The sequence below is a fragment of the Vanellus vanellus genome (genome assembly GCF_965231255.1).
Source record: "Vanellus vanellus genome assembly, chromosome: 2".
Taxonomy (NCBI): domain Eukaryota; kingdom Metazoa; phylum Chordata; class Aves; order Charadriiformes; family Charadriidae; genus Vanellus; species Vanellus vanellus.
The window spans coordinates 147,200,027-147,272,115 of NC_138906.1; the positions used below are offsets into that span (position 1 = coordinate 147,200,027).

The following is a 72,089-nucleotide window of genomic DNA, read 5'->3' on the forward strand; positions in this document are numbered from 1 at the left end:
ATATTGTTGATAAAATCTCTATGTCCAAAGCCAGCCAGTGGAACCCTGAGCTACCAGTTTAATCCTTTATTTTTAATGGTGGTATTCAGACGTTTGCTATCTTGGCACAATGGGATGAAAAATAGGTTGATCCTTTATGTATCATGGAATGGATATTTTTACCTTATTGATTATCAAAAACCATTGTGATTAAAGTGGAAGCTATTGCCCAAGTTATCATCCGTGTAAGAAAACGATGTCAAGAAATAGCTGGTTTTGACCCTGCTATTATCTATGTCCCTATTATAGCAGAATACTTTAATTGGGTATTGCAAAATGATTTTGTGTTAGCCCTAGCCTTGAATGCTTTCATTGGAGATCTTAGCATTAATTACCCAGATCATCAATTAATCAAGTTTTTGCTCTATTACGGTTTTGAAATTATTCCAAAGTTCTCTAGGAGACCGGTTAACGGACTGACCATCTTTATAGATGCTAGTAAGAACAGTCATCAGGCTGGGTATGTGTGGCATCACAATGGGCCATGGCATTCACAACTCTTAACAGGTGACGTTACTGATTCCCTTCAAACGTTGGACTTATATGCCGTTCTTGAAGTATTTAGAAATTGGTCAGCAGAACCTGTCAGTGTTGTTTGTGACTCTCTGTATGTTGTTGGCATAGTGCAATGATTAGAACACTCTATCTTGAAGGAGGTGAATAATCGCCGACTTAGTCAACTTTTAACCGAGCTATGGCAACTGATAAATTGTTGTAAGCATGAGTATTTTATTGTCCACATTTGTAGCCATTCTGACCTTCCTGGTAGCTTAGTGGAAGGTAATGAGTGTGCTGATCAATTAGTGGCCGCTGCATGGAATGATCCGCCTCCTAATGCATTCCAGCAGGCTTGAAACTCACATATGTTTTTCCATCAGGCTCCAAAAATGCTAATTCGACAGTTTGACATCCCATTATCGGACGCTAAAGGAATTGTTCAGGCTTGCCCTGACTGTCAAGGACAAGTGTTGGGGGTGGGCTTAGAAGTCAACCCCCAGGGCCTACGGCCATTACAGCTTCGGCAAATGGATGTTACCCATGTACCCAGTTTTGGTCGTTTGAAATATGTACATGTTACAGTAGATACCTTTTCTCACGCTATTTGGGCTACCCCTTTGTCTGGGGAAACAGCTCGACATGTAATGCTACATTTACTTGGATGTTTTGCTGTGCTAGGAGTTCCTCTTGAAATTAAAACAGACAACGGTCCTGCTTATACTTCGCAGGCCTTGCAGCGATTTATGAACCTCTGGGGAGTTAAACATGTTACAGGTATTCCTCATTCCTCCACAGGACAGGCGATTGTAGAACGTGTGCATCAAGTAATCAAACAGTTACTGTTAAAACAAAAAGGGGGAGAGGAGGAGAATTTGTCTCCTGTAGCATGAATACAGAAGGTAATATATGTGATGAATTTTTTACGGTTAGTGGGAACCAACACTGAGCCCCCTGCAGTGATTCACAGTCAAGGTTTGGGCTCGGGATATAAAGAACAGAACTGAGGTATTCTGGTCCAATATAGGGACCCTGAAACTGGAGTATGGAAAGGTCCAGCTGAACTGTGATATATTGGCCGAGGGTATGTTTGTATCGTTACAGAAAGAGGTCCTCGCTGGATTCCAGCCAGATGGATCAGGCCCTGGAAGGGTCTGGCTGAAGACCTGGTAGTCCAGGAGCAAGACAAGGAATAGCTAGCCAACCGTATCGTGGAACATGGCCTTTTGGACATTAATCTTGTGTTTTGGCCTTCTTTATAAAGGAAAGTATCTTTGACATTTCACCGAGACAGAATATGTGGGTAACATGGGCCAACCAGACAGGCCAAGAGGCTTTTTGCCCGTCAATGGCTATGCCTTCTGATCCTTTTCGAACATGTTTGATCGGTTTTCCATATATACGCTTAAAAGATTTTGAAGGTTATGTTAGCAATAGTAGCTTATTAAACGAGAGTTTAGTGGATACTGCTCACGCTAATCATACTTGTTATAGCCTTTATTATAACTCTGATCCGGGGAATCTCTGTCCAAGGTCAGTCTGGACACGCTTACATGCGACCATTGTGAATCATCTTAACCGATCATCTCCTTTGCCGCTCCAGGAGTTGAACTTATTAGGATCTTTACCTGGTAATTCGAACAACACCCGAAATTTACAACTAGGGTGTATTGCATTTGGGGTTAAGAAGCCTGTGTTGTTTGCAAATTATGGTTGGAACATGAGTTTAGGAATTTTTGGGGGTCTGCAAAACATAGCACCTATTGACCCCATAAGTCAAGCCACTAACTATTGCCAGCAAGGAGGAGCTGACATAGGGTTGCAGCTTCCTGAGAAACAGATATGGAATAACAGTACACCTAAAGCCCTTCCTTCCGGGTATTTTTTGATATGTGGTGACCGAGCTTGGGGTGGAATTCCCACCAATATTTTGGGGGGACCCTGTTATCTAGGGAAGCTTACTTTATATGCTCCAAACATGCTGTTGATGCAAAACATGATGAGCAGAAGATCCAAACGCTCAATTAATTATTTTACCCCTAAATGTAAAGACGAAATTCAATTCTGGAATGTGCCCACCAGGGTATTTGCAACATTATTGACTCCTAATGTTGCAGTAGGAAAAGTCCTAGGAGACATCGAGAAACTGGCCTGTTGGATTGTGAAGCAATTTAATCTTACCTCGGATGTCATTAGTGCATTATTGACAGATGTAGATAGTGTTAGGCACGCTGTATTGCAAAATCACACTGCTATTGCTTTTTTGCTTTTAGTGCAAGGTCATGGCTGTGAGGCAGTTGACGGTATGTGTTGCATGAATCTTTCTGACCACTTGACTTCGATTCATAAGCAATTAAACCAGTTGAGAGCTAATATGCACAAGTTAACCATTGATCACTCGTGGCCTGATGAATTGTTTGAGGGATGGGGGTTAACAGGATAGTTGAATCTTAAAACAAGGACTGTTAGTTATCCTTATAGTGTTGATAATTTTGATATTTGTGCCATGTATAATATCTTGGTAAAGTGATCAATACAGAAATCTTTAGAGGGAGTTTGGGCCGCTGAACTAAAACAAAAAGGGGGAATTGTGGGAAGCTTTTTGGAAAACAACGGACATGTTGAAATAATGAGCTTATGAACTCTGTGCAACAGAATAGGTAAGAGACGAGCTGGTACAGTCTGAAGGTTGACATGAAGGAGGAATTCACACACTGATACTGAAACTGCTGCGACCCCTAAATAGATGCTGAATGTGTATTGTTACAGCTGTATTTAACCAATAATAGTTTGTGTGTATAAGTTTAAAGGCCAATGAGCACAAGCCATGATGCTAACCCACGTTGTAGTAAAAGTATATAACAGTTCAAGTATTGTAATAAAACTGCTTCAGCACGGTCACATTGGTCTGCGTCTGAATCCCACCGCAGATTTATATACTCATTTATATACAACCCTCATTTATATACTGAGCATGACATTTATGGTACGGAATATTTCATTGTCCGTTTCATTGTTCTGTCTATGCTCCTTCTCAGCTTCTGTGGGAAACTGGAAAAAAATTCTTGAATGGTATAAACATCACCTAGCAACAACTAAACCAATATGCATTATTGACATTCCTTTCATACCCAATGTGAAAATTGCTAGAAAGAAAATTAACTCCATCCCAGCTGAAACTAGGACATTAAGTTAGCGAGTTCCTATCCATCTGCTGAGCTTGGCCTGACCCTGAACAAGGTAACATGTTTCATATCACCAAAGCTCCCAAGTTACCATCCATCAGCTGAACCATCGGTCAGGACTGATCTGCTGTGCATGACCCCACTAATGTGTGCTGGTCTGAAATCCAAAAGAAAGTGGGAGCCCATTGCAACCACTCCGGAATATCAGGCTGGGTCTGGGGGTCCATGTCTGGTTTCGCGAGGGTCTTGCGATGAAGTGCTCATATACATCCATGTCTCCAACATCTTTGAAAATATGTGCAGTGGCAGAATGGTGCACAAGGCTGTTTCCTTCACTGTGAACAGAGTTACACTCTTAATGAAGCTCAATAGAAATTAATAAATTATACATACACACACACCCAGCTTTGGTGTGATAGCCAGCCCACAGAGGCTCTCCTGGCTCTCCTCCTGCCTTTCTTTAGTCCAATATTGTAGTAATGGCACAAAGCCTTTCTCCCTGCTGTGAACAGGGATTATCATAGCCAAGGCTGCATTGTACACCATCATCTCAAGTGTCAGGGCAACCAGTTAAAACCAATTACCTTCTCCATCTCCCAGCTCTTCCCCTTGTGTCTTTCAGTTAGTTGCACCAAGAAAATCTGCATTTCCTAACAAAAGAGGCTTGTTCTCCACTGCTGTTTCGACTGGGATCGTGTGTCAGTGGTACGCTTGCCTGCTGCGTCCCCCATGAGCGCTCGGCTCGGGGCCTGCCCTGCCGGAGCATGGGGTCAGAGAGCTGACAGGGATTTTCCGTCTAGCTGCTGTCCCTGCCCTTGTACGTCACCGTGAACAGGAGCCAGAGAGAGGTGTCCAGAGGCAGCGGTGCCAAGATGCAACTCCCAGGCATTACCATGGCTGCTATTTATAATTTCTCCTGTCTGTGCCATGTTGATGAGATAATAAGCTGTTCTGCTAGGCAAGCTCTATTTTTTTTACCACCAATATCTCTTGCTTTGTCATTGTTTCCTTGCTTTACTAGGAAGCCTTTTTTTTTTTTTTTTTTACACGAAATGCCTCTCTAATTCCTATAAATAAGAAGGGCGAGGCACATACTGGAGCAACTTAAAATGTTTGCAGTGGAAACCAGTGTTATAAACCAGAAGTGTACAGACTGGGAACTGACCATGACTCACCACTTCATCACTCTGAAGAACCATATCCAGCAATGGCAGTATTTGCCACTTGATGGTTCCTCCTTCATGGGTTGCTGGTGGCCTGATCCAGATGGTGCTGGCCCCTTACGCTGACTTCTGCAAGAACCTTCACGTGCTTTATATGTCATCATTTCACTGGACCAAGGCTGGAGCGCTTGGTGCACTGTACGATAGAGCCTGCCAGGTAGACCTGTCTAGTCATTAGTTTCTCTGGCAGCAGCAAGAATCGAAACATTTCTCTAAAATCCAGTAACAATCCAGAAGGGAATGAGATCCTATCTGCAAGAGCTTGCCTGGAGACCTGAATGCAGAATTATAGCCCTATGACACCATTTACAGAAGGTTAGCTCAGGAGATTTATAGCTAATTAACACTCCCTGCAGTTTCATAGGCTTTGCCACAGCAGTATGTTCTTGCAGGTGTTGTATGTCCTAACTGGTGCTTCGGATTCAAAATGTTAAGAACAGAGATGCAAACAGTGAGCCAATGGGTGTTCAGAAGAGGGCCATCCGCTGAGGACAAGGAGAGAAGGCAGCCCTGAACAATCAGGTCAGGGGAAACATGCCCACACTCATGCAAGGCCTGTTGCTGAGCCTGAAGCTGCTCCACTCCAGCACTCTGCTCCAAAACACCGCCTTCTCTTTTGAAAAGCAGAACTATAAATTACAGGTGGGCTTGAACCAGAAGCCAGGATCTCAAAAATCACGTATATTCCTGGAAACGTCTGATTCACATCCAGAATTTGCTGCTGGTCTCCACTTCACTACATCTCAGGACTGAATGTGTGAGGATGGGCTCAGCTTCTCTGGAGTTCCAGCTGTGTGGATCTGGAGACCTCTCTTATTTCACCTGTACAACTACTACTTTAGCCTGAATCCAACCCATGTTTGTTTGACAAGCTGAATTCAAGCTGCTGGTTACAGGCCTACATACCGAGAGGTGCTTTCTCCTGGAAGCTGCAGCATCCTCCCTGCAGACCTGGGCAGCTCATGTCCCCAAAACAACGTGGGGTGGAAAGTCACATTTAGGGTATGCAGCTTAAAAGGGAGTTTAAGAAAGTTGTCTCTCCCAACTTTTTGTGCCGTGATGTCTAGTACCAATGGCTTATTTTATGTGAAAAAGCTGATTGCTTCTTCCTTGAGCTCTCCTTCATGCTCCACTTTTTAGACAGTTAATTACCATCCCCATTCTGTGAGCAATGAATTGATGGCACGCAGATCTCAGATCCCAGCCTTTACTGCTGCTCTGGCTTCCTCCCTGCTGCTTTGCACCCTTCAGGGGTTTTTAAAAGAAGGTAACAGGAGAACAAGGAAGGTTGTCCTGAACTGCTGATCTCCTCCTGCTGACCCCTAAATGGTTGTGTCCTGCAAATCCTCGTGGAGCAAGGGAGGATGCCGCCGCTCCTTTTAACTCACTTTATTTTCCTGGCAGCATTGCCCCTCTGCTCAGGGGGACTGAGGTCTCTTGGGGTCCTGCCATCCCCTCTCTTGTGGCACAGGGTGGGTGGTGCTCTTCTTTCTGGTGCAAAGCGATGGCACCTGAGGACAGCCGCACCTCTAAACCACGTGGCGCCCTGGAGGCATGTCCAAGATCGCTCCTAGTTGGATGGGAATAACTGAATTAAAAAGCCTCAGCCTGCTCCCACCAGCCCAGTGGTTCGTCTCCCAGGCATGTCCCCAAGGCACGTCCCCCAGGCGTGTCCCCTCTCTCCACAGCCTGCCATGGCGCACAGGGTGGCTGTGCCCCTGTGCCGGAGCAGGGCTGGGTGCAGGCGGAGGAGAGGCCAACGTCGCTGCTGCCGTGGCAGGTGAGGGGATTGCGGTGGCAGTGTTTCTGGCTGGCTGGAGCTGCCTTTTGAGGGCCTACCAGCTGTATGTCCCCTGTACCGCACTGCCGGGGACGAGAGGGGATGAGGTGCGCAGGACCAAAGGCAGCCTGTCCCCAGGTGCCGCGCTGCCGGTGCTGGGGGGGGACACCATGTTCACGCCCGTAATTCCACTACCAGCTCGTGGCCAGTGACTAAATAACCCCAAGTCAATTTTTAACTTTCCCGGCACACGAGCTCCTTTTTCAGTGAGATGACGTGGCCTCCCAGGAGGCTCAGGCACTGATAAAACAGCCATCTTGCTGGATTTCCCCTCCTGCAGCTGACGAAAACCACCGCTTCCTTCCCCGGCAGTGGGTGGATGCCTCCGGCTTCCTCCCTGCCCCGATCCCCGGGGCAGCCGGGCGCCTGCTGTCCTCCCCAGTGCCCCTCCAGCCCCTGATAGAAATACCGGGTCCGCATACCATTTTTGCACTCCCAACCCCTCACAGCCCCCAGGGGAAGGATGATGGAAAAATCTGTCGTGGGTGGTGGTACCTGCTAAACACGCTGAGAGGCTTCAGTGTGGCACGAGGTCGGGGAAGAGGGTTTCAAGGCTCTTGACGGCACGTGGCCATCACACCTGAGAGGCACTTGGGCACTGTCACTGTCAGTCCCACTCCTGGCAGAGGTGTCAGAGTAATTGGTGGGCACGCGACTGTCCTCCGTCTCACTTAAATGCTGATTTTGTGTTACGCTGGGGAGAATAACCAGCTGCTTTTGAAAGGATGCTAACAGCTTTCCGAAAGCAAATTCATTACATGTCCTCTATCGAGACAGAGCGGTGCTGCCTCTCTTCTTCTGAGTCAGGGGTGAGCCCTGATCAATCAATTAGCACCGATTAACCAGGAGGAAGAGGAAAGCTTGTAACACTGCTGCCTGAGTACTGGAGCAGAGTGCTTCAGGTCACAGCGCTCCTCAATCACAGCCTCAGACCCATTGGGGTAAAAGCATTCCCGCTGCTTTTCATAGAAGCATAGAATGGTTTAGGGTCCTTGAAGATCATCGAGTTCCAACCCCCCTGCCACAGGCAGGAACACCTCCCACTAGGTGTCCCTTCCCTTTTAAGTAGGCAATAATTGTGAGAGCATCAGGGCCCGGCAGGGGGTGCCCTGGGGGAGGAAGGGATGGGGAGCAGGGCTGGGGGGGACAGGGTCAGGCAGTGGGACACGGTAGGTGAGTTATGGCCAGCTGGCTCGCAAGGCTGCCTTTGGGGTGTACCTCCCTGCTCCCTGGTTCTCAGACATTTGCACTTTATCACTTTAATTCCTCATTTCCTGGCTCTTAGCAGTCTGACCCACGCAGTGGCAAAGGCAGTGCTACAGCAGCCCCAGGTTTGCTTGGTTTTTGCAGACAGACCCCAGAGGTGCCAGGCTGCAGTGCAAAACCACAGGGGCTCCTCTTGGCCACAAGTGCACAGCCCGGCTCCTGGAAATCGGAGTTGCCTCCGCAGGTCCAGACCCATCTGTTGAGAGGCTTTGTGATAGACTACGGATCGGGTGTGCAGGAGGAAGAGCGGCAGGGAGCTCTGGTGTGTTTGGTGTGGTTGAAGTCGATGGTGTTGCCGGTGGGAAGCACCAGCCACTTTGGGGAATGGGACTTGTATGCACTCTAAAGAGGCTCCTGAAGGAATGCAGGGAAATATGCCTGCCCAAACTTTGAAGGCCCAATTTTCATATTTTTTTTTTTTATCATTCCAGGACCGGAGTTCTTAATACAGTATTTTGTCACTGTGGCCGAAGCCACCTGTATCCAGCACCTTGGCAGAGGCAGCCTGAGACAGCCCTGCGCGGCCCTTCCCCAGCATGGCAGGGACAAGGCTGCTCGGGGAAAGCTGGGAAAAATTCCACAGTGCATTTGCTGCAGTATTTTAAGCGCAAAGAGATACCAGGCTATGATTATCTTCCATGAGGATGTGAACAGGTGAAACATGGTGTAATTTATGATTCTTATGTTAAAATTGCAAAGCACAAGTTGCTAAGGTGGCTGAGGACTGAGCGTCAGCAGCAGCCTGCAGGTCAGATTGCAGCAGGTGTTGAAGTTTAAGGGATGCTCAAGGACATGTTCCTCTTGTTCCTCAGATCTGCACAGCATTTGGTGAGGTTTACATGGAGAGGAACGTCTCGCCCTCCTGTTTTCAGTGGGGGAGTTTGCCCTGGGCTTCTCCGGGAGCACCACGGGGAGGTGTCGGTGGGGACCGAGAGCAGGTCGTGAGAACAGTACTTGCAGTGCCATGTGTGCCTCTGTCAGCCTACTTAAAGCCTAATAATTAGAATTGCCATTCTCTTTATTTTTAATTATGAGGTAGCACTTTATTTTAGAGGGCAAAAATAACCCTTTAATTACCTTGTACAATTACTCGGTTATTAGCCAGTCTCAGACACTGCAGACACTCAGGGGAGCTCTTCACAGGTTGTGATGGGGGTATGTGGGCTGGACACCACCCCTGGCAAACCGTCCTGTCCTCTTACCCAGACCCTGCACAGACCCCACGGGGACAAGGACAGCACGAGGCTCCAACCATGAACAGAAGACACCTGACAGTGGGGCACAGCAGTGCAGGAGCCTTTGGCTCAGCTTCTGTGGGCTGCCAAAGCCTCATCATCCCACGTCCCCGGTGTACCCAGCCCGGCTGCTTTCACTGGCGCAGGCACGGGCTGGGTGCCCACCACGCTGATGCCCCACGCTCGCCAGGAGCAGCCTTGTGCCATAAGGCATTGCTGAGCACCACGGTCCACGGCAATATGCAAACTGTTGAGCAGCATCAGCCAAGAAACAAATGTGTTTTAAATAAATTAAAGAAAGAAAGAGTGGAGGAGGGCAGAAGGCTGCCGTGAGCAGCCCTGTGCCTCTCGGCCATCTGTCCCCAACCCATGCTGGTGCACGGGGCTGTTCCTCCCCAGAGGCAGGAGGTGGCATTGCCTCTGCCCAGGGTGGTCGCAGCCCTGCCTGCCTCTTTCCAATCTGGAGGACCAAGAAGTTTATGTGGTCACTGCATCTTCACCGGGCATGAGGGAGGAGAGTGGTGCATTGGTGCGGGGAGCAGGTTGGTGTCCACTCGGCTGCCTGGTACCCTGCGGGCTCACAGCCATGCTTAAAACATGCTGGATGGGTTAATTTTTCCTTCTGCTGACAAGCCCTGGACGGGTGGAAACCCTATTCTCAGCTTTGCCTCCACCACTGCCTGCTGCCTGCACCCCACCCTCTGCCGGGCTCGCGGGGGGGTCTCTCGTCCTCCCTCTCACCCCCGCCAGGTTTGCTTCTTTAGCTGAGCCACTCCGGAGGCTGTCTGGTATTTCAGTCCCAGAAGAAATTAGTAACTGATTTATATAACATCTCGTGTGACTGCAGGGTCTTCACAGAGATGCAGCTGCGAACAAGTATTCTATTGGCAGAATAAGAAAAAGCTGCCAAAAATCCCACCCCACGGTTGACCGTGGGAATTACATCTGCCAGACCAGGTGCCACTCCACTGTCCCGCAGTGGCCTCCGTACTCATGCACTGCAGTTGTGTCCTGTTTTGCTGCAGCTCAGCTCTGCAGGTGATGCCCCAGCAGCCATGTTAGCTCATCCTTCCCGGGGCTGGAGCGAGCTCCCTCCTTAAAAAGGACCTTCTAGTCTCCCCAATTTCTACAGGTGTCAGGTCGGCCCCTGTCCCAGCACCAAGGTGTCTCCTCACCCAGGGCATTGCCCACCAGCATTCGCAGTTCCTCTCCTGCAGCCTCTGCCTGGGTGCGACGATGCCTAGCAGACGTAGGAGGCTGCGTGTGGCCAGCCCAGCTCGCGTTTCGGCAGGAGCTGGGTGCTGCTTGCTCTTGCTCTCCTCCTAGCTCCCTGCTGAGACCTCAGTGGCCATCTCCCGCCTCTGGTCATCAGCACTTGCGGTGGAGCAGGAGGGACAGTCTCCCTGCACACGCCTGGGCAAACCTGGGCAGAAAAATGCTGAGACACCACATCCCCCAGTGCTCCCTGACTCGCCTGGGGAGATCTCTGAGTTTGGATGGTCCAGGCTTGTATTTTTTAACATGTGCGTGTCCATGGGCCACCAGTGGCAGACCCGACATCCCCACGCAGGAATGGAAATGCCACTGGTTCAGCAGTGGTAGGTGGGAAGGCTGAGCAGTGGTGGCAGCTCCCCTCTCAGCAGCTGTGATTTAGCAGCAAAGTTTGAGTAGGAAATAACAAAGAAATGCTTGCAAAATAAAAAAGCTTTGAATGTGAATAGAAATGTTTGTAATAATCTGGATTTTTTTAATGTAGATAAGGCTCAGAAAATGTATTTTGTCAAAGTGACATGCAGCGAGCTCTAGTAGGTGTACCCATTTCAGGATAAAAGGAACAGAAGCTGCTCACTTGATGAACCTGAAAGCTTTCTTAGAATTACAAAAGGAATAAATGATCTTAATCATATTAACTCCTGGGTGGTCCCCTGAATTTTTGTGAGAACTATTCATCACATCCCAAACGGTGTAGTTTTAAGCCCGCACAAAAGACAACTTCAGATGATCTCATGATCTCTTTTTTGGCAGTGTAAGTTATTGCTAACACCCAAAAGGCACTTCGGATTTAATTTCCAATATAAGTGTGTCTAGTTCAGTAAACCTTGGTGCAGGAAGACAACAGCTGCTCTCGATGCTCTCAGCTCTGCACAGCTCTCGCCAGCGAAGCAGTGCCCTGTGGCACTGGCACGTCCCGGCAGCCTCTGCCATGGCCTTGGTGCACAGAGCATCCTCCCCACTGGTATCCCAGAGAGGGCCTGGCAGCTGATGGCTGTCGGGAGGAGAGGAGGGGCTTCTGGAGCCCGGACACAGACTCTCACCTCTGCCATGGTGGCCTCTCCTGTCTTCCGCAAGTACTGGTTGCGACGGCACTCCTTAAAGCAGTTCTTGCCCAAAGCCACCGCTGCGTAGCATGGCATCTTCCAAGCAGCCGCAATCAGGACATCAACTGTTGAAGCTTCTATACGATCACATTTATAAAGAGTGAAATGTAATGTCTAGATTGTACCTTTCCCTCCAGCACCTTGTTTTAAAGACAATTTCTCAGACTGTCTTTTGATCTCAGGTGAGTGGGGCCACTAAATTTTGTTGCACTTACATTGGTTTGGCAGTTGTTGCCAGTCTTCTTGATTTGGGAAATCAAAGTTCTTTGCCAAAGGACTTATTCAAATGCAAAATGAATTAGGCTTTTTTATCTTACTTGCACATGTACTTCAGGAATTTTGGAATATTAAGAACCCCCAGAGACTCCTTTCTTCTCTCCAGTTACCATGGTTCATTTGACAAGCAGCGGTACCCCCACTCGCAGGCAGCCGCTGGCAATGCCATGAGCTCTGGGGAGCGACGAGGGCAAGCGGGAACGGTCCTGTGTTGTTTCTGGAAGAGGCGCTGGAGTGTGGGCACCGCAGCGGGGTTGTGGTGGGTTGAGTGTTTTAAGAAAAAACATCACGGGGCAATGGAAATTGCATTAACTCCCTCCTCTCCCTTTCGCTCTCCCCTGTCCTCCAGCTGAGCTGGCAGGAGACAGCTAGAAACTGTAAAATTCAGTTTATTCGCCCTGGGTCTTGACCAGGTGCGATGGAGAGATTCTCAAGTGAAAATGCACTGAGAAATGCTGTGCCCAACATATACGATCTAAACTTGGTCTGATACAACGCGTTGGTGTCTCCCTACAAACCTCGCCTGGCTTCTATCTCCCGCTCATCACGGTTACAGCAGCATACTACTAAAACCATAATCTTGCGGCAAATGTTAAAGAGATCCCATCAGCACATTGTTTACCGTCAAGTAACAACGCAACATGAGGATAAGATAAACTCACTGATGAAAACACTTTATGTGTATTGTCTATAGACAGAAAGTTCACCTTGCTCTCTCCTTAGGGGAAAAAAAAAGATGAAGCAATGTCCTTTTTTACTGCCTAACCTAGTTTCTTTTCAGGTATAGAAAAAACTGTAAACATTTATAGGCTCAATAGCTATTTATATCTCACGCAGGAGTCGAGAGCGTGCAGGGCAGGATTCAGCACTGCATGACCTCTGTTTCACGCCGGAGTGGCTCGTGGATGAATCAGCCCGGTTCAGGTCACGGATGCTCACAAAACCCACACCTTTGCTCCATGGGATGGAAAAGCAGAGTACTGCACGTGGCTCTTGCAAGTTTGCAGGCTCAAGCTCCATGTGCAGGCTGCAGTTTCCTCATGGGCCGTGATCAGAAAGGGTCGTCCCACGCTGTCCCGGTGTTGACACCGGCATCTTTGTGCCCTTGTGATCAGGGACCCCATCCAGGAGAAAACAAAGAGTAGTTTTCAGCTGCATTAGTTTTCTGATTGTGACACCACATGAAGAGATGCATAGGGTAGCTCAGTCCTCCCGGGAAAGAAACACAGCAGAGCTGTAAATCTTCCCCTCCAGTGTAAGCGACAACTGTTGCCATGATGTTTTTGCTTTTTAATTGCAGCACGTGCTTTGTGCCTCGTTGAACTTCCAGTCCAGTTTCTCTGAAAGGCAACAGCCAGAGCCCAACTGATTTCAGCAACAGCTGATTCCCCACTGGGTATGGGGTGCAGCACAGCAGCAAGGAGCAGCCTCCGAGACGGGAGAGAGACCCGCTCCGACGGGCGGCCGTGCGGGGGGACTGCGGCTCCTTTCCCTCCCTTGGCAGCGAAGATGGGGTCAGTGTCCTGATGTGCACCACTCCCTGCAGATAGCATCAACATGCTGCAGAGAGCTGTGAATTAATGATAAGAAAAACCATGCCCAGGTTTCCTGAACACTTTTTCTGTTTGAATACTTACTCTGGGCAGCTTTGCATGTCCTGTCACTTCAGAGCTCTGCTTCATGCGTGCGACAGGTTGAAACATCGAGGGTTTATTATCTGCACAGCTCCTCTGCTTATTCAGAGATTATGATTTTGGCAAGAAATAGCTTCTCGAGGCCCCGCGGTGCCTGTGGGCAGGGGAGTCACTGCAGGCAGGGCCCAGGGAGGGGGGGAATGTCCCACTCCCCTGCCCTCCTGCCCCGGCCACAAAAGCACAGAAGCGAGAGAAAGCGGGAGGGATTTCAGGAGCTGCCTGCTGCTTTCCCCGCCGCTTGGCAGCGAGGGAGCTGGTTATAAAACCAACAGGATGAGGAATCTCCCTGCTCCTCAAGTCGTCGTTCTCCAGCAACGCAGAGGGTGCCCTTTTTGGGAGCTGGCTGCTCCTGGGGACACAGCCCTTTAAACATAGGCAGCCTGGCACGGAGGTGGTGGGGAAAGGGCAGCAGACAAGGCTGCACCCACGGAACAGAGAGCGGACACGAGTCAGGATACGGAGAGGCAGCTCCTCTGGCTTCAGCCATCAAAACCCAGGGCTCGCTGGCCCATCGAAGGAGAGAGGGGCATCTCCAGGAGATCCATTTTACCCTGTGTCCATTACAGAGAGGATTAGTCACCGTGCAAAGGGTCACTTTCTTTTCTTTGGGCTTTACAGGGGAGCATGGGGATGGCTACCACTCTGCACGTTGAAGCTTGCCCCTGGAGGAGGCATCTGCTTCCTGCATCTACAGTACCAAGTCCAAGGGTTAGATACTTTGTATTTCAGCAAAGGCCTCTTCTATTCTATGGCTTGACACTGAGGAATAGTGTCCAGGGGTCTTCATGCTCAGAAACGCTCCATTAGGCTGGATGCGGTGTTGAGCCTGACATCTTTGTCCTACTACGCGACCTGTCACACCAGGTGTGTGCTGGTAATGATGCTGTCCTATGGGCTAGGCGAAAAAAAGAATTACAGGTATCTCTGGATAGAAAGCACACACGTTGCCACTCTGCTAAGGGAGCTCAAGTTCATTATTTACTACAGAAAATGGAGTTTCAGTGTGGATTGTCAACAGCACTTAGTTACAGGCGCCAAGGCACTGTCTCTGGACAATTCTCTGCTGGGGTTACAAAGCAGATGGAGCTGCCAGGCAGTCATGGACAGAGACGTGAACTCCAGCATCGCGTCCAGCCTCTGGAGGGATTCTGCAGATGCACTGAACAACCGCTGAGAGCATAAGCTCCCCCCAGGGCATGTGTTTTGTATGCTTCTGTAGAGCCCAGCACAGCATGTGCTGCCATTACCAACAGCACAAACATCTCCTGAGAGATTTCCCTCTTCTCTCAGATAATTCTGCATCTTCTGGCAATTCTGAGAAGCAACAAACCCTTCTCTTGGTTCTCTTTCCCCAGCTACAGAATAGCCAGACTTCCACACAGCATCCTCAGGCTTTCCATCAGAGATGCAGCTAAAGGTGGGTGTCAGGGAGTTTCAGCGGTAGCTCTTAAGTAACTACAAAAATACTTGCTTTTCTATCAACAACATAAGCAACATTTTCATTTTTTGAAAGGCAGGTTTTACTTCTTGCTGTAATATGCCACTGAAATTGCCTTAGAGTATCTGATAGCTTCTCGATCGTTTTTTGTTTGTTTGTTTGCTTTGGTTTGGTTTTTTGTTTGTTTGTTTTTTTTTATATTGAGTTTTATTTTCAGCTGCATATGGTCTTAGCATAAGGAGTTTAAGTCTATGACACAATTGGAACTTTAGCACATGCCACATGAAAGAAAAGACATAATTGCAAAGAATCTAATATCACAAAAAATCATATTATAGTCCATTCTGTGGGGCTAACAAGTAAAAGAAAAATGTATCATCAGAGCGTAACAGACATTTCTTGAATCAAGGAAAGGTCATCGGGCTCATCCCTCATGGACATCCTATTTCATCATGAAAGACACTTAATTGATTCTTTAATTTGTCCCAGGAACCTTGTTAGGGAGAGTGGAGAGTGTGATGCAGCTTTTGCTCAGTATGTGGCATGAAGTCTGCTCCAAATTCAGCTTACATTTCCTCAGAGTTTATATGATTTTCCGTAAGGTTTAAATTCCATCTTGAAGTTTCTTGTTTGAATAATAAACGTTTTAGTCAAACATTTCAATTAAAAGATCTCTTATACAAATTTAAGTTGAACCTGGCAGCCCTGCGGACTGGCGTCCCTTCTTTAGCCAGGGACCGGGAGCAGCAGCAAGGCAGGCAGCCACTTCGACTTTCTCTGCCCGTCTGTCTCAGCTGCGATCTTCAGGGACAGCTTTTAGGGTCAGAGAAGAGCTTAGGCTTCCGCATTATCCTTCCAAGAAAATGTAATTTCCCATTATCATACCACCAAACCCAGAGAGCACCAATGACAGATGGTGTGATTGCAGCAGAGAAAGCACTGGCCTGTTCGGTCGGCTTTTGGTGGATGAACTGTGTCATCACCAGTCTGCACTGGACGCCTGCGGGGAATCCATCCAGCTCCTTGGAGGTTTATGACTCTCACCGGAAGAGGAGGTGACAGGCAGGTGAAGGAGGTTGGTCACATCATCTTTCCAGGTTCGAATGAACTGAATTTCCAGGGAACCATTTTTGAATATTGCATCAGTGATGATGGCCATAAACATATGTTCTCCCAAAAGCTCAGACTTGGCTCTCCGTTTCACTGGTGGACTTGTCATTCATACCGTCAGCCTCGGATGGGGTTGTCATGTTCCAAAGCTTTAATGACCATAACGCGTTAACTGACTAATCTGCAAAAATGACTCAGGCGTCCACTGTACCAGCTTGTGGGGAGGAGATCTTCATGGCTTTGTCTCCGAAATGAGTTTGTTCAGTGTTTCAGAGAGGCAAGTCACAGATGGGGATTCAGCCCTTAGAGCACTCTTACGTTCAGCAACAGTTGCTAAACACACGTATTGCCCAGTCAAGATGCTCATAGAGACAGGAAAGCAGCACAGCTTGAAAGTCGGGTGCCCCACAGGACAGAGATACCGAGCTCCTGAACTTCTTTGGGGAAGAAGATTCCTTTTCATTTTGCAACAAAATACCATATATACAGTATTACCAGAAGAAAGCGAACAGACAATTCAATAATTGGCGACCTTCTTTCATCCATTTGATAGGAAAAAGGAAAAAAAGAGAAATCTTGACATTCAGAGACAGAAAATGCAGATTTTTTTAGTGAGTAAAGTTTCTTCTTAGGAAAACTTCTGAGCTGAAACCAGCACAGCAACTCCTTTTTCACTTCCTTTTGTTATCAATCCCAACGTATTAGAAGGATAAAGGAGAAGGCGACTCATGAATCCCTGTGGATCTTTAGAGGTACAAGGCACAATCTGGTGAGGCTGCAAACTCATCACAAACTTCATGACTGTGACCGTTGAAAGCCACCCTCCCCCTCCACACATACATTTCCTGCCACCGCCACATGTTCATCTAGGCATCAATGTTAGCCTTTCACTTGACTCTCAGGCGGCATCCCTGATTAAGCCCATTTTGACTGGAAGGCATCTTGGATGCATCCTTTACATTCCCATGGGTTTGGAACAAGTAGTGGTACCAAAATATTTAACAAAGGACTTCTTTGGAGATTTTTTCCCCATTATTACTGTGCTTATCCCACCATAAAAAGACTCTCCACTGCATCCCGACCATCAGAGCTATTTCCTTTCCCTCCTTGAAAACCCATCAACCATTTTGCTTTCTGCTTGCCAATTCCACAGCTCTCTCCCAATCTGCTTAACGCCCCAGGGAAGCCCCAGGGCTTCCCCTTAGGCAGTTTGTCTATCCTGGCCGTTGTTCCTGACAGCAGGAGCTGTGGAAGGCAGTGAATTGCCTCTTGCCGGCAGCCGGGATGCAGCGGGGTGGGCGGCAGGCAGGTAGCTCCCGCAAGATGGCTGGAGATTGTCCTTGGCTTCTCCACGCCGCAGTTGGGAATGTCAAGGCTGATTTTGATTTTACTTTCTAAGCGTATTCAAAACCTTGGGCCATGTATATATGGCAGATTCAAGAGGAGGGAAGAATTATTTCTAGTATATATTATTATCACTGTATCAGCCACCGAAGCAAAAACTCTTTGCTGACCCAACCTATCAGGATAATCATTTTGAGTTCCTGCAGTAATTGAAAAGGAGAGACCGTTGAGCCTGAGGACACGGCCCAGTGCTCATCAAGCACTGGCAGGTTTGTTAGTTAAGAAAAATCAAAATCAATTAGACACTTCCTTTAAAGCTCTTATCAGTGCAGCATTCGGTATCTTCTCTCTGATGATGATGTTATTCTACGTGTTCCCCTATGACCTTAATCGTGACTTGAATTTCTACTGGGGATAGCAATAAAACCAAAACGCAATATTAATCAAAATCTCATCACAGTTTGGTAAGTAGCATAGGCCTGACATATGCTTAACATATAAATTCTTAATTTAGAAAACGGCAGGGGGGGAAAAAAAATACAAGTTGAACTCTGCTTCTCTCTGAAGGTCACGTTTAACGAACATGATCCCATTTTGCAGAAGTCCAGACCATTTCTGCAGGTCACAGTCTATCTAAAAATTCTCATTTATCAAGCCCATGTTTTTAGAACACTTCTCAGCCCCACAAAACGTCAGGGTCCCACCAAACGTGCTACGTTAATCTTCCCCGCTGAAATGCTCCGAGGGCTGGCTCGGAAGTTGGGTCGCGTAATCTCCTCCGTGCTTTGAGGTTAGCTTCTTGCTGCCTCACTTCCCTATCTCTCTCAGCACGTCTTCTTACTTCCTTTTGTTGTAGTCTTGTTATTCGCATTTTCTTTGCTCACCTCACCAAAATACACATTTGCGTTCTTTGTAAAAGAATTATTTATCTTCCAGAATACATAACATGACAGACTTATCTTCCCTAATGTTTCAAAGTGAGCTATTTCTACGGCCCCAGCTGTGCAGCCTTCTGTTTGGTTGGGGGTTTAGCACACAATGGATTTCAAGCCTGACAAAATAGACCGGGAAAAGATGGATAGTACACAAAATTTGCTATGCAAAAGTTAGACTTATTTAATATTACTGATAGGCAGCAGGGAGTAAATCCCATCCTTATGCCTTGGCAGGTCAGGACTACAGTTCAAGCTATGCTAGAATTGCAGACTGACCGTCAACCTGCTTCGTCTTGGAGGAAATCACTCACTGCGGATGTTCGCTGCTTTAGGTAGTAGACTTACACTTGCTTTCCTGCTATTAAAAGGTAAGCACATTGCTTCAGTAACTGAGTAATTCTTTGCTCTAGTATAAGAGCGTGTCACCCCTTCATGGCCATTGCTCATGGACATGTGGCAGGATGAGAACGTAGGAGGTGAGTGGTCTGGATTCACACTGAAATGCTTTAAATCATCGAGCTTGGGTGAAATCTCAGCTATAAGCATTACAGAATCACACAAAATCACAGAATATCAGGGTTGGAAGGGACCTCTGGAGATCATCTAGTCCAACCCCCCTGCCAGAGCAGGGTCACCTACAGCAGGTTGCACAGGATGGTGTCCAGGCGGGTTTTGAATGTCTCCAGAGTGGGAGACTCCACAACCTCTCTGGGCAGCCTGTGCCAGTGCTCTGCCACCCTCAAAGGAAAGAAGTCCCGCCTCATGTTTAGATGGAACTTCCTATGTACAAGTTTGTGCCCGTTACCTCTTGTCCTATCATTGGGCACCACTGAAAAAAGACTGTTCCCATCCCCCTGGCACCCTCCCTTTAAGTATTTGTAAGTATTGATAAGATCCCCTCTTTTCTCTATACTAAAAAGACCCAAGTCCCTCAATCTTTCCTCATAAGAAAGATGCTCCAATCCCCTAATCATCTTCATAGCCCTTTGCTGTACCCTCTCCAGCAGTTCACTGTCACTTCTTGAACCAGGGAGCCCAGAACTGGACACAGTACTCCAGATGCGGCCTCACCAGGGCAGAGTAGTCAACAGAGTTAACCTTTCTTTACTTTGAACATAATTGTGAGACTGAGTACAGAAGTGCTATCAGGTCTCAAAACACACATACAGATGTCTCGCTGAAGTTTCTTGTTTTCTCTACAAAGACTTGAGCCCAGGACCTCTGGTTGCCCCAGGGCACATTAAGCAACCAACAGAGGCAATGGCACATCCTTATCTTTGGCCCAAAAAATTCTCGTTCATGAAACGGCACTTGCTGGCAATCCAGAGACAATCTCACTGACCTAGAAGGGCTCTCCAGTTCCTTTTGGCAGTAGGAGTTGGAATTAGATATGCTGATGCTAAATGGCTTAGCATTAACAGCAAAACAGCTTAACTACCCTGTCCCAGAAGGTTAAACTATAATGAGCCTCTTAAAAAACGCTCAGTGCAATGGGCAAGCTCTAGGCTTTGTGGCACAAGGTTGGGGATCAGGCTTCCTCTCCACTCAGCATGTGGCTATACAGCCAACAGAAAGAGTGAATCCACACCGGAACATTTTAAAGTACTACTTTTGAAATGTAAGGGAATAAAATGATCAAGTTTAGATGTAAAGAAATAACCCAATGGAATTAAATTTGACGTTCATCTACAAATAAGGATATTTTACCGCGATAAGGTTTTATATTTAAATAATTCTTTCTTCTTTAAGGATCTTACAAACTATCAGCAGCTTGGGACTTGGCTCTGCAAGTTCACACGTGTTGACAAGCTGTTGCGTCTGCCCCACGAGTCGCCTGGGGACCACGCACGCTTGCCGCACTGCCTGGGATGCTCTGCTGTGGTGGCACCTCAAGTGTATGATACTTAGATTTTATGTAGATGGCACTCTACAGCAATAGTGGCATTGTAAATGAATGCTTCCAATACACAAATAACAATTTACTCTCCACAAATATGTAGATTCCCGATGAAATGCTCCAGCTTTGAAGAGCTACACTGCAGCTTATACAAGGGACCATGATTAAAAGCAAGGAGAACAACAAACATGGAGCAAGCATGGAGGCAGTAGGGAGTAATTCCTCCCATTAAAACCAGTGTTTCTTGTCAAGCAAGAAATGGCTGGTCACCAGAAATCATTTGCTAAGTTGCTTCAGGGAAGCACATGTCTAGTAAGAAAGAAAACATAAAAAACACCCACCCTAAGAAAGAAAAAAAAAAAAAACCCAAACAACAAAAGAAAGGTAGCCTACGGTTAAAAATACTTATTTTCTCCAACTATTTTCCAAGCCCTTTTACAGACAAGCCCCAGTTCTGTCCTTGAAACCTTTTCTTTTTGCCCTCCTCCTCCCAGTCAGGAGTCACATAAAGTAATGAGTCTGCAATGAATCGCAGCGTTCCAGATCTGCAGCTAGTAGTTGAATTTGGGGGCCCCACGTGTTTCAGCTTCCTTCAAGGCTACTTTCAGCCACTACAATCTGGGAACATCTGGAGGTCTTGCCAGTAGGGCTAAGCACCCATCTAAGCAACTGCATTAGAAAAAGTTTCCTTAAAAAAAAATATTTTCTGCAGAACAGCTCTACCAGAAAGTTCTCCAAACATGTCTAAAACTGCCCTGCTCACTGCAGGAACTTTGAATGTTCCAAAAATGTGGGTTCCTGAGAGGCCAAGCAAAACTGCGTGGCTTGCACAGTGAACCTCTGAAGCCCTTAGAAACCTCTCCTTCCAAGCCATAATTGTTGCTGTATTTTGCCTAGGAACAGAAGCTGAAATTGCCATTTTCCCTCTAGTTCTAAAAAAGCAATTTGGTACGTAGCAGGATTGACTCGGCTCTACCCCGTAGGTGTTTCCCTGCTAGTAACTGTTACAGCCCACTGGAAAACCAGCGGACACATCCCTCATCTCAATGGTGGAGATATGGGATGCGTAGCTACAGCCTCACCCCGTGATGGAAGGGTCCTGCCACACCAGCCAGTGCTAACGGGATGACTAATGCCCCTAAGGTCCCCTCTAAGCTCCAAAGCAAACCTACACCTCTGAAACAGTTCATTCTGCTTCAAGCACCCATTTAAAGACTGCTGAGCTTTACAGCTCCTGAAACTCCATGTCAGCCTTGCTGAGGAGAGAGTAGAAGAGAACTTGACCCACAACTCAAAACAACTAAAGATAATGTGAAGTGCTGACTCCAGTAAAACCACACCAACCCCAGGTGGATCTCTCACCCTGAGACCAAACCAGGAGAGCAGCCTCAGCTTTTCTGCTTCCAGCTGGAAACTGAATTACATGAGATACGAGGTCTTCGGAACACTTTCCTGTCACTCATCTGTCAAAAGCAGAGCTTGGGGACAGCAAGGCACAATATAAAACCCATAGACTTGAGCTTCATTTTATGGAATCATATTGGAGCTGTCTTGCCTAGAATGTTCCTGAATTTTTTAAAAAACAGGTAGTTGTTATGGCAATTAGCACTTGGCAGGTTTAAAATGATTTTTTTGTTGTTGTTATTTCAGACTAGGCTACGAGAGGACAGAAAAAGGAGAAGAATCCTTCAAGCAAATTATTTTGTTACATTAAAACGGAAGAATAAACAAATCAAGCAACCTTTACTGTGTAATTTGTAACTTCAGGAGTGGAAAAGCACGCCTGCTTCTTACTCATCACAACTAGCAGCTCCTGCGACTGCAGCTAACAGGTAATACTAATTTTTCTAAGGGTCAGTTAGGCAAAAAATTATTTTCAGTTATATCTACAATATTAACACAAGGCCCTTGAATACAGCTCAAAAGCTACAGCGGTTCTTAGAATAGTTCTCACTTTCAATAGGTTCCTTACCTGAGTTTTGAGGCACCCGAATGCCACATTAGTAGTGAGCAATTTCCCCCTCTTTAAAAGGGTACTTTGAGTGATCATTTTTGGAAAGGCTGGGATTCCCGATCTTCCAACAACTTTTAACGACACCTTGGAAGAAAATATAGCTATACTTACCATAAAGAAAAAAATCCCAAGAAAGAGTTGGGAATAGAGGCTAAATCTTGAATTCCAATACATTTTGTTATCCATATGGCTGTTCTTCCTTCGTTCCTTCCCTCCTCCATTCAGACTCTGGAAATACCAGCCTGCCAGGATCTCGCCAAGATGTAAGTTACTGGAAATAAGGAAGCGCACCCAGCCACGCACTGCCAGCTGCACCGACACCATACCAAGAGGTGGTGTAGCTAATTTAGCTACTTCCCTTCCAAAAGGACCCGAAGCAGAAGGCAAGGTAAAAGGCAGGCGCTGACTGGGCTGTCGGAGGCTGCTTCCGCATTGTCTCAAATTCCAATCTTCAGGGTTTCCACATGCCCATGTTGTCGTTCCGGAAGTCCTCCCCTTCAGGAGAACACAGCTGAGGGGATGCTACGCTGCCCGCAGTGCCACAGGCAGTTCGGTTCCCACCCCGCCAGCCTCCCTCCTTGTTTTGCCCCTTCATCCCGTGCTGTGTAGTCCGTAGGTTGGTAAGCACTGCAGTTCCCGCAGAAAGAGCATTCTGTAGGGCAAGTGCGTGCGGTGCTAATCACGGCACTAAAGGCTCAAAAAATTCCAGGTCCCTGTGAGCCTTTTCTGCTCAACAAAGCAGGAGGAGACTGCATTGCAGAACAGGACATGTGCTGAGTGTGAAGCAACACTACCACATTTTAGGAGGGTCTTTTATGTCAGAACACAGACTAAAAATACATGAAAATATGCTTATAAGAGGACGCTGATCACTCCATACTGGAAATTTTTTTCATGACCAGATACTGTAGATCACTCTAGTGGAGGAATGAAGGAAATGAAGACAAGGGTGACCCTTTTGCGATATTTAAAAGATCAGCTTAGGCACTGAAATAAAAGGCAGCTTTCTTAAATAAAACAAAACCAAAAACCACCAAAAAGATCCAATGACCTCCTATGTAAAGATAACTTCATATTTTGTGTTTTTAATGGCACAAAAGTAAAATATTTCTTCTGCTATATTCCACTGGTCCTCATTTGATTATGCAATTTTCAGTAATACTTTGATTTCTCCAGGTACATGGAGTCACTTTACAGAACCCTATTAACCCAAAACTTTCCCAAACAGTTGGATAAAGGTTAAAAAAAAACCCACCAGGAATTCTCAAGTCACATTATTTCATCTAGTTTACATTTAAATGTTTAGAGCAAAGCAGTTTACCATGCAAGTTGAAAGTCAAATCCTTTCAGTAAAGGAAGCAGGCAGTATCTTCATTAGAGCCTTTGTAAGAGACAGAACTCACATCTGCTATGGAGTGAGCTGTGATCTTTCCTTTCTAAAAGTGGGTCCAATGTCCCCAAAGGAATTTTGTAGTCATGGTCTGTCAGCTTGCGAGGCTTCCAGACTGGAATGTAGCCCTTTGTTTTGTAAATGTGTTTGATTATTGCTTTTTCCTTTTGACAAGTGCTTTCATGCATTAAAGAAGTCATTGTTACTTTTTTCAGTGGTAATTGAGGGATATACTAAGTTCTGCCTTAGAAAGCCTCATTAACCTTTGCCCTCCATATTCTTCCTTTCTTCCTATTCTTAATCAGATGCTGATTTCTATTACCTATTATAACAGATTATTAACTTTCAATTCTAGCAATGGTGACTAGTGTCCCCAACTACTTTTTTAAGGTTTCAGATTATCCTACCCACCTTTTCTACCAATCTCAATCCTTAATTCTGGAACAAGGGGCTCAGCTCCTTCTAGAAATGAAGCATCGCATTCAAAATCTAAGGATCGTATGTATTTTAACCTCTCTTTTTTTTTCCCCAATACAAGAAAAAGCTGATCTTCTAAAAAGTCAGACCTGTAACTTGCTTAAGTCCACTGCATGTGCAAAAGGATAAGGCAATGGGGTTCACATTCAGTGACTCGGTTCATCTTACTATTCCAGGTATCAGATTAACCTGGTGACACCAAGATTACTTTTCACCCAAATAAGAGCTATCTAAAACTAGAAAATACTTACACTCTGCTTACAGGTAGAGCTCAGTCAAGAAAAAGACGACTCGTGCTTCCCTTTTGTTGACTATATCAGTACAACAAGAGTATTTTAATACAGTTCAATTATTTTCCAAGAGTCTCAGTTCTTGACAGAGATGTGGTACTGTTTGAAAATCAGTCTCTATTTCCCTGTAGTTATTTCAGTTTCAAACCAACTATCTAGAAATGTCATAGTTATTCTGTGAACACCATCGGTGCAGACCTCACTGGGAACAAGGAAATGAAGAGCATCGTTGCTCTGGGGAGCCTTTCCACCAAGTGAGCTGTAGTGCCTGAACCCCCTGAACTCTATGGAGGCTCCTGCTCAGTTCCCTTTTACAGCAAGCTATGGGTTTCCATACAACTACACCTATCCCAAAGGTCAGCTCTGAAAGAACTTCCTATGCCTTTTGCCCTAAGTCTGGGGACCATATGTTTGTTAAAATATCTCCAGAGTACCAGCCAGACAGTCAGAAAGCTGTAGGCATCTAAAAGTTGTAAGTTAATTCATTAGAGCAACCGTAAAATCAGATATGAAATATTCAATCTTGACTTCCCTGAAATTAACTAAATGCCTAAATGTGTACTAACATTCTCCATAATAAAAATACTTCTGTACTGAATTTGTGTATAATACTGCCATTGCTCTAAAAGGTGTGGGAAGACAGATCACATGAAATCTACAGCAAAGGTAGTTGAAAAGTCCATTCATAAAACTTTTATTCCACTTACATCAACTTAATACACATGTTCTGAACAGTTATGCTTGGATTGTTCATGAAAATTTCATAAGACATTAAACAAAGCTAGCCATCATCTCAAGTTATTTCCCTGTTAACTATTTTTACAGCACATGCATGTTAGGCAAGTATCAAAAAAAAAAAAAAATCACAAAAGCAAAAAACCTAAAAAAGTTAAATACATGGGTTTTTGTTTTACTGCTGTGCTCGATATACAGTGTCATTATGGATATCAAGCAATTCATTTTTTACTGCATCTTTACTTGTACATTTGTTCTTAGGTTGCTTAAACCATTTAAATACAAATAAAATGTGTAGCAAAAATAATGAAAGCAACAGCAGGTAACTTTACAAATAATGGAATGTGAACCGTTTCTCTGTCCTTCTCTAGAGAAAGTTGACTGGGTTATCAAACTGTCTTAAGGAACACTTCAGCTGCAATCAAAGATGTACACTCGATCGATATATTCCACAGATTTCACATGTTGACTTGACATGCAATATCTATGGGACATCAGTTTATTCACAGCCATGTGTGCTCCGGCTTGGATACTCATACTAACTACACCTGTGGCTGCAACTGATTATCCCTTTTTTTCCATCGTGACAGACCAATATGCAAGCAGTTGTCTTTGCTTGACATAGAAAGCTGTTTTAACACTGGCCTTGTGGGAAGCCACAATATACCAAAAGTACTATGCCAAACATGTAAAACTTGTATAAAAATTTCACAACCCTATATTGGCCACCTCAGATGAAAACAGATAAGTTCCCCAAATGTTAACTGGCTCTATTCCCCTAATATTAAACAAAACCACATGGGAAATATAGAAATCCAAATAGAAGTAACATAAACCTGTCAAATCGTAAACAAAAACTATTTGTGGGACAGCATGGATGACAATGGTCTACTGTGTAAATTTCAGAATGAGGCAGATGGAAGTTGGAAGGCTGGTTAATTCTCCCCTCCTTCTCCTGCTTCGGCTTCATCTCCTTGGGTATCCGATGTCCACAACTGTTCAGGAGAGAAAACAGAGTAAAATATGTAAGACTAACATTTATGACTAATAATTAATAAGGAATTATTAGAAAGAAAGTCTATTTCTTAAATAATAATTTTGTAAGAGATCCTACTAAGCACCATGGGGGGGAGGGGGAAGCACACATTAACATGAATGCTTCTTGACTATTAGTTCTACACAAGATAAAATGGGAATCTAGTCTTAAGTGCCTCAACTCCACACTGCATTTGATGAGGAAGTTCATGAACGGGCAAAACCAAGTCTCATATCCACAAGGCTCACTAAAACACAATTACAAGCAGGCAAGAATCAGACCTACAGAACAGATACATGAGAATCAGGAACGAAGAATACTTGGTTTCCTGTGGATTTGTACCTTTTCCTCATGTGAGCTTTATGCATCTTTCTGAAAGAAGCACTTCAGTAAAGGTGTCTCTCCACATCCAGCATTAGAGTGAATGCTACCTTTTCTTCAAAACAGGCATCTGAAGATTTTTGTTTTTAAAAACAAAAACATTTCACCCAAATCTCTGTCCCTTGGCTTTATTCAGTCAGTTGTGCCCTCCTTCAGCTACTTTTGGAATACAGAGCTTCCAAACTGGAGGGCAGGGTAAGGAGGGAAGAAGATCAGGCTAAACATGCAGTATGCACATAAGCTTATTTTCAGCTCCATAAAAATCATACTAAGGAGCCATATATCAAGACTAAGTACCATCTATGGAAACTAAGCATCGGTTCCACAGCAACACCCAGGGCAAAGAAATTATTTTGTGAACCAAGTATTTCGCCACACTGGCTGCTTCCAAACTATTACCAGCCCAGTATGATTTGTAATCTCTCGCTTTATGGAGTTACAGCAGCATTAACCAAATCCTTCACGGTCTATAGCATAAGGTGGTAAAACCTAAGAACAACTAATTCTCTCTCTACCTACGCTAAGGTCTCACAAGATACTAAAATAAATAAATCTATCATCGGAAAAATTCTATCCTTTCCAGGAGTACAAGACAATAGAGAAACTTACACAAGACCAGTAGCCTTGTTCTTGCTCTGAACATAATATACAATATCTGCACTAAGTGTTCCTTGCAGAAAGCATTAAGCAAGGAGTTAGTTTACTGGAGACAACAGCATACTCAACAGTTTCCAGCCCCTGCACTACATTCTATGCTGTGCTATGTTATTAGAATGTTATTCTCAACTTCAGTGCTATTCTTGTAAGGAACAGTTAGTAAGAACAGTTTTATCAGAGGCTTCTATCCTAAATCCTCACCACTAAAGTATCTACAGATACATACATATACATACTTCTATTCATTAAATAAAAATGAATGGGCCTGACTGGTGTGAAAGGAGGATTACCAATTGAGAGGACAGTTTAACAAATCTGCTGGGGAAAAAACCCTTGGGGGTGGTTAAAGAAAAAACAATTTCATAACAGAGAAGAGAAGGAATTATCCAGCAATCCCAGTAAAACAGATTTTGACTTGATATATTAAACAACCCTCTGAACACTTCTCTGCCTTCAGTCCCTGCTGAGAATGAACACAGGCTCTTCTTCAGCCATACAAAACTCAATATAAGAAGAATCATCAAGCGAGGAAACCACTCCTGCACATAACTGATCAACATGCTGAACCACTGTCAAAAGCCTTTGTAACAGACTTGCATAACTAGCAAAACAGACCTTTTTTACATTTATGAAATTCATTGCAGTCTTTGGCAGTCACACATACATCAAAACTTATTTTCTACCCCAAGAAGTTGTGGAAAAACATGGAATCAAAGCACTCATACAGGTCATGCTAAGCATTTAAGGCAAGACATACCATCCATTCAAGAATATGGAATCCTGCAGCTGCTTACAGCTCTCTCCCTTACAATGGAAAGCTCACACCACTTATAAGGCCTACTACTGTAATTCACACACTATGGCAGCTCAGTCCAACTTTTGCTCTTGTATGAAACAATTTGTTTTCCAACTGTTACGACAAGCTTTACATTATTTTTACAGGGAAGCTAGCAATTAAAGTCAGCTTCTATTCTCTATTTCAATAGCAGCCATTCAAAGGACATCTCTTGAGCAATCTCACACAAGGGGACAGCACACACAGACGGAGAGCAATGCCAACCCTGTATCTGTCTCCATTACAGAGGTTGAGAAATCTCTTCCATTTGTTTTGTAAGGAACAGCTGGAACAATCACAAGTAGTTTTTTCAGGAAAGTTAAGCTGCCATTCTAGTGGAAAAGGTTCCAAGGAACCAGGAAATAAAGAGTTAGAAACAAAAGCAGAAAATACAGCAACTCCAATGTTTATGCAACTGTACAACTTTAGTTCTAGTTATGTTAAAAAGAAGCCCAGCTATTTTGTAAATGTCTCTGATATGAGATGCACAGAATGAGAACAAGGGGTTACATCTGGCGATAAGAGGTGCTTCTTATTTTTTTCAGTTCTGGCTTGCAGCTCTCCCTTCTCCCCCACAAAGACCAGGGAGTGAAGTATGCCATTAATTACACTATTGCTTACATTTACTGTTTCATTTGCTTTAGGTGTTCATCTTTGCCAGTTTTAAAGTTCAAAGTAGGTTAAAAAAAACCCACATGGAAGATGAAGATTTTGATTACTCTGACAACACCACAATCTTGATCTGTAACTTACACCACAGGCAGCTATGAGTCCAAGGAAAAAAAAAAATTAAGAGTTTTACAACGGCCATGGTAATAGCCTGGTTAGTACTGATTCCAATTTCAGCTTTACCAAAATTAAAACCCAAACAACAGGCCCCTTAGACATTCAAGCTTTGTTTGTAGTTTTCATGTAGGATCTATTCCTTGCACATGCAGTTACATAGCATAAGCTATATGAAATTTGACGTAAGTTTTGAAGAGGCAAATATGGCTGTATTCTCAAATGTTGTTTAACAAAACGTAATAGCTTTGCTAGTCACAGTCCAAACTACGTCACTTAAACAAGCTAAATTCCTTGAATAAAAACAAAACAAAAAATTTGGTCAATTTGACATGTCAGAAAACTGTGTTAATTAGTATGCAATAAAAAAGACATAACTCAGAAACATGATGTACTGTAAAACTCATCTGTAAGTAAGTAACTGACAGACACAGTTCCACAGCTAAGAATGAACGGGACAACTGAGTGCCACAATGACCAATCCCCTTATCAACAATATGCAAACATTAATGATACTCACTGTCAAGTTGTCTCTCAGTAACTGCATTATTAGCGTGCTGTCTTTGTATGACTCTTCACTTAATGTATCAAGTTCAGCAATTGCTTCATCAAAAGCCTAGTGTTACAAAAACAAAAAACTCCATTGGCCATGTGACAAAAGGTTATGAAAATAATATAGATGGATTTCCCCTCCACTTAGACTTACCGTTTTTGCAAGGGAACAGGCTTTCTCCGGGGAATTAAGAATCTCATAATAAAACACGGAGAAGTTTAGAGCCAGACCTAATCTGATAGGATGTGTTGGCTGCATCTCCTTTTTACTGATTTCAAAAGCTTCTTGATATGCCTGTTGTGATTGCTCCACTATCCCTTTGGGGAAAAAAACAAAACACACACAAAACCCACAACAAGTAATTAATTCACATACCGTATTCAGACATACAATCAGGACTCTGTTCATGCTTGCATGAACAAAGTATGTTAAGAATGAATGCCCGTGAATGAGTGCTTTACCTAACAAGTTGCTATTTTATGAACATTTTACTAAATTACATTTTAAAATTATTAAAAAAAAGTTGTCATTGACCAAATCACAGGTTTGAGTCTCTCCTTGCCACTCTATAACTAGTTGTATTTACAAATGCTTGCAGCAGTTTTGTAGCACTTAAGGAATATAAAACCCACCAACTACAAGAAAAGGTACAAAATCGAAGTTTTAACTACACACGGGTTTGATATAGTGCCCCAATTTCAATGTCTTTAAATGCTGCGAAGCATTACAGATGCACATTTAGTCACAGAAAACAATGGTGACCTTTGCCTACCACACTGAACCCTTTCAGTAACAGTCATCTATGAATTCCCTGTCAAATTGCTTGGCAAAGATAGTGTGGCTTACCTCAACTCAAATTAAATATATTTCTGAAAGCTTCCAACAAAGTTCCATTTCCAATGCAGATATTGAAAGCTTTTTTACCCAACTTGAATGCTCTAGCCTATAAACTTTGAAGTAAGGGAGAAAAAATAACAATTGGTTTCTTTTTTCAGTGATTAATCTTTTGCCATTCTCTTAATTGGTTTAATTGGTACAAGTTATAAACACTTGGCAGAAAAAAAAAACAACTATACTGTGTATACTAAGACTGAAGAGCTCAACAGTTTCCATTCTCACTGAATGCACTTGAACTTATGAGCAGACTATGCCTGCACAAGTCAGAGATCATGGCCCAACGCAGCCCACAAGCTGGATGATGCCCTTGACGCTCCAGACACTGCGCACAAAGGGACCATTGTTCCTGCACTCTCCAAGACTGTTAATAGCATCTGAGAAAAAGGTGGGCAGGAAGTCATTCAATTCAGATGCAAAAGCATTCCAATCCTAACATTTCTGGATCAAACCAGGAATGTATCCAGCACGATCTCTGCAACAGCACCAGTCACATGTATTCAAAAATAAAGGAATTTTAGGCTAAGGACTCAAAAATACATCAGATATTTAAGTGAGAAGTACTCAAAATCTGAGAATAACTGAATACCAATATTTAGGATGTCTATGCAATCTGTATTTGTTCACCTTTATGTATTCACAAAAACCAAAGCATCACATCGTCCTCTTCAACATGGAAGAGGGAGGCCAATCACTGCACAATTACTCAATACACTGTCCTCTCTACACTCATCACTAATAATGAAGTGCTTCAGAAAATTCAGACAGCTGCCATAATACCTTGAAAGTGACCAGAAATTCATATATTATGGTTGAGAAGAAACAGGTTTACTCTAAGTTAAATTTAGAAATAGTGAGAAGCATTTCCCTCTTCCTGTAATGGAAAAGCCTTAGAAAATGGCACTGTTTATGACAGGCAAAACACACAGCATGAAAAAACAAGTAATTTCAAGGAGTGCAGATGAACATTTTATTTTTTTAATTATTATACTTTAACATAAATAACTTCAAAAAGAAAAAAAGGCCTATTTTTTCTCCTTATTTGAGAAAATACAGTTACTGTTTGAGCAGTGATTTGGGGAACTTAGTGCAAAATTTTATGTATTCTGTTAATTTTTAAATCAGTCACCCAGAATTTAAAAAGTTGCAAGATTTTTAACCTTGAATTCTTTAGAAAGTGTTGTACAGTTCCAAAGTTCAAGGCTAAAATAGTAGTGCGAGGTACCTGCTTGACATTCCTATCTGCTATGACTGCTCTAAGAAAACCCCAGTTGATAAAATAAACGATCTGCTTTACGAAGATAAAAACCCAATTCCTAGAGTTGGGAGCTTTATACTGTTGCTGTGTTTACTGCAAAAGGCTGAAAGAATACTGTCCAACTAAATGACCATTATTTCTTGAACAATAATTATCAACTGCTCTTCTTCAAGGTCACAGACAGCATACCAGAAAAGCCTGTGAGATAAAACACCCGGGGGGTGAAATCTTAAGTTTAGGAGCCATGGCAACTACGAGCTACATAGGCTTTCAATAAAAGTTTTCTTCATCTGGAAACCCACTAAAAACCGCTCAGTCAGGAGACTGGGTTAAATAAAAATGACCTTCAAGCCCACTTTAAGCAAAGATTTTCACAGTCTGATTTTAGAGTCTGCAATTTATTCCTCAACAGAAAAAGAAACTTCGGGACTCAAAATATTGTGCCTTCCATGCACGTGAATAGAGATGACTAAAAGGAAAATATAATTACTCTTTGTACAGCACCAGATCTAAAGTACTAGTTACACATGCAATTCTGCCACCACCAAGACTGGGTCAGTTTGCATGCAGTACAGCACCAGAAGTCAAATCAAGCCCTATTATACTAAGCCTTAGTATCTTTACGCAACTCCCTATTATGCAGCATACTGGGGAAACTGGGCTACCCTATGTAATGCGGATATAACACATCCGCCACAAAGCTAAAGCAGACACATCTATCCCCTAGAAATTATTCCAAGTCTGTTTCACCTCTATACCAAAGTCAACCTAGTTTCTGTGAAGCCACACAGACATCTTTCTGGATCACACTGGGAGAGCTCATTAGCTTGAAAGCAGCACAAGGCCACAGGGGCACCTTCAAAAGCACCACAAGGAACCTAGGAAGTCCTACAAAAGGGCAGAGTGCTACCAACCATCAGCCACACAGCTGAATGCTTCTCCTATAATCCCTGAGGTCCCAAGTCCATGCGTTCAGACTGCACATTCCCATGCATCCCATACTTCTGCAGACTGAGTGAAGACTAAACTGAGTTTGCAAGAAAAGAGCTCTAGGCTAGCAGAAGTTACCAGAATGGGCTCTGCTGAAATGCACTGCTCTTCGGGGCATGCTGCCACCAGTCCTACACTGGCCCCAGGAAACACCTTAGCACTGTTTGCAATGAGCTGTATCTAAACATAATGTGTAGTTCTGAATTGAAGGTGACTCTACATGGAGTCAGCATGTTGTTAGGATGTCTCTTCAACTACAGCAGTTAAGCCACCTAATATATTAAATCCCTTATATTAATTTTTTTTAGCTAGATTTAGGTGAAAGAAACTTACCTGCAATTATGACAAGCTGCTTACATGAAGATACAAGTAGTGTGAGGAAATAAAAGACACTTGGACATTAAACTACCATGGTTATGGAAGAAATTTTCCTAACACTAAGATTAGTTTTATTAATCCCTTTCTTTTCCAGGTGGTTTCTAGTCTCTTTGCTCACTGAACCTATGCAGACTTTTTGTATTCCGTAGAAATGCAAGAGAAAGACTCCAAAAAGCTACAAGACTTTGTCCCCCTACAAAGAGGTAAAAAAACAATACTCAGCCAGGCAGAAGATGCATAAACCTGTACTTCAGTGATGTATATGCATGCATGCAATGTGTAAGCTGGAGCGGATTTCAAGATTTTGTGACCATCTATTCACTGCTTACAATGGCAGAGGTACATGGAAATTTTCGTAACTCATTTGAAAGCCAATGACCAATGATTTTTCTTCAGAAAACAGAAGCCTATTACCAAAGAAATGTACATCCAAATCAGAATTATTCTAAAATTAGTCGTGTTACCACCCCACCAAAAGCAATCTAATTTGACAATATTCAGCCACAAGCTGACATATACTACCTTTCTTGTCATCTCCGGCAGCAACCTCAGCCAAGTAACGGTAGTAGTCTCCTTTCATTTTCAAATAGAAAACTTTACTTTCTGCTTGTGAAGCATTAGGGATCAAGAACTTTTCCAACAGAGACTAAAAGAGAAACAAAAAACAGTGTTTTGAACATACATACTTTTAAAGAGCACTGAACCAACAATTCAATTATACTACAATCCATTTCAAAGTCAAGACAGCTTTACTGTTTGCCTATTTTCTTCACATCCTACATAGCGTATTCAGCTAAGGAGAACATGTTTTGGATCACAATGCCAGGTACAAAAAGGAATGCGGCATGCTGTGACTAGATGGGGAGAAGACTGTGTTAATTTAGCAGATCAGTCTTGTATGACCAAATGAAGGGTTTTTCTAAGCTGTTATACATTACCCCGACAAAAATAAGGTAATCCAAAGTGTCTGGGCAGAAGGTATACAATGAAAGAAAGTCTGCATCCACAGATGGTAATAAAAAGATTTGAAGTATCAGCTGCCAAATCAGAGACCCAAATATCTTATATACATAGGCAATAAATAAGCCTCGTTAACCTTGTTCCCATTAACTGGAATGCTGTACTGGCATCACCAGCAAGAAACCGCAAGGTGAACCTGGATTCTTGCATTTCCAGACAGCTGACAATCTGACAGTCAGCTGTGTGGCACTGAAAAGGATCATCTATTTTATTTGACTTTATCTGCTGCCCTAACAGGTGTTTCCTGTATCTTCTACAGCAAAAGTAGCTCTCTGGAGTCACTCCACCAAATCCTCCCTGTGGGCTGCCAGTTAAGACCAGGTTTTTCTAGATTATTCTAACTGCTTATTAAATTAACACAGCAAGTTCCCAGCTGAGGCAGTCATGTAATTTAGCAAGAGTTCTATTATGATGAAAAGAAAAAAAAAAAAATATCACTAGCTCCAACACATTTAGTCAAATTAAGGTACAAGCTTGTCAAACTTCTTGATACTGAGTGCCTAAAGTCAGTCTTTGAAAGAAAAGGCAGTTATTTAAAAGCCAGAAAAAGTGTAGCAGGGCTCTTGAATACTCAAAATTAAATCAGAAGCTGTTACACGTACTTTGCTAAGGCTATATAGCAAATATTTTTAAAAAAAGATGTTTTAGTAAGAATTTTTGGGTATCTTTTTTCTCCTGCAGATTAGATGACTGACATTTCAGTTTTCCATCACTGTTTTTAGCTCATATTTTCAATGACATCACAGAAATGGACAATCTAATTCAGTTTCAACCCACAGAATGATGGCTGCTTTACAGTATTTTTGTCTAGATAGCACCCTGCAGGTTAAGTATCTTACAGGACATGGTCCTGGGATGGGCATACCCTGAATATGGTAGGCTGTAACCAGTGTACTGGGACACAGGTACCTGTGGTACCCGCTCTGCTTGATAGGCTAACTGACATAAAGCTACAGAAAACTTTTGTAATTCACAGAAAGAGAAAGAAGAGTGAACAGGTTTGGTTGGTTATTGGATTTTTGTTTTGTTTTAATTAAAATGCTGCTAATTCATTTATATAAATAATGAATATTTAGCCTGGTAGCCTCAACCTTGTGTGAAACCCTTCAAAATGAAGTGACCTATTATGGCAGCTCTCTCATTTCTATCTCAGCAGACAGGGTGATGAAGAAGTTCAGCTGACAGAAACCAAAATCAGATAAGGTTCAGCTATGCCTATGCTCCAAAAACCTGTTAATGGACTTTATTAGTTTCAATCTAATGGAAGGTAGTTCTTCAATCATCTTTACTATTAGGCATTTCCAGTATTGCAGGGGCTGGTATATAGCTTCATTTTATAACCACGCAGGGAGATATCAAAAAATACTGTGTGTCCTTGCTTCCCATCCAAACGACAGAAAAGACAACCCTTTGGCAACAAAGGAAACACAACATAAGCAAGTCAGCAGCAGCAGTATTTTTATGGTGCCAGTCAAATGGGCTGACAAGCCACCTCCTGCCAAGGGCGCCCTTCTAGAGGGCATACCACTATGCGAGGAGAAAGGTTCAGAGCCACTCCTGCCTCAGTGCGGCCAGAATGAAGCAGAAGGCTGGAAGGTACAGGGGTCACGCGCTTCAGCTCTCTAACTACTTACACGCTCTGTTCTCACCATTAGAGAACTTCAAGATTCACAGCTATGACATTTTTCATCAGTGCCAAGAAACTCTACTTCAATGACAAATGAAGGTTCCCAGCTACTGAGAATAAGGCTCCTTATTAGTTTTTCTCTGTAGGGCTGTAATTAAGTCAGGTGTGTCAGTCTGCACCTACCCTTCTGGCACCATGGGGAGTCACCCTCCTTCTGTACCCTCTATTAATTGGTCAGATATTGTCAGTGATTCTAGAAACAGGAGTTATTCATCATCTGTATAGAAGGTTGTTCAATTAAGAAGTACAGCTCTGCTCACTCCCATAGCAGCAACCAAACTTCCAGACTTGAACTTGACTTAGGCAACAAATGAGGTGAAGTTGTTTGCAAGTTCCTAATTGAATGGATGAACTGGACCAGCAGACAGAAAGAGAGGAAAGACTACTACCAATTGAGAAAGTCTTCCTAATCAGAGATACACTAGCAGGGCAACAGCAGCTCGGACAGTGCGTAAACCTTGTACTGAGAAAAGTTTTAAACCCATGTTGAATTTAGAAGACTGACAAGCTAAGAAAATCCCTTTGAACAACTATTCATAGAATACAACCTATGCAAAGAGGCTTGGACTCCTAGACTGCACTGGTAGTTTGCTCATATCTGGATAAAAGACTCTATTCTATACAAATAACGTGTCGGACTGGTAGGCCACATATATTTGTGAGAATTTTATTTATGTCAAATACTTCATAAACAGCAACAGCAAAACCTGAAAGCAGATTAACATTTAAAAGCTAGCATGTGAAATTACTCAAAGGAGATCTCTCCCCTGTTATTTATCTACTACTATATATTCTGTTTCTTCTGTTTGTACCAGTCTCTATTTCAGGTTATATTTTCTTTTACTGGCATAAGTAAACATAAACCACTCCTTTGAAGTTAGCCTGAAGATTCCGAGTACACTGATTTACCCTAGAGATTGGCTGTGAAAGCCACAGTCTGCACTGGAGATGCTGTGACTACAGAAAGCAATAGAGATGAGACAATAAAACTACTGACCTTTTAGAGTTCAATTACAGAAGATAACAAAATGTTAGGCATAAAAAAAGCATAATGAATCTAACACTTTATTATCTGCTAAGACATCTGCTTACGGGGAATAGCGTTTATCTATTTTTTTATTTTTTTAAAATAGCTTTAATGGCAAGGCTTCTCTGGAAGATACAATTTTTTCCACAAGGAAGACTATCTTGATATTCAAGTCCTTTTGATGGGTTATGATTGCCACAGCAGAAGAAACAGAAACAATAACCGTTTTGATCGTACCACCAATATATGCCTACCTTCTTCTCTCTGTTACCAGTTGACATGACAATGTTTATCAGTATAGAGCTGATCACCATATAGGCCACTGAAGTGCTAACAGCTAGTCCAAGACTCGACCAGTAAGCTGATCTGTAATTACTAAGTTTAGGTGATCTGCATCACTGTGATGCATACAACACCCTGACAACTGAAGACCATACAACACAGGTGTATTATAGCTACATGGTATGTAGCTAAGCCCTGTGCTCGTTCATGACATTCCTGCTATCGTGCTAAATTCCCATCCGTTTTTGATATATACTAATATGCACTAACTACAACTCCATGGGCAGTTAATTACAGTGCCTCAATCAGAATCTGGTAGAAACAGCTTTTTAAACAAAACCAAAACACCACTCCCTGCCCTCTAAACCCCACAATTACTGAGCCGTAACTGTCAGAGCTTTTAATTTGACAGCAAGAATCTAACTGCTGTGAAACAAACCACAGCATTGTAGTCAATTAGGCAGATGCTGCAGCATCTCAGAGCACTTTTCAGCCAAAACCTGTGACAGCTTGTACAAGTGCTTCTAATACTTTTCATAGCAAAGTCATACACAGTCCTTCCAGAAAGACTTAATGGAAAATTATTATTACTATTTTTTTAATAAAACAAGCAGCATGTACTGAATTTTAGTATCAACTCTTACTAATATGCTGGCCGTTAAAAGAACAGGCTTCAACAATTCAACTCTGCAACCATGACTATGACTAAGTTAACAGCTTCCTGGTGCCCTGGACTGGGAGAGACAGCACATTCAAGCTCAGGAGATGTCAGCTATGCTCGCACATACCACAGATAAGAAATCTCACTAATTTGGTACGTTCCCTCACCCCCAGCAAGTATGCACTAGAGAAAAGTCTTTGTCTCCAAAGACAGAACAGAGGCTGTATGCACACAGCATTATTATTCTACTGGCAAACTTCAATCCTGGCTTATTTTAAAGACTAAACTGGTAAGAGATTAACTTTCTTCATTCTTACACGCGTTCTTTTGCCAGAGCAGGACACAGTGAACAGATGGCAACAGTAAGCACAATGCGTTTTGAGTCTACTTTGAATAAAAGGCCTGATGGACTTGTTCCTGTGGTTCTGCAAGATAAAGTCTGAAAGGTAAGAGTTATCAGGCTCAGTTAAGAGCATGAAGGAAGCATAACAAGTAGTAATTCTGTTACAAAAAAAAAAAAAACCAAAACAAAACACCCAACACCCAAGCCTCTACAAAAAGTCTGCCTGCTTCTTGCTGCAAGTAGACATGCTTCAGTTTGTCAAATTGTGGTGAGAACTTCAGTTGAAGACAGGAAGCCAACCCATAAAGACCTGAACAGTCTTTTCCTGACACTTGAAGCCTAAAACTACCCTTATTTCAAAAGGATTTGCTTACATCTTTGGCAAGTGACTTGTGTGGGTCAGAAGACTATTTCCAAATTCATCATAAGAGCATTAAAACCAATGCCTCACTTTTGCCTTGCTGCTTATAGTTCTGTGCGTAAATCCCTTTATTAAAGGCTCAGTCTCAGTACATGTTATTGCCTGGGAACTTTAGATAATTATTAATGCACTTGAGGATTGCATCAATGGCTCAATTTTCTCTTTAAGATAATTCCTTCCTGACAAACAGGAGAAAAAGAATAAAATCACCAGACTCTAGAAAAATATAGTTGTAAGAGAGTAGGTAATATATAGTTAAAGTACTGAGAGCAAGAAACTTTGTTTTTAAATACCAACTGTTGCGTAAAAACTCTAGAACTATTAAAGAAAAAAAAAATACTGCTCTCACGCAAAAGAACTAAGCTACAGAACGGCAAAAATCCGAAAGAATACACTGATATACATTAGGTAATTTAAACACTATCAGTTTTGCTCAGAGATAACTGCCATTTGTTTTCATTCAGCATCAAAAGCCACCTGACATAGTTATGACATTATTTCTAGTTTTGAAAATGAATTATACAGGAATGTTAGCTGAACTTTAATTTACTTGTCATCCACTTGTGGTATATGGCATGGGGAGGAAAACAACATGGAAGAAATCTTTGTTTTTTAAATTCATGGAAGACATGAAAGAAACATCGTATCTTTTTCTAAGATGAGCCTGAAACCTATTTCACACTAACTGACAATGGCCTAATATTTTCATGATGTATGCAGCATGCCACTATCTTTCTCCAAGACATTACAAGAACACAGGAGGGATTGTACTGCCTCACAGGATTCTTCTGTCTACTAACCTACCTGCAACACTGCCCAAAAGAGGATGCCATTAGAAAAATACATAAAGAAAGCAAGAAAATATCATGCTTCCGTTAGGCTCCATCAATGCCTCGGGACTTTCTGAGCCAGATGTGGTTTCTCTGAATGTAGTAATCTTCAACAGGCTTCTCATCCACATTCCACACACTTGTCCAAACTCCCCTCACATCAACATAACATTAACACCCACAATACACTATGGAGAAGAAGCTGGAGATACGTGACTACCTGCACAGGAGAAAGTGCTACTTTTGTCTTAAACCTACTTCCCAGTTTTATTTAAAAAGTTGTTTAGCTTACAAAAAACGTTGGTACTCAAGTCTGCATTTATTTTAGAAGACTACCAGATAACTTCAGACTATGTGAAGAGTTTCAGTACCATTTCCAAACAGCAATCAAAAGCCCCCGCTGCACTTTCACACCATCCGGGTAGCTATTTACTTTATTTTGTACAAAGGAAGAAGGTGAGCATGGGAAGAGGGAAAGGAAAATAAGAAAGATGTGACAGATATTAAGAAAAGGGACTGTGTTAGAACAAGCAATAATGAATCTTAAGATTCAGCTTTCCAGATCCACCAAGATACACTTACAGCTGAGCATGAGTATTTTAAGGAATTCCACACATATAACTACCAGATGTACCTAGCTGGCCTTCAAAAAATATTGATTCAGACCAGTGTTTCCGGGTACACACTTTGGAGGAAGAGCTACATGTACTTGCCTTCACCAAGTGGAACCCTCTAACCAACCAGCACAGTTAACTGCAGCACACCTTTGTTAAGCTGTTCTTTTAAAGACTTCTATTTTGATGACAAAGTTATTAAAGTAGGCCATCTGTGTTGGACAAGTTCAAGACACCTATCAGTCCTGTAAAAACCTAGCGTGTGATTTTCCAGGCATGTATTTTCTGCCTCAGTACCACAGTTAGGAAAGTTACTCAGGCTATAAAACAACACATGCAATTAGCTGTGTAGCAGATTGTAGTGTGTGTGTGTGTGTGTGTGCGCCAAAGGGTTTAACCAAGCCACCTGTGGCCAGTAGAAATTTTACTTATACATGTCTATATGAATTGTTGTAGGAAAATGACAAATATTTGTATTTTTAAGGGCAATATTTTTAGACAATCCCTTCCCAAACCCAGGCTGTTTTGAGACAGGCTCATTATGCTGCTTCTGATTACAGTTCTACCCAGAGCTGGGGATAAAGGCTCTGCAACTGCTGCCTCACGGGTGACCTCCCACCCTCTTGGGGGAAAACCAAAAGGACTGTCCTGCTGTCCAGTAGCATTCTACTCCAGCCAAAAGCAAAGCCTCCTGTTTAAAGTTAGCTACAGATTTTTATCTACTCATTTGCTCACTAGAACAGGAATACAAGAAAATATGTCAAATGCTAGTGGCTGCTGTGGCACTGGTAAAACATCTGCTGAAGAGGTAAACAAGCCTGTTGCCTGTTCTCAGTACCAGTTATTCTCTCTTCCCATCAAATTGGCTGCCCACACAAACAGACAGCAGCAGAAGTTTGAAAAAGGTAAGAAGGCTGCTGGAAGAGAGGAGGTGAGAACAAAGAGCCTCAGCAGGGGAGGAATTCAGAATTTGGGACAAAGGACCTTCAGCGGCAGGGAGGAATTTAACTGCAATGTTCATGCAACACTGGGATATGTGACACGCACAGGGACACCCAGGATTGATAAGAACAGGAAAAAGGTACACTTAACCAGCTGTTTTGCTATACTCTATCTGGTGAAGACCTAGAAAGGCAAAAAATGGAGGAAATGAGGCCTGAGTAATAAGAGGGTAACTGGAAAAAAAAGAACTAAAGGACTAATGGAGAAAAAGAAATCCTGCATAACAGAAAGAATGGCAAGAAAATTTTAGCTTATGCAAAAAAATACTTCAACACTCTAAATGTGTTTCTTTGGAAAAGAGAACAAAATCAGTATCACACATGGGCAGGCAGAGGAAAACATGGAAGAAGTAGGACACCCTGAAAAATCATCTTCTTGCTGACACATATGCTGGGGGATAGAACTAAGTCAGTAAGAAGTAGGTGTATGCACTAAAACGCCCACAGGGTGCTTAGAGGGAAGATATGGCACTTAAGGACGGACACATCACTGGTCTGCATAAAAAGAAAAGGATGGGAACTAAGGCAGTGAAGAGCAGCACCTCAGTTCATACTTCTACAGCCATACATGTAGCTCTCCTTGCAGATCTACCCTCCCCAACTTGGACTACCACACCCTTTACTAGCTCATTCCTCCTACCACTCTGCTTTCCAATTAGTATTTATGGAAAGGGAAGCAAGTGTGCTTAATATCATGATACACACTTTGAGATAAAAGACCTCAAAAGTCCTTCATGCCAATCATTGCAGGCTTTTAGCAAATTATGCTTAGCAAACACATAACAGTGAAGGAATCAAATTCTGAAGCATAGGCAAAAATACCTCTCTGGTTTAGACTCTGAGAAAACTCATGTGAAAGGCAGCAGCCCATATGACACTTAATAGAAAAGAATAAGGACTAAGGTATTTAATTTGTTGGTGCACCGCTATAGACATTAATATACAAAACCAGTCTCCGCTGATGATCAAAGCCAATACATAATTTACATAATTTTTACCTGGATTGGTTGTGGGTTTTTTTGGTTTTTTTTTTTTTTTTTTTGCGTCACCTCATGAACTTATTTCTGGGCTACTGGGGACTTGCAACAAAATAGAATGGTGCCAAATGCATTGATTGTTATTCTTTGAAGAAACAGATTATCTTCTGAGAAACTTGAGAATGTAAAATTGAAACCAATCGAGTTGGATGAGAACTTCTGCTAGACAGGTAGGTCTAAGCGACAGCTATTGTGGCTGTACTCCTAACCAGAACAAGTTCCAACCGTCTTAAAACTCTATAGGTTTGGTCTCTGAAAAAATACTAATAAAACCCCACATAAACATGATGTAATACTTTTTATCCTTGATAAGAAACAGAAGTAGGAACCATTGATCTTGCAGCTTGTACTCTCAGCAGATCTGAAACCTCCTGAAGTAGACTATGTATCTATTAGGAGTTCATGATAACATATAAAGTTAAGAAGAGCATTTTATTAGCAAAAATCCCATTTTAGCGATGTAAGCCTACTCTGCACTAGGACAATCTGATCAGGTACAGATCAGATTCACATTGTTAAATATTTTGTTACTTACATAATCACAAAAGGTAGTAACAACCAGTAAAAACAGAACAAAGCAACACACACAACCACTCCCAAACTCATTTGAGCTGCATTAAATCTGACAAAAAAAAAATAAAATTAAGTTTACTGTTCATCTCAGCAGCAGCATTACTTATTATTACTTCTCATTAGAAGAGGCATTGCCAATCTGCTGTCAGATTTCAAGAAAAATAAGCAACTACCCAAGAGCTGACATTCAGTAAAAAACAAGTTTAAGAAATAATCACATATCTTAACGCTCTTCAATCAACCTTAATAGCACAAGCTTTCTCAAACTATTTCAAAGCCGTAGTCAACTACTGCCTGAACGGATGACCAACTTCAGGTTCAGAGCCAGGAGCTGCTGTGCCTGCCTATAGCAAAGAACAAGTAAACCGTTTGAGAACCTTTTTCAGAAACGCGTACCTATGTCAAGTGCATGATAACAAGACAGAAGTTTCCAGATAAAACCAGACATAGCGTGGCATCTGCTTATACAGATGTGTGGAGATAACCCACTAACTCTGCTCCTGTTTTAAATTGTATGTATTTCTATTTTATGCATTTCTACCACTTACGGCTTTCATGGGCACAGTAAAAGCTGGTGTCTTAACAATACAGCGTTTCTACCCTTAGCCTTCTAAGTAACCAACCAGTGAAACAAACACACTAAGCAGCTTCACAAAATTACAAGTACATGCAATGAAGTTCTTGCTTTAACAGCACAGAAGGAGGAGTGTATCTGCCATAGGTGACTAAACTGATCAACTTAGTTTATTTTCCCACCTAGAACTGCATACCAGCAGTAAGTGCATAAAGTACTTAAACACAGAAGGTTGCTGTCAAATAAGGCAAAGTTGTTCCTTAGATGCTTTTGAACAGTGTAAGCACTATATACTTTTTTTTTTTAAATCAAAGCCAATTATTAAACATTAATGTCAAGTGAAATTAATACAGCAGACTATTGGTTATAGTAAAGATTTGTTCTACTTCCAATAAATGCAAGAGGATATAAATACATGTCTATATGTGTATATACATGTGTGTGCATAGCTAACCGCACGTTTAAATATTTTTTTTTGTATTTATGCAGAGCACCCTAGCTGATTTTATGATAAATGGGTGCATCAAACACATGTATCAACATTATGGATGGACTTCTTGCTAAGATTAGTAAGTACCAGCTCACCTTTGCTCATCCACCCCAACCACCAGTAAATTGCTTATATAGCTGGAATTCAAAATCCTTTCAAACATGAACTGAAGTTTCACAGATTTACAAACAATTACATGAACAATGTAGAATAAAAAAAAAAACCAACACAATTCGTCTCATACATGAACTGATCCATGAATGTTTTAATTCTCCAACAAGATTCAAATTTTTCTACAGTTTAATTTGCTTAAAAAAATAAAGACCATTTGCTTAAAAATAAAGGAAATTGCTCTAGTTTAGGCAGTGCTTTCACCGCAGAAAAAAAAAAAAAAAAAACCAACACAAAAAACAAAACCAGCCACCACCACCCCCAAAACCCCACCCCAAACTAGACATCCAACAGCCAAAAAAACCAAACCCAACCAACAAAAAAACAACCTGAAGGGGTGTAGCTACAACCAGGGAATTGATTAATGGATTAACAAAGTGGAATCATGAGGTTGATGCAAATTGCCTCAGCCTCCTACCTTCAACAGATGTCAGCGATTATACCAGCCAAACCCTAACTGAAAAAGCTACACTTGAAGAGTTGATCAAAAGCTTAAATTATAACCGTCCTGAGAAGTTATTAAACCCGGGCTACATTTTGCTCTGCGATATATAGAAGTTCATTCAGAGAAGCATTTGTGAACCAGAGGCGCTCACATATTTTCCACATATGCCACCAGCACGTTACCAATTACCATCTTTTAATATAAATTTTAACAACACAAGATGACATCTTGAGTTCTACATCCAAGTTTAGTCTCCACAGTACAAGAGACACACAGATATACTGGAGTCCAGTGGAGGCCACCAGCATGATTATGAGGCTGGAGCACATGATGTACCAAAGCAAAGCTGAGAGAGCTGGGATTCTTCAGCCTGTAGAAGACCAGCAGATCTTACTCCTGTATACAGCTGCCTAGGGAAGATGGAGCTAGACTCTTCCTGACAAGAGGGAGCAGACAAGTTGTACATGAGAAGTTCTGATTACATACAAGGTGGGTTTTTTGATTGGTTTTTGTTTGTTTTCCTTTTAACCATAAGTATGACCAAATATTATGACAGGCTGTCCAGAGAGGTTGTGGAATCTCCATCCTTAAAGATACTCACAATTTGACTGACAAGGCCTTGAGCAATGTGATCTAACTGGATCTCTTCGGAGCAGAGTTGAACTGAATGACCTCCCTTCCAACCAAAATTATTCATCCAAAACAGCTTAAAGTAATAATGAATAATTTTTTCAAAACAAAGATTTTGGCCACCTAACTCCTAGATTTCAACAAATTAACCGCCCCTCTTCTGTGATCAACATTCTGCAAATAGAAGCTTCTACAAACACCTCCCCCTCTTTTCTGAAAACATCAAATAAAGGACACATATCTCAAAGACAGAAACGGGTGCAGTCAACAATAAAAAATTAAGCAAGGCTGAAGTCACAGAACTAAAGGTAGCAATTTTCAGTCAGAACATTGAGGTTTTTGTTAGTATCAGATATCTTCATAGCATAGAAGGTTGTATCGTATAATCAGTCACTCTAGTTCATAAGCAATCTGCTTGTTAGCAACACTCCATAGGTTAGTTGTGCTCTTCGACCATCAGGAGGACACGCTGAGCATTCAATGGTTGGCTTTAAAAAAAAAAAAACCACCACCATACACACGTGCATGTCAAAAAGCATATGGCTTCCTATAGGAGAGAAGAATAAATTTCCTAATCATGTTATCAAGAATTAGTGCAGGAACAGGTTTTACAGATGTTAACATAGTAACCCATTAGATGTTTGCAGGCAACTAGGAAGTAGTCCCACAGTAATTTAAGTATGACAGCAATATGCATTAATTCTGTGGTATGTTCTTTAAAAACCCATTTAGATGCATTCTGAATGCAATTACACTCCCTAAACTGCAGCCCCATGACAGGTTGCTAAACCTTCTCCTACTCGCCCACCCCCCAACAATATAAATATGAAAGAATCACAAATCTAAAGTCACTTAGCTGAGATTTAACTACACCTTCTCTTCTCACAACAATTACCACTTCTAAAAAGTGAAGCATCCATAACAAGTGCAAAGAAATCTTAATAGTATAAGCACACAATGAGTACCATTTCACCCTTCTGAGCATGAAGTTAGGAAGAAATAACACGGGGAAGAATCAAACAATTCATCTTATTGGGAGGGTCCTGAACAGCACCATTAACCTGCAGCTTTTCTAGCAGGGACAGAGTAGTGAAAAAGTGCTGGGTAGCTCCTATGTGCAACAGTGATTCTAGAATACTGAAGGGCAGTCAAGGTTTCAGGAAGCTCTATGGAGCTTAAGGGGAACAACCAAAAGGGAAAACCACCAGTTAAACACAGTGCTTGGGCACTGCAAGCAAAGAGATTTACTTAAGGTATGACTGTGGGGGAACTTGGGGGACGAAGGGCCATCACCCAGAAGACTGGGCACAGTGGAAGAACATGGGAACTGTCACGTATGGTTCACTTTGGAGCACACACGGGGGACTACTGCTATATGTCCCAGCCTAGGGAAGAAAGTGTTACTGCCTAGAATTACATTCATACTAAAGTGAAGATCGCTAGTTGTGTTTTAAATGATTAGTTTACACTTAGCTCATGCCAGAGACTGTCTGAAAGCTACTAGTAGTTTAGAGCTCCTGTGAACTTTAACATGCAAGTAGTTATCAGATGTTAGCTACTGAAAGGTCTCTCCATACATTCTTCTCTGTAATTCAGAATCCTCATTAGCTGGAAAATTAATCTTACTACAGATTTAATTTGTACCACTTCAGCTACCATTAACTGCAGAAAGCATTTTGAAGAAAATCCACACCTGTTAGATTAATAACAATTTTTATTATGGAAATGACAAAAAGATCATTATACTGGTACTTCAGACAGACCCTCCCTTCTACTATAGAAAGTGAAACAGGATGTGAAGCACACACTTAGCTAACATGAGGAAAAGTACTTAACAGAAAGCTTAATTTCCTGTATCAATATGAAACTTCTGAGGCTGGAAATTTTCTGTAATACTCAAGTACATTTAAGATGCTCGAGTATGGCAACGTACTTCCTTACACACACACACTATATTATTCTTGAAGAATCTGGAAATTCAGCCTTTATTGTTACACTGCAAGGAATTTGTACTATGCACAATATGTGACAATTATTTGCAGTTTATCAGCTCTACTAGACCAACTCCAAATTAGAGTTGGTTATACTACACCTGAAAATACTCCAGTGTATATCTGACAGAATTGGTGCTGGACCAAGAGACTTTAGGTGTCTCTTCTTTGTACAGCAGCACACAAGAGGATGAGTTCAGCCGTTTGTAAAGCTGTAGAGGTACTCCACAGCAGGTGCAAGTGAGGGAAGATTTAGGAAGTGGCAAGGATGTAGATGCTGGCTTTTGCTGCTACAAGGTCAGTGTAAAGGAGAAAAATAAACAGTCAGACCCAACCCATATAACTACTAAAACTTTTTCACTGAGTCAAATAGTTACGAAGCAAGAAAAAAGTCCAGCATCAATTGCTTTTATTCACTCTGTAGGTTAGTGGAAGAGCTGGGAACAGAACCCAGGCAGAGTTTAGTATACTCTGCATCTACTGGATTAGAGGAGCTATTTCTTCCAATCCATAGTAATTTGATTCCAACAAATAAGGGAAGAGTGCGAGAAGCTGCAGAGGAGCCAGCTTTGGCTACTCTGCTAGTCACAAACACATTCTCTTAGTTGGTTTCCTCCCTTCAACACTGAAGTTAGGACACCAGTTACTTCCACACTCAGCTGTGATATCACACCCCAGGGTATTAAATATTACTTAAGAGCCTAGCAGGCAATTGAAGACGCAAGAACAGCTCAAATACATTCACAGTCTTAATAAAAGATACAAGTTTCTGAGCTGCTTTTGTACTGTAATTGATAAGGCTCATGACTGAAAGCTTTGAAAGTCTGTTAACACTTCAGGTCCTATTAATGGCATACTTCACACCAATCAAGATTTGGTAAGCCTTGTTTTTCACTTTTGCGAACAGTTATAGACTAGATTATGCCGTACAAAAATTACAGAGGATCTTCTGAAAAAGAAAAAAGCCACCCTAGTTCTATGTTTGCATGTAGCATTGTGCAGACTCCTGTTCATAAAAAACAAGTAAATATGTTACCATAATTCTTTTTTCTCTGTTAAAGTGGATGTCAAATAAAGCAATGCAGTCATGTTTCAAGGTGAGTAAGAATGTATGTGAACAGAATATTCCAACAAAGAAAACAAGAATATAATTTTAAATATAACCCTAATTCTTCAATGCAATTAGCAATGTCAAAGGTAGTGCATGCCATCTGAAAGCATTTTTAAATCCTATGCCTTGCATTAAAAAAAAAAAAATAAAAGGTTTTTTTCCTTTTTAAATTTAAGTCTATAAAAGTAGTTTAATTACTACTACTCACTGCCTAAGGCCTTTTTTTGTCAGGACAGTAATTTTTCCTTAATCTGTTCAGAAAAATTGGAATGGAAACACTAAAGATTAGTAAAACATTAGCTTTCTAGAAGTAGTAACATGCCAAAGAATAATAATTTCTTTGAATAATGTACATATCTCTCATTAAACACAAAGAGAAATTCAAGTCCATTTTGAGATTCAGAAGATTTAACAAGGTTCACCCCCCTCCTAGATACTTTAGCTGCTGCAGCAAATTCAAAAGCTCGGGTTTGGTGTAGTTTTTGTATTTAGCATGCACAATAAAAGCTAGTTTCACATCAATCTGGTTTCCATTGTCAGAAAAATATTTAATTGCAAACACTAAGTTCTTCTAAAAGGGGGTTTCTAAGCCAAAAGCCTTAATTAAAATGATTTCTTAAACCCAGAGTTTACAAAAGAATTTCAGATCACTCTGAACTGAAAGCACCCACCTGAGGACTTTCCCACTAATAAGATAAATTCATTAATTTAAAAAAGAAATAATAAGAAATTAGAACACCAGCTTTGGACCCTTATTTCCCTGGCTTAAATAGATGAGCCACCTCTTAACAACACAAGAACCAGTAAATCAGTTCTTTCCCACGTGTAAGTTTGGCATTTCCATTTTCATAGTGGAAGCTTAAGAGTTATCCTTACACAAGATAACAAATCATACGAAACCAGGTGTGTTACAACAACCATGGAAGCCAGCCTAAACTGGAAGCCAAGACTCAGAGTTATCCATGCCGACTTTTTACACACCCTTGGAGAACCAGTCTTCTAGAAGCAATCGCCGCCCATGTCATTTAGTTATCTTACACAGCAAGCAAAATTTATGCTACTCATTGATCTTAATTTTCGTTTGACATCAGATCTTCAAGCATACTTAGCTATTTAACACATCCCTCATATCACATGTCATTCTGTCACCTGCATGTACGTGATCCCTTGTCACATATGGGATGACACACCAGCAGTGTCCACAGTCCAGTGGACAATTCTATAGCTGACAGTAACATCTACCTCACAAGTGGTTGTAGGACTGGCTATCCGTTAATCGTGTGCTTGTGGAAGCACCACAGGCATATGCAGTTGGAAAGAAAACCCTGTCAATCTGGAATAAGCATTTGGAAGAGGTTTGGATTTCATAAACCAGTCTCTTAATGAAAATATATGGGTTGTTTGCTGGGTACATGCACATTTTAATGTAACTACAAGCCACAGAAAACATCTAACTTGAACACCCTTTTGGTTTGCTACGAAAAATTTTAAGTTTAAGAGGGTATCACAGCTTTTCTACTGCTTCTTCCTGCAGACAATTTTCTGCATGGCTGAGTCATAACTAACATTACATCATCTTACCCAGGGAGGGGCACAATTTCCGTAGAGTAAGAACTACCTCTTACAACTAGAGCAGCATATTAAAGTTGCAGAAATCAAAGCAATCTAGGATACAAATACTGCACTGAGGGGGAAGGGCAGAGGAGAAAACCCCAAACTAAACCTATATCTAGTTCAGTTTCAAAGAAATATGTTGGCTTTTCATACCTATTTATATACAATAATGTTTCAACATGTCTCCAAATTCACTAGCATTTATAACTATGATGATTTATATATAAATAATCAATACATTAGAAGGAAAGAAAAGTCAGACTTTTTTTATAAACCTTGTCCTTCAGAAACAGTATAGGAGACCACAGCTTTACTGACAGACTCGAAGTAGTCCCAGAGGGCCCAGCACCATTTACCCTGCAACTCTAAGTAAAAATGGATCAACAGTTTCATTATTTCTCACCAGCACATCATTGCAGATGTCTCTTAGCTCAGTCTCAATTTTCTCTCTGTATTCTCGAGCCATCTGCTGTTTTTTCTCAGCGCCTTCCGTCTTTTGTTCAATACTTGAGACGACTCTCCAAGATGACCTACGAGCTCCTACAACATTTTTATAGGCAACAGAGAGAAGATTCCTCTCTTCGTTGGACAACTCGGCTCCTTGCTCAGTCACAGACTTCATGCAACTTGCCATGTCATCATATCTTTCAGCCTGCTCAGCCAGTTTGGCCTTCTGCACCAGCTCATTTTTATCCATGCTGATATTTCTAAAGAGGAAAAATAGCGAGGCATTATTCAGACATTGATCAAGGACAAAGGTGTTTTAACTTCATGTGCAGAGCAACCATTGTTTAAGCAGTTTGGAACTGTAGAGGTAACAACTGAAATCCAGAACACAAGGCACACAAACACTCAATGCTCTAACACATGGATACGTGGATCAAAGACTTAAAGTCACCGCTTCCTCCTGAAAAATTGTTAACTTATAGAAGTAAGCTGTTATTATTTTAATAAGTGCAAACAAAAGCATCCAAAGGTGAACTGAAAGCAAATCATTCCCATTTTATGCACATAAACAATCCTACTCCTTTGCTATCACTCTTAAGACTACGTTCAAGTTGCAGCATCAACTGCATCCAATTACCAATATAACAAAGTTGACAACGAAAATATCCAATATTAAGTTTTTCACAGGAATGGACCAAATAAAGGCTAGACAAACAGTACCAGGGAACTCTGTGCTTTAACAGAATCTTACAGCTACATGCAGAAAGACTTGGCACAGGCAAATCAAACCCCACACAGGATGTTACAGTCATAATCCACCAAATACCTAAATTTCAAGGTGTACACCCTTCAACAATGTTAGCTTCCTTTCCCAAAATGGGATATAGTAGACGTTCTGAGCAAGGTACTGCTTCTCAACCTGAGGGGCTACACTTTCAGAGACAGAAAGAAATTATACTATTTAAAAATATTACTTCACCGTCAGTATTTGAGATAGCACAACCTGGCTGAGATGCTTCATAACCCGCATCTTATCAGTGCTTTGAAAAAAAAATAAAAATCAAGCTCTGCTGAACAGAGATAACGGCTTTTGGGTTTTTTTGTACATCAGGAAAGAATACTCCTCCCTCCCTCCCTCCCCTTTATGTATCTTGACTTGATCATTCTGAGGCCCTGGCAATGTGCTTTGGGATACACCATCCTTTAAAGTTTGACTACCTTATTAAAGCAAGAAACAATTTTGGTCGTGTATACTTTATGTATTTCTGTATGTTCTATATACAGCAATCCAGCATCTCAATCTTTAACCATTAACCTTTTTGTCAGAATCACAGAATGGTTTATAGAACTGTATGTTCTATATACAGCAATCCAGCATCTCAATCTTTAACCATTAACCTTTTTGTCAGAATCACAGAATGGTTTAGGTTGGAAGGGGCCTTGAAGATCGAGTTCCAATCCCCCTGCCATAGGCAGGGACACCTCCCACTAGACCAGTCATTTCACATGAAGTTACCACAAACAATAGCAGCACTATCTTCCATTAAGGAACAAATCAAGCACGTTTTAACATTCCAGCCACCTGAAAGGCAAAGTTTTAGCAGCTTCTACCCCCAGCACCGGGACACAAACTCAGAGGCTGTTCCGCAGCGTTTGCAAACGTGCACTGAAAACTTGACCACACCGTGAGCGGATGGTTAAGGAGCCATTTTAAGGCAAGGTTTTGGCTTACGGTTATTTACCACCCGGCGTGATCAGGACGAGGGTTGTTAAAACGCCAGCCCCAACGCCAGTCTACCGGGTCACCGGGCCGCCCGCAGGCTGCTACGGCAGCATCCTCCCTAAGGCGGCCGGGCCACCCGTCCTTCCCGGAGACCGAAGGCGACCGCCCGCAGGCGCGGCGAGGGCTGGGCGCGATTCCCCCGCAGACGAGGTGACAGCAGAAAATGGAGCGGCCCGGGGGGAGGAGCGGGAAAGGAAGGGGGGGGGGGGGGGGAAGGGGGGCGGCGCGGCCCCCCGGGGCCAGGCGGCGCGCTCCGGGCCGCCCCTCCCCGCGCTGCGGCCGCCGCATCCGCCCGCCGCGGGGACACCGAGCGCCTCGCCGGCCGCCTTTTGTCATGGCGGATCAGCGCCGGAGCCCTGCCCACTTCAGCGCGCGTTAATCCCGCTCACCTCCGCCCAGCGCTGGGGGCGGCGGCAGAGGATGCTGCGTCCCCGCCCCGACAGCGGCCGGACGAAGGGGAAGCCCGTGGGCCCATCCCCGGGGGACGGGGGAGAAGAGGGGGCGGCGAAGGGGCGGCGAAGGAGGAGCCCCCGTCCTGGGGGAGCTGCAGCCGCGACCCCCCGTCCGGGGTGGGGTGGGGTGGGGTGGGGGGGGAGGTGGCGGAGGGAGAATGGGCGGAGGCGGGGGAGGGCGGGGGGGGAAGGGGAGGGAAGCGAGCCCGACCGAGGAGCGGCCGCTGCGGCTCTTCCGCGCCCGGGCAGCGCTCCCGGCGGGAGACCACACCCAGCGGCGGCCGCCCGCGCCCCGCACGCCGGCCCCCCCGCCCCCGCCCGGAGGAGGCGGCGTCCCCCCCCCCTTTCTCCCCTCCCCCGCCTCCTCCCTCCCCACGGGCGCGGGGTCGCCCCCGCCCGCTGTCCCACGGGCGGGGCCCTCACCTGCCGCCCCCCTCCCCCGCCCCGCCGCCCCCGGAGGCTCTTCCCTTCCCCCGCTCTCCCTCCTCGACGATAGGGAGGGGCAGCCGCGGCCTCACCTGCGCGGCCCCCGCCGCCCTCCGCAGCGGCCCCCGCCGTCCCGCTCCCTCCCCGCGGAGCCGCCCTGCCGCCGCCGAGGCTGGAGGAGGAGGAGGGCGGGGGGGCATAGGGAAGGCTCGGCGCTGCCCGCCGGCCGCCTCGCTCGGCTCTCCCCCGCCCCCCGCCCTTCCCCAAGCCCCCGGGGGCAGGGGGCAGGGTGCCGGGGCGGCCGCCCGGCGGCGCGGGGGAGCCCGTTACCTGTGCGCGGCGGGAGCGCGACGGCGGGTGTCTCGGGGCGGGCTGCCGGCGCGGACTGTGCCTGTCTGGCGGCTCTCGCTGCGCTGCAGCCTCTCTCCCAGCGCCACACACGGCGTCTCCGCCAATCACCGCGCCGCAACGCACGGGCAGCGCACCGCCCGTGACGTCAAGCGGGGCCATGGCAACGGCGAAGGCGCGAGCACGAGCCCGCGCCTCCCCCGGCGCGCCACAGGGTGGAGGCCTCGCCAACCGCCGCGGGCGCCGGCGGCGCGCGGGGCGGCGGGACACGCCCTGGAACCGGCGGCCCCGCCCGCGGGCGCGCGCCTCTCTCCCCCTCCCCCCCCTCCCCGTTCCACCCCCGCCCTCCACCGACTGCGGAGCCGAGCGGGGGGGGAGTCCGGGCTGCCGCAGGGCCGGGGCGGGCCGGGGCGAGGCGGCGTCCAGCCCCCTCAGCCCTGGCCTCTGACACCCCGCCAGCCGCCTCGCCCAGCCCGGCCCGCTCCGGCCGCCGCCCGGTGGGGAGCTCCCCACCTTCACCCTGCCCTGCCTTCGCCGCCCGTCGGCTGAGGATATCGACGGTGGTGGAGCTGTGCCCGGGCCTGCGGCGTAGGGCGCCGTGTGGAAACGGGGGGGGAGGAGGGGGTGTCGGCGCCGCCTCATGTGGCCGTGGGTGGTGCGTGGGTGTCACCCTCGCCCCCTCCCCCCCCCATTTACCGCACAGCCCAAGCGACCCCTCCCGGCTTTGTACTGTCCACGAGGGCCGAGTTTTTCCAATCACTCCCCCCCCCCCGCCTCCGTTGCCAACCCTCGCGGGGCCTGTCTGAGTGTCCGGCACTGCTCCCGTTGCAGGGCTGCAATGTGAGCCGCCGGAGACCAGGCCGGTGGGTGAGCCACGGGGTACCGAGGGGACGGGGACTGTCCTGGGTGCACCCAGGTCTGCGTGACGGCCTGTGTGTGCCGAGCGAGGCATCGAACCGCCTGCTGGGAACATAATCCTAGGCCCGGAGCAGAAAGGAGGGTGTGGGTTGGAAAGACCCAGAAGCAGACGGCATGAGGATCCAGGGGCTGTGGGCACTGGGTGCCCCAGAGGACCCTGCCGCAGCCTGGTGGGGTGGCCGCACAGCCAGGCTCTGCAGATGCAAATGGGCCTTTTTGCAAGCCTCTCCCGTGGAAAGGCGAATGGGCATTTCGGCCAGCACCATGCAAACATTGATGAAATGGTGCTGACAGGAGTAGGAAGAGTATTAAAATAATAAATATTGCGTTGTTTTTTTTTTTTTCTTGGAAAAAGTGTTTCCCAAGGGTGTTCAAAGCTTGCATCCACTTGTCCCCTTTTTGAGGAACTTGCCCCAGCTTGATTCCCTGACTCAAATCTGCAGTGTCCCGACATCTCATATGCTTTCCTCTGGGCTCTGGGATCAGCACTGTCACAGAATAAGAAGTAAGATGGAGAATAACGAGATGGAGAAAGCACCTCGATATATTTTTTGAAAAGGGTCAGGTAGGATAGGTCAGGGTAGGGAGATTTTCACCTCTGGACTCATGTTGGCAATGCCACAGACCAGGAGCATCTCCAGCAGGAGAAAGAGATTCCCCCCCCAGGGGCTTGCTTCAGGCTCTAGTGCCTGTGGGAGACCCTGGTGAGGACTCCGCCCCATCCCTGTTCAATGCCAGGTGTCCTATAAAACCTCAGGCTCTGCTCGTGCTCGGTTACTGTATCCCAGCTGTGGAGCTGTAACTGGAAATCAAGCGGCAGCAGCTTTGTGAGCGACTCCTGCTCCGATCACAAATACTTGCTTGATTAATTGTTCAAACAACTCAGAAATACGTTCATACAACGCAGAAATAGCCACAGTGCAGGACGGACATGTATTTAAGTAGCCTGGGCTGTAAAAATCTGATGGTAGGGTGGTATGTAGGAAGAGCATAGGACCAGTGAGGTGCTTGCTTCTCGGAAAGCAAGAGGAAGTTATGAATGTATTTGTGTTCTTGACAAGTGACTGGCCAGGACCAGGTTGGTACGGTACCTGAGAAAGGGGCGTCAACAGGTTCTCCTGCAGATGCACTGCCTTCTGCCTCGTGCCTCCTAGTCTTGCCTATATGCCTCTGTTTTTTCCAGGTGCTTCTGGGGTGGCTCCTCGGCATGTTCCTTGTCTTCCTTCAGCCCTGTGTTGATGAAGTGACTGTAGACCTGATAGTGTGATAAAGTGACCGGAAAATGGGTTTTGTTTCTAAGTCTTCAAAACAACAATCCTGTGTTTTGACTGAATATCAGAAGGGTGCTATTTTAAGCTCTGCATGACAAAGTTGACTTTTTAAGAACAGGGCTTTTTTTCATTTACCCTTAAAATTGTATCATATATCATGATATCATGTTCAGATTTGGGCCCCTACTACAAGAAAGACATAGAGATTCTGGAGCGTATCCAGAGGAGGGCAATGAAGCTGGTGAGAGGTCTGGAGAACGTCTTATGAGGAGCAGCTGAGGAAACTGGGGTTGTTTACCCTGGAGAAAAGGAGGCTGAGGGGAGACCTTATGGCTCTCTACAACTACCTGAAAGGAGGTTGTAGAGAGGTGGGGGTCAGTCTCTTCTCCCTAGTAACAAGCGATAGGACAAGAAGAAATGGCCTCAAGTTACACTAGGGGAGGTTTAGATTGGATATTAGGAAAAATTTCTTCGCTGAAGGGGTTAACAAACATTGGAACAGGCTGCCCAGGGAAGTGGTGGAATCACAGTCCCTGGAGTTATTTAAAAGATGGGTAGATGTGGTGCTTAGGGGCATGGTTTAGGGTTTAGTGGTAGTTTAGGCAGTGTTAGGCTGATGGTTGGACTCAATGACCTAGGCGATTCTATGATTCTATAAAGAACAGTTAGATTTTCTGTGGTGGCATTTTGCCTAAAGGGTTTGTTTGTGGACCTCTTACTACCCTTTCTCATGGCCTAAGATGTACGTTGGGGTTTGTCATAATGTATGTTTTTCTCTGTGTTTTGTCAAGCAACTTATGTTATCTCAGACATTGAGTAGTGGGGTATTATTTTTTGATTTCTCATCAGTTCTAGTGCCTTCCATTTACTCCAAGGTTTAATGAATTTCACTCACGTTCCTGTGGAATATTGCTGGAATGCTTGTGAAGAGAGCTAAAAAAAAAAAGCGAAGTGGGCAATATCGGGTAGAGCAAAGCTCACCAGAATTTACTAGCCGTGTCAGGTGAGAACATCACTGTTGCTTAATTTAAATGTGAAGAATATTACCTTCCTTTTTACTTCCCCAATGATGCTTTGTTGGGGTATACAGATACAGAGGAGTTCGTTTTTGAAACAATCATGGTAATGCTCAGGTTCATAATGTATTCCAATACACAATGCTGCTTCATCTTATCTGTTTTTATTTTTTATCGTTATTTTCCACTTTAGGAAGCAATAGGAGGGGAGCTTGAGAGCTGTACTTGAACACAGATGGTATGATGGCACAGCATTTGCTGCAACTTACTTCAAGTTATGTTACAGAGTTCATTTTTAACATAAGCTTTAAACCTTTATTTTGTAGAAAAGTCTTATTGAAATGGCAACCACCCAAATATAGACTCTACGTTTTCAGAGGTACTTGAATACTTTGCGGTAGCATGATGAAAAATTAACTGATACAGGAAAAATAATAATCCTTTAAAGTGCATAAATAATCCAGATTGGAGCAAATGTTAGGTGAAGCATGGGTATGTATTGCTTTTTGATATCTCCAGGAAATATAGGGGAACCCCTTGTAAAGTGGGCTGCAATACTGTAGGCAGTGTAAATAGTTTTGTGGAAGGAAAACATCAGCCTTTCCATTCACTTCTTGCCATTATTTCTCATTTTAGAGTGAATGGAACCACCTTAATTGCCACTAACCATAGTTTTTGTTTGCTAACAACCCCATATGTCAATAGACTCTGCACTCCTTCCCCTTTAAGTGGGCTATTTTTGCCAAACACCATTTCCACTCCTCTGGATTTCGTGAACGCTGCCATTTGAAACAGATCCAAGGAATTAGACATTACTCACCTTTGCATACGCCGTCTCTTGAACAGATACTCTCCTGCTGTCTTCTATTCTGCTGTCTATCTTTCCGGCATTTTCCCCAGTGTGGAATGTTTTATTTTGTCTTGCTTATTGCAGTTTTGACCAGGGAACTTGGTCTCTTAAAAAGATAGACTTTAATCAGTTTCCCTTTTCTTCAAATGCATTTTCCCTGCTGCTCTCCACACAGCTTTTTGTTCGATGACTTGCACTTTCACTATCTCAGACTGTCAGGAGTACTTGTCGGCAGCTAGGAGCAAAAACTCATTAGTAGAGTTAGACACATTTGCATATAAAAGTACATATATGTATGTTTACTGACAGTGATTCTTACTTCACTTTCTTATATGAGAGGAAGAAATTGAGGGATGGGGGGGGGGGAGAATGACCCCAGATATCTTTTATTCTCCCTCTAGCACAGCATTTAGTTCTTCCTTCTTCCCTCTCATCGTTTCTCCCATAAGTGGTTAGTTATTCTTCCCTGTGCTTAACCATGTTTAATTAAAAGTGGACGGGTAGCAAGGCAGGGCTATCCATGCACTAGAAGAAGATGGCAGGGTTTTGGGGGGTTACCCTCACACGGGCCAGGAAAGGCAGTACAGGAAATCTGTAGGAATAGCTCTTAGAAGTCGGCGAATGCTGTCAGGACTGGAAGGCACAGCGGTGGTTGCTTTGGGTGCTAACCAGCCTGCTGCTAGAAAATGGACATGTTCTGATTGACTGTTGGTTTAGTTTTTTTTTTTTTTTTTTTCCTGGGAACAGGAAAATGAGGAAAGGCAGCCTAGCAAAGGGCATTTCTCCGGAGACCAGGAGATGATTCTGCAAATCTAAGACCTCTGGGGCAGGAGGGGGGGGAAGTAGGCAGCTCTGTCATGTGCTCTCCTTGCTGTCAGGAGCTACTTTTCTGAAAGCTGCTTGCTCAAAATCCTGACTGTTGTGACTTTGTTACATACATACCTTTCTATGCTGATTCTCGGGCTACATGATTATACTGTATATAGGAGTATTCTTATGCAGCCTTTGTGTGCTTCTGCAGGGCTTTGAGCTTCTTGCCTCCCACTTAGCAAAAGCAAGATCGTCAGAATATTACCACCTTTCTGGAATAAAGCATTTATTAACATTTTTAGGAATATGTCCTAGCTGTCTTTATTTCTTCCCTTGGCCACATACTGTGATTTACAAGCCAAACTTCAAGCTTTGCACAAGGGAGTGAGATCTTTTGTTCCTCTCCTTTGTGGTCTGATTGTGCTTTTGCATCAGGTGACAGACACCCTTTGTCCTCAGGACACTCTTGTAGGTTGACCCAAGTGAGAAACTTTATGAAGAATGGATGCATTTTACACTTTTCTTTTTTATTTGTTTCCCTTCCCCTCCCCCACAGTGGTCTAAAATGAGTCAGATTCTGACTCTCTGTCAAGTGCCAGTGAGAAAACATATAAATTGTGGATAAAGCTGCTATTATCCATCACTGAGTGGAAAGTAGTTAGAGCTGCTGGATCTCACATGGCCTTTCCCTTTGCCTCTTCAAAGATGTCCTGAAAACCTTCTCTAACCTCCTCACCTTCCTGTCCATAGTCTAGTTTTACAAAAAATTACACATTTAGCTGAAAATCAAAGTACCAGTGAGTCCTGTTTGAGTAATCTTGTACCTTGGATTAAAATCCTGAAATGATTTTGGATGTGGACTAGTTTAAATATATATATTAGAGAGTTAGTACATGATTCAAAGTGTCCCCAAGGATGATTTCTCAGACTTGGCCACCAAAAAAATGCAAAGGTCATTTTCGCAAAAGCAATTTAAAAATGTTTGCAAACATCTTGCCACCAAAGTGACACGTATCCAAGAAGGATGTCAGGATACCCACAAAATAAATGGCATAGAAGTGATGAATTGTAAGTTATCACATTCCCTGATTCTGGAAAAAAAAGTGATGTAAAATGGCAACTTCTTTCACAGAACTTGTCACCAAATGATGAAGATAAATCAGCACTGCTCTTTACTTCCTACTGACCTTTCTGAGAAAGGAAGCTAAATGCCGTTTTTCCTTGCTTACAAAAAGCTCCTGAAAGGTATGAAAGGCTGCTAAGTTTGCACAGGTATCACTAAAATGCTGAATTTAATCTGAAGAACTTTTATTTGTGACATTTAGTGTATGACATCGGGGAGGATGTCAGGATCTGACCGCACCTGAAGAGCTGCAATAACTTAAGTAACCAGTTAGCTGGAAAGAGGGTTTGAGAGGTGTGGGTGGCAAGGCTATTATATATAAAATGTAGGTCCATATATGGATCTCATTGGTTCCTTTCACTGTAGTGTTTGAGTTTGTCGGAGACATCTGAGTACCTACATGTTGAATGTAAAAGTGTGCGAATTTGTGAACTGCTGACAGCTCATTTTGAAAATGGGAAATTTGGCATCGCTTTGGGTGTATCTACTTTCCTGTGGAAAATTCAGTTTGTTTCTGTGTAGTACCTGAGTTGATTTTACAGTATTGGATGCAAACTCAAAAGCTGCACGGAAGAACAAAGTTCATTGCTCTTGAAAAAGGTTGATTAATCAGACTATTTTGAGATGCAGCTAAGGAACATTTTAGGGATGCTGCTGCAGTCATCAGAACTGTGAGAAATCAAGTGAAATCTCCCCAGCCATCAGCAACAAAAAGATTTAACGTGAGTGTTTGAAAACACTAGGCTAGACAGAGGCCTGCAAGTGAAATATATATGGTTTATATACTATGATTTTATTATATTCTCATTCCTAACCAATTGCCCAATGCTGAGGTATTTGTGTGTCTTCCAAAGATATATTGAAAGAACATATCACATATGTGTTCTTTTCCATTTCTCCCTACAGGAAGCAAGATGGATGGTGCCGAAGAGGGCGTGCTTTGCCCTGGGATGCGTGAAGGCAGTTGGACACCTTCTCTGCTGGGAGCAACAACTGAACATGGCTCCTCCGGGTCTGGAAATACAAGTTCGAGTGAATTTAATACTGTGGTGATAAATTAACTGTGCATAGGTCTTATCCCAGGCCTTCACACAGGACTGAATTACACCCTGAATGATTAAATCCTGAGTAATTCTTTTGGTTTATAGATGAAAACAGTACTTTTCTTTTTGCAAACAATAGCCATTGGGATTTGGGAACTTGGAACTCTTTTTAGCTTGTATTCATTTCCCTTATGTGTAACTGCTCTTGAGTGAGCAAGATAATACTTTAAAAGTGTTACCAGAAGAGACAGGATGTCTCGAAGCAAACTTGAGACTAACATCATTCTATTATACCTACTTTGATTTATTTTTGGTCTTATTTTTTATTTATTTACGCTTACTAGCTAATGTAATTTTAACGTTGATTGTCAGGAAAAAGGATCCATAATGTCTTGTTTCAAATTGGTTGTGCCACTTAATTTCAGAGCTTCTTGTCTTGTATATGTTTATCCTGAGTTTGTCTCTTACTTTTTAAAATAATAAAATATTTACCTTCTTTACATTCTTTAGAAAGATACCATAGGTGTTAGAGTTGAAGGCATTGGGAAAAATGCCAAGGTGCAAGTTACCAGTCTCATTTCTGGAGGACCTCAAAAATGAAACGGCATAGCTGCTATGGGATACATGCAAACTCTCATTATAAACATTTGCTATTAAAAGGATCGATGGATAATGTATTGAACCTGGTTTTGTAAAAGGTAATTCAAGGAATTATTAATACAGTGTATTGTGTAGTAGATGATCATTTGAACTACTTAAGAATGGAACGATACAGCACCTCAAAGGTCATTTAGTGAGATGGTCTAAGAATCGACAATTTCTAGAGTAGAAAAATCTGTCTCATTGATCTCTTACTGGTATCTGAATGGTTCAATAAAGCTATGGATGAAGAAGAACTTCCTAATATATTCTATCAGATTTTCACAAGCCTTTGTTGAAATTATCATAACTGGCTACTAAAGAAATACAGGATATAGTTTTACAAAATTAGGCCCCTAAATACATATTTAACTAACTTTATTCAAGTTATAGGCCTTAATAGCATTTCTAACCTTGATGGTTTTCTTAATGCAGTAGGAACTTACATTTTCCACTGGTAAAACTGCTTAGTTCCCTTGTTTTTGCTGCCGAGCATGTGCAAAACCATCTTGACAGCTCCAGGCTGCTAAGCCCCAAAGAAATATATAAAATAAGCATTTTCTTGCAAGTTTCTTCTCAACTGCCTGTCAAGTTCAGTTTTGCATCCCAGCAACCAATTTCAACTCATTTTATTTTATACTGACTGCATTTATCGCAATTTATTTTATATTCTTGATAGGATATTGAAAGAGGCTCTCAGGGCCACAGATTGCTGCTGAAATGGTAGACAACATTTGGCATGAACAGGATCAGAAATTAAAAACTGGCATTTTTTAGCCTGGTTGCCTTTGAAATGAGGTTTATGAGATTGTGTTGTTTATGTCTCTGTACATTCAGCAATTCCCCTTAAAAACTTTGGGACCCAATTTCAACCAAATGTGAAAGATGAGCTGAAATCTCAAGATAAATAAGGTCTGTGAAAAACTGCAGCTGTACGGAGGACAAAGCACATAATTAAATGCCTGTGCTGTGGCAAAGGCAGGTGGAAGCCAGCCTTTATATAGCGGTTGAGAGCCGCCAGCCTCCCAGAGTATGCTCAAAGATTTTTGATTGAGCATAGCATGTGCCCTATATGGAGGGTGGGTTTTGGAAGGGAACCTGAGGTTGTTATGGTAGATGAGATTTTAGGAGGCAAAGAACTTAAGTCCATGAAAACGATCAATTAAACCCCGCCTTGTTTGTTTTGTTTCTTGCAGAGCAACTTGATTCTCTTGCCCTGCCTCTTCCTCCTTCCCACCCTGAACACCTTTTCCCTCCCAGAATCTCCAGAGTCTGTTACTATCTTTGTATTCCCCTTGCTCTCCTGGCTCAGCATCAATTCCTGTAACTTAACCAGCCTAAGAATTCTGTCCGATTTAGTAATGAGGTCTCAGATATACCCTGGTGGGAGCCAGTTAATGGCTGTTCTTCATCCAAAAAGTGCAACCGGGCTGTTAGGATGTGCTCATGTCAATAACAAAACTAATTGGTACTGACCCCTTTCCATCCAGACTGGAGAATCTCCTGCTTTGGTATTTATACTCATCAAACATTGGTGGATTCTTATTGTGCCCCTCTGGCAGCTACCTGACATTTTAAAGACCCAGCTGTTGTGTGGTGGGACTAGTGAATCTAGTTTAAAAGAAGTTAACTAGAAGTAAGCAAATGAGTTGTTGGGTTTTCTTTGTTTGTTTTTGTTTTGTTTTGTTTTTTTTTTAATCTATACACACATTTCAAATACTATATCCAACCCAACATCACAATATTTTTAGAATATTCCTGTAAGGTATGGAAGCTTACAACTGTCCCGCAGGGTCTGTATTGCTCTAAAAACCCGTGTGACAGTTGTATATTTTACAAATTGGTTTAGCTGGAGAAACAAAGAAAAATGCCTTGTCTTCTTTTTGCCTTTTCTGTCAGGTTCTTCCTCAAGATGTATGCCTTATCTAGCATGGAAAGTTTTTGTAGCTCTTCTCTGGTCAATTATCTAAACAGGACACAATTGAGCTGATGTCAAAACAAAGAATAGACACATACATAATACTGGGCTGCGATAAAGGCTGCTCTTCTGCACAACTTCCCAGCTTGTGAAACCTGGCTGGTTTTGCATAATAGATAAGCCCCAGGAAGTATAAAATTAGTGGGAGTGCTTGCAGTGTGGCCAAGTTACAGTTTTACAGTCGTTTAAAGGTCAGCAGCAAATTGACATCTACACCCAGTCCTGCAGGATAAGGCTCTGTAGGGACAAAGCTCTCAGGAAAACGTCTGCACGATTTGCCTGTGGCCATATGGAAAACCTGAGGCCAAAGAAGGGGCTGAGATCCCACCCTGTCACTTGCAAGCCAGGGCCAGAGTTACCAAGCCGATCTTTCTCGTCATTTATCTAGGGCAGACTTTGAAACCTAAGCCTCGAGGAAGGATTTTTGAAGCAAAAACTCCAGGCTTAAGGTCTCACAGGGCAGGTACTCTTTTTTTTCCTCAACTTCTGGATTCTCTTTGTCTTAGTACTTAACTTGAAAATGAGGTTTTGATGAGAAGAAAGTTAAATTGATGAAGGAGACTAACAGGATTAGGGATGTTATTATCTCTCAAATAGCTAATGTCTCACTTCTCAGTTAAACATTTATTTTTTTTTCAAACTTGGCAGGCTTCTAGCTAGGCTAATTAAGAGTGCAACTAGGCTGTAACCAAATGATCTCTATGATATGGTAAGCAGCATGCTAGCAGCACTAATGGCAGTAGACTAACTTCAGAATGCTGTGAGTTCCTCTGAGCTTTGCCAACAGATTTGTTGATCAGCTCCAGATTTTACAATGTCTTTTTTCTTCTTCTTTAACAGAAAAACTGTCACCAGAGCTGGTTACAGCTCACGCCTGAAAATGCAAAAAGTTGTATGGAGACAACAGCACACAAGAAGGCTTGTTAGGCCATGGATTAAGATGTTTACCAGTGCCAATTTTCAGAGAAGATGCTTTTCATGAGGAAAGAACAGAACTCAAAAGCTGAGATTGTGTGCTCTCATTTTTGCCAATGTGCAATGATAGGTGGAGGACAAGATTTGGGGGAAAAAACCCTAAACCCCACAAAAACTAGTGTGGAAAATATTTCATGTGCTGTGAAAACAAAAAGGAAGGAGGGTAATAAAAGAAGTCTGAGGCATATCTAGTTTCAGAATTTGGCTGAAGAAGAAGAAGCAATAAAAATCACTACTACAGATGAAATCTGTAGATGATCTGAAAGGATGGAAAGATCTGTGCTGCATCCTGCAACTGCTGGAAAGCACATGGGGGGGTGTTAATAAACAGATTATAAAACAAGGTGGAGATTCGGAAGTGTCCAGCTAGAGCTATAGCTGATGTTCAGGCAGGAAGTTCTTCAAATGTCCTGAACTTCACAGAGCATACTTAAATCCACCAGGCAGTGCTGTATGTGCTACAGCTACTTGGCACTGAAGAAGCAACTCTCCAAACTATTTGTTTTCTCCATCTCCTACAGATAGCTGGTGATGAGGCACACACGGTTAGGAGTTCTCTTTCTGATGAAACTTTTAAGCCCTTGGTGCACAGGTACTTGGTCTGCAATACCAAATCTACCCCTCAAACAGCTGGATGAAAACTCGGGGAAGACCTTTCCTGCAGGTTCTCAGGTAACAAGCTAGGCTGACATACCTGTACCTTAGCTGTAAATGAAACCTCTCCTGGCACTTGTGCAGTGTGCCACTCCCAGGACGATTTGGGATTTTGTTGGGCATGTCCTGCCCCCAGCTCACGCGGTCCCTGGCACCACTCCGACATTCACAGAACAATTTATATCTCCAGCATATCACTTCTCCAAGTAAATAAGGCATAGTACCTCAAAGGATGTTCAGAGTGCTCTTCAATACATTCCTTCGGATATACATGGCACTGAAGTGCTCTTTTTCTATGCCTTGGTGCTTTTCCACCAACCAAAAATTCTCCCCCCCGCCTCCCTCCTGCCATGATCTCCCTCCTACAGACCAGTCTTGCTGGTGATTTTGGCCCGCTCCTCCCTTCCCCGGGCACTCCCCAGCAAGCTTCTTGCTCTGACAGATTCTCCCTTGGCAACAATAGCTCCTGCTGGGTTCCTCCCAGACTGTGGTCATGGCTACTGGGGTGTGAAATTTTCTGCCCACCTGAGTCAGAAATGCTGGGCAGCTCCACTGACAGCGTAACAAAGAGCAAGTCACCAAGCTGAATGGTACCAGCCACCGGGACCGGCTCAGCGGAAAGGGTTGGATGTGAGAATACCTGGCCTCAACACTGCCAACTCACAAATAATTTTTTTTTTCAGCTCTAACAGCCTGAAAACTGCTTCAAATTTGTGACTCCATCCTGCATGTAATTTAAAAGCGCATTTTCTTCAGAGAAAAAATAAATTGCAAAAATAAAAATGTTCCTCTACCTAAACCCGAGCCTGTGTTATGTTTTGGGAGCGGAAAAGAATACCTAAACTAGATTACAAAAATACACAGTATATTATTTTGATTACAGTTGTTCTAACTGAATATTTTTACAGATCTGAAAATGTTCAAAGGCATTTAAAAGGAAAGGAGGCACATATTTTCTTTGCTCCTAGGGCTTTAAAATCTAAATTCTACCTCCATATTTGCTAAAGATCCTCTTCTCTACTTCTTTGATACTGAGCTTCCTAAGTAAGATACTGTTTTGGGGGGGATTTTTGGGGGGGAGCGTCTTAATTAATCTGAATGAAACACTTCCAGAGACGGCTGGCTGCTCAGCCCCGCACCATTGATACTGCAAAACCAGTGTCTGTGAGAGGTGCGGTACCAGTAGGGGCTTGTTCTGTAACCTGGTGGGGGGCATCTTCGCTGGACCAGGTGCATGTGCTCTTTTCGTGTCACACCTGTTGCGTCTTCCTTGGAACACACATTCATTACTGTCAAGTTAATGACCTCACGCAGTTGGCTGCCTGCAATCCTGAGGGGAATGTCTTTTATCAGGTTGGGGAGCATTAACATGCGGTTTCCTTCTAGAGATGAAAACGGCAGGTTTCTGCACATGTTTGTTTCTTCTTGTCTTTTTTTGATGATGAAGTCAGTCAAGGTCTGATTCGTTATCTATAGGGTGGTTTGAGTCTTTCACCATACTGCTTACTGCTGCAAGGAAGGTGCTAGGGAACCCTGATACTCCTTGGAAAGGTGATCTGAGTTTATTTATTTTACACAGTAATAATCACCAGATAAGACACAGAAGTAGTCCTTAGGCACAGAGCAGAACCAGATCTCCTCGCCCTCGGCTGTGAGCTCTGGCCAGCAGGCTGTGATTGCTCTCAGCATCAATGTTCTGTAATTCGTTTTTGGACAAGTATGACAAAGTTTTAGCAGGAGGTAAAGGTCCCCTTGCGGAGCCTGATAGCAAGAGTGTGCCCTGAAGTAATGGGTTTGTCTCCTCTCAGATGGAGGAGTGAATTGAATCTGGATGCCCCATGTCCTGGGTGAATGCTCTTCCCAATGAAGTGCTGGGTAAAGGTGATGAGGAAGAGAAGGTGGGCAACTTCATTCATTGTTTGAAAGGCAAAAAATCATAGAATGGTTTAGGTTGGGAAGGAGCTTAAAGATCATCTAGTTCCATGGGCAGGGACACCTTCCAGAAGACCAGGTTGCTCAAAGTCCCATCCAACCTGGCCTTGAACCCTTCCTGGGATGGGGCCTCCACAACTCTGGGAAACTTGTTCCTGTGTTTCACCACCCTCATAGTGAAAAATTTCTTCCTAATATCTGTTCTAAATCTACCCTCTTCCAGTTTGAAACCATTACCCCTTGTCCTATCAACATGATACCTGCTTGCTCTTCTCCCAGCTCCATCTTCAGAAGAAGCAACCGGCTCTTAACCCCTGGCAAAGAGAGATCCTGCCCTGCAACCTGGATGCAGGCAGAATGCAGAAGACGCACCACTGGAGAGATGGTGCAGGGGCTCTGGAGGCCGGGCCTGAGCACACTACAGCAACAGCGTCTTCAGGAGATGACTGTCATGGCTCCGATGGGGTTGTGTCATGCACAGCAAGTGGAAGGTATCCCTCTACATAGGCAGAGAGCCTGTCGTCCAGGAAGTACCAAAATCTTGCCAGAACTTGATATGAGGTGGGTGGGGAGGAAAGGGAGGTTTCCATGTTTTATGCTGAAGTGACATGCGTATTTACAAGCCTCCCTGTTCATGGTCTTTCTTCTTGTGCTCCATATAAACAGGAGTCAGTCCCAGTTAGAAGGCAGCTGCATATGGGACGGGCTGTGGGTTGTTATTGTTATTTCCGTAATACTTGCGTGTAAAGATGTCAATCTGTGCTGAGACCCAGTTAGGTTATAAACACAGCAAGCTGGAATCCCTTGGAGAAACAGAAAGATGGATGACTTGCCTGCAGTCAAACATAAGTCAGTGGCAAAAATAGTACCAGGTCTCTGGACTGAAAAACCAGCATGGAATCAGCCCGGTTTGTCTTGTGCAGCTCACAGGCGGATGTGAGTATGTTGGGCTGAATTGGGATCTGTTAGATCTAATTGAGCCTTAATTATAATACATTAAACAATTAAAATAATGGAGATCAGGCACAATCAAATTTCAAAACAAAGAGATTTAGCAAGATTAGACTGTTAAAACTGTACAGATGATGCCATTAATCTTGGAGGAGGTCCAACATAAATGATACAATATCTAGCCAGCTGGGAAGACAGCAAACTGGAGGTAATATCAGGTTCCCAGCATGAAGTGTAAAGGGGTAGACGGATTTTCCCCTTCCATTTTACAGCTTTATTTTTAGACAAGAGCAAAATACTGAACATATCAAAACCTGTATATGCGTGCACATATAACATAGGTGTGATGCCTATGAGTCATACAAATTTGTGGACTTCAAGGAGGCAGGAAGTTCACAGCTTGAAACGCTTGGTGAATTATATATACCACTGCACTTCCCATTTATGTTTTTAAGAGTTATTCTGTTATTTATAGTAACTTTAGCACTGAGGAAGCTGGCTTTGACTGACAGCTCCAGGAGCAGAACTTGTTCTTCATCCATAAAACAGGTACAGCCCTTGAGGAGACGAGAGGGTGCTTTGGGCCCCGCTCTCATTGCTTTCTTGGCCTCTCCAGGGATCCCATCATTGCTGTTATCAACAGTAATGCATTTATGACACTTTGTCATTTGTGAGAAGAACCCGTTGTGTTGTTCTCATGAAGCCAGGCTCCCCCAGGAACCCCAGAACTGGTGGAAGGTCCTGGATCCCGGACACAAAGCCATGGGTGTGTGGGTGTGTGGGTGTGTGTGTGGAGTGCTGCAAAACACCCCAAAGCTGTTTGTTGGAGACAGAGCACGGGGACGGACAATTGTAACAGCTGATAATGGAAAAGCAGGTAAATGTGACCAAAAGCCTGGCCTGCAGTTCACAGGTAAAATGATTTTACCAGAAAAGGAAATTCTTTTTAAAAAGCCAAAGAACAAAGACGTTTGAGGCCTCCTCTGGGAAATAAGGATGAGCAATCTAAACTGTGGGTTTTCTTTGTATAATCGAACACTGTATTCCTGGAGGGATCTTTTTATTTGGTTCTTTGCTCTCTCTGATTCCTCTCGACAATGTACACAAGCTGCAGTACAGAAAATAGAGATAGTCAGAGAGAGATAACGTTGTACCGAGAGAATTTAATTAATAAGTCCTTGTGGGACTGTGGGGGACTGTGGAAAGAATGGAGGAAGATGAGCAAAAAGAAATCTTCCTAAGGTCTGGATGCATTAAATATTTCATTGAAAGAAAGCAAAAGAGGCACCAAAAGGAGTTTATATTTCTTGGAAAAACTAAAAAAGAATATTAGGCAATGTATTCTCTTTTCTCTTTCAATCTTGCTTTAGACAAACTTAGTGCTGCACCACTTTCAAGGAGGAGAATGTGGGCCAAGGATTTAGCAATAGACATCTGAAGACCTCAGAAAAAAAGCAAGGGACTGGGGAAACAGAACAAAAGAAAAGATTCACTCTCTTTTTCAACCACCACCACCTTTTACAGTTCTTCAAGAGACACGTGTGAAGTCCTGCCTGGGTGGATACCACACACACCAAGAGGCAAATACTAGACACCCATCACTCCCTAGCAGGCAGAAGATAGACAACTGCAATGCTGATGAATTTCAGGCTGGCCCAGGAACGAAAGATTTTTGGCATACTGATCTTGACCTCTCTCTTCTGTCCTGTCAGCTGTTACTCCCCAGTGCCCCTGGGCTGGTTGAATTTGCCTTGCTGATGGCCTTTATATAGTTCCCTGCCCTGGTCCTGTGTTGAAGTTGGGCTTTTAGGTTTTGGAATTGCAGATTAAAAGCGCATATCCCTGCTTTTATTAGAAGCTTTGACGAGGTCCAGAAGTTGCTGGAAGCCTGATATTCTCCGCCACTTACTGGCCATGAACTATGTAGATACTCATATTTTTAATTTCCTTTCATTTAGTCATGTGTGCAGGACCTCTGTCATGACCAGCAGGGAACTCTCCCCTGGGTACAGAGAGGCAATTCAGCATCTGTGCCAACCCTGGCTTGTAAAAGCCTGGCAGCTCTTGACAAACAAAGCCTAGAAATGTTGCTATTAAAAGCATTTATTGAATAAATCCATATGTGACAAAATGATAGCTGCAAAAAGCAGCGGAATTGTTTTTTAATGGATAAATCTTATTTGAAAGGTAAAGCTGAGCTGCAAAAGCTCAGAGAACAGTCACCTGAGGATAGAGCTTTGAGCAATGTGGGAAAAATTAGAACCACTATGAACAATATAGAGGATAATAGATTTGAGAACATGTCTGCTTTGAGTGGGAGCTTTTATGTAAAGAAAAGAGAGGATAAGCCTGGATTTAACTTTGTTATTTGAACGCTTTCACAAATAGAGATAGAAGAACAAACCCTCGCCCCCTTTAGCGAGCCCGCAGCAGCTAGAAACAAGAGGACCCCTGTTCTTCGACGCAGGGGTCAGCAGGCGGCAAAGGGGTCCAGCGGGCAGGCTCTGACCTCCCGGCAAGCCGCACAACTGAGCTGCAAGGCCCCCGGCTCTGCCATTGCACCTTGGCTGGGTCTCGCACCGGCCCGGCAGTCTGTGCGCAGCCTTTATGTTTGGAGGGAGGCAGGGTGCTGAGCTGGGCTGGTTCTAATCTCCCCTGGGGAGAGGCAGGGGGAGCAGAGGAGCAGCGATTGTGTAAAGGCTGTTGCAACCACTGAAGAGCAGCTCTGCTGAAAATCCAAAAGTGCCATGGGAGAGGATCCTGGTTTTGTGTCTCTCTGCTTAAAAGTATCTCTGCTTTGGCCTTGCTCGGGTGATCAGAACTTGCTCTAGACACCAAAAAAAAGAAGAAGGAAAAAAGGTCATTCTTTAAAAAGAGCCATCTGGGCAGTATTTAGCCATAAAAATAAACCATCATTGGCTATCTGAATTGTTTCTCAGGATGCTGAAAAGAATCTGTTATGATGGGCTTTGGGCAGGTGATCACTGGGGGTGGATAATTCTTTGTGAGGGATGGGGAGCCCTTTGTTGGGACTGGCAGAGGCAGATGTGGTGACCTCCAGGGGCAAAATAGCCTCTCTGGGGAATGAGTGGCCTCCAGCAAGGACAGACAGCTCCTGTGGCTGCTGCTGACATATGTGAATGCAGCATGGAAACACTCAAACTAAGTCAGGAATTTCTTGACACACATAATGTCCACATTAGGAAAATGTTTTACATCATTTCAGGGATGGTCTGACTTGTCCAGGCTCTTCAAAGAGATTATTGGAGAAACTATGAAAACTGCATATCAGAATTATAAAGGTTTACTGGGAGATCAGATAGAAATGAAAGGGAGGTTAGAAAAATGTTATGAAACAATGAAAACAAATGACATCCAAAAACATAACATCAGAACTGATCCTTCAGAGAACTCCAGGATGAATATGACATGCAAACTCATATTTAAGAAGGTATTTGGGAAGTAATGAGTTCAATCTAGCAAGGAACAGATTTTTCAAAATCAAACATAGGAAAACAGTCAGAAGCACCTACTATGTTTGGAATATTACACATGCAGGTGCAAGTGCCCAATTTAGAAATGAGTATCTGACATTCCTGCTCACAGTCTAGAAGCAAGTGAATGTTTGTGTGCACCTATTGCTGTAAATCAGTCTTGTCACATATGAATATCTTGCTTTTGGAAATGTCAATATTTTCTGGGAAAAAAACGTTCTCTCTTCAGTTTCTTCCCAAAATAGGATGCCTAATATTGGTAAAATTGTAGACCTTTTACTTCAAGATAGATCTACACTTTTCTGTAATAGCAGTTTTTCCATCTACTGCTTCCCAAAGTGGTTGTGATAGAGCTGTGATGTATCATCAAAGAATGTCATGTGCTCAGTGCTTGCAAACCATCTTTTTATTAGAAAACATCTCAGTGAAAAATGAACCATTTTCCAAAATTTGGGCTATTTAAACTTTCAGAAGTGTCTATGATCCTTAATTTCTACCTTACATTTAAAAAAAAAAGATGGGTAAAAGAAAAAAACTCAGCTCAATGCCTTATCCAGGGGGGAAAATAGCTTGAAAATGGAGAACAGAAGCACATTGCATTTAATACATATGTAAAATCTCCCCTCCCATTACAAGTGAGCCAGAGTACCGTTGCTATATTCCAGTCCACAACTAAAATAGCTGGAATCCTATGTAAGTAAAGCCCAGCTCTGCTGCCTTGTCTTCTTGCCTCCTTTGCCCGGTGGTTCTGTTGTTCTGGGGATGAACGCGGGATGCTCTTCTTGCTGCCAACCCCAACCACCCCATGATGGTTCCTCTCTCTGGAGGAGAGGCCTTAAGTCCAGACATCTTGCAAAATGCTCGCTGTATGGGATACCACCACTGCGAAGACTAAGATGGCTCTGTGATACAGAGTAGAATGGGATGGAATGGGATGGAATAGAATAGAATAGAATAGAATAGAATAGAATAGAATAGAATAGAATAGAATAGAATAGAATAGAATAGAACAGAATAGAACAGAACAGAATAATAGTTCCATTCGAAAGGACCTACAGTGGTCATCTGGTCCAACTAGATATTAGATATTAGCCAAACCTTCTGCAAGGGAGTGGATGGTGTTTTGCCACCAAGTGCAGATGTGCTGCAGATGCCGGCTCATGGCTCCCAAGGGGAATATACAGTGCTGAGCGTACCCCACTTAGGGCGAGTGCTGGGCATGGGCAGCATGGATGTGACAGCCTGCACAGGATGGCAGGCTGTCACAGCAACACGATGCATCAGCCCTGGGAAACCAGGCTAACAGTGGCAGTGGCTGACAGGGGAGCACAGATAGCCAGGGCAGCGGTTGCTGTTAGGGGTAAAGGGAGGGCCCCATCCTGCAACAGCACTTCTGTCTTCACCCTTCCTATCTCTGCAGTAGAGGCAGTG

The 72,089-nt window shown here is 43.5% G+C and overlaps 1 protein-coding gene across 2 annotated transcripts; it reads right to left on the reverse strand.

The window, feature by feature from the left end:
* Positions 1-25,204: 25,204 nt before the first annotated feature.
* Positions 25,205-55,122, reverse strand: YWHAZ (tyrosine 3-monooxygenase/tryptophan 5-monooxygenase activation protein zeta). Of its 2 annotated transcripts, none has more exons than XM_082479257.1 (6): positions 55,014-55,122; positions 49,952-50,255; positions 33,549-33,672; positions 29,660-29,823; positions 29,474-29,569; positions 25,205-26,256 (listed from the first exon to the last, which is right to left on the reverse strand). In XM_082479257.1, exons 2-6 carry the CDS (start codon positions 50,243-50,245, stop codon positions 26,197-26,199), a joined length of 738 nt encoding a protein of 245 aa, XP_082335383.1. In that variant the 5' UTR covers positions 50,246-50,255; positions 55,014-55,122; the 3' UTR covers positions 25,205-26,196. The 2 variants fall into 2 exon arrangements, with proteins under 2 accessions (XP_082335383.1, XP_082335382.1); XM_082479256.1 differs by lacking the exon at positions 55,014-55,122 and adding an exon at positions 52,987-53,094.
* Positions 55,123-72,089: the final 16,967 nt, after the last annotated feature.

Bases quoted from the DNA above. Each gene is read 5' to 3' on its own strand.
- YWHAZ (XM_082479257.1), bottom strand. From the start codon at position 50,245: ATGGATAAAAATGAGCTGGTGCAGAAGGCCAAACTGGCTGAGCAGGCT. The intron at 33,673-49,951 runs GTGAGAAATAAT...TTTCTCTTTTAG, and splicing joins ACATCTGCAATGATGTGCTG to TCTCTGTTGGAAAAGTTCTT. The intron at 29,570-29,659 runs GTAAGTCTAAGT...TTGTAACACTAG, and splicing joins CCTGTTCCCTTGCAAAAACG to GCTTTTGATGAAGCAATTGC.